The sequence below is a fragment of the Marmota marmota genome, unplaced genomic scaffold (genome assembly GCF_001458135.2).
Source record: "Marmota marmota marmota unplaced genomic scaffold, marMar, whole genome shotgun sequence".
In the NCBI taxonomy this organism is placed as follows: Eukaryota; Metazoa; Chordata; class Mammalia; order Rodentia; family Sciuridae; genus Marmota; species Marmota marmota.
In genome coordinates, this window is record NW_025999853.1 from 18,622,447 (window position 1) to 18,694,535 (window position 72,089).

Consider the following 72,089-nt stretch of genomic DNA (forward strand, 5'->3'; position numbering starts at 1 on the left):
CTGAGAAAATAGTCTTTGATGTTTGAATAGGTCTGACTGTTATGCTGAGAGCCAAATGTGTGGGGTAAGACCCCTTGTGAATTGAAACATCAAAAAAGATTTGCATTAATTTTCTGCAAACCAAATATATAGAGTTTCATGCCGCTTTAATTGAAATGTAATAACTGTTTACAGATTTGACTACGCCATCACCACTGAGTAATTGCTTTTCCACACCAAGAAAATGGGGATGAAGTAAATGTTCCTAGAAGGGTTTGGAATTTGGAATTTCAATGAAATGTTTCTCAAATGACTGTTAGGAATGGTGTCTTCCATGTTTTGATCTCAGTCAGGGCTAGACCCCTATAGAGTCAAGTCACTGCTGACCTAGGGTGCCGGAAAAGACCCTTCGTTATTGCAGCAGGACCTTTCAAAACAGGAGATTGCATTATTTCAAAATGTAGCATTTAGGGCAGTTTTTCATTGTTGGTTTTTCATATATTCTGCATAGTACTGGGTTCAACAAATAAGAGGCATCTTTGCTTTTATTCATACTATGTGTGTTGGCGTCTCTGCTGACTGTAGAAGGACAGAATGCACTGAACAGTGACAAGCTTGAAAATCTCTGATGAATCCCCGTGCAATTTGTTCATTGAGAAAATGCTCAAGAATCATTTATAATGGAATAATGACCAAGTCTACTCAAAGCAACTGAAAATGTTGTGTTTTTAATGAAAAGAAAAACAAAGCAGTACTTGGGAAACAACACAATAAGAGCTTTACTTCATCCTCAGGCCCAATGGCTTTAGGATATCTTTATAAATGGAAAATGATCAGGCCAAAAGGAAAAAAAAATATAGCTTTAGAGATGTTATAAAAAAGAATACTTTGTAAGAGAAAGAATCAGTCTTTTATGAGAATTTCTGAGAATCCTATGAAGCTTGTTTTATTTTTCTCCATGTTAAAGAAAAGGAGTCTAAAGCTCTAGAAAGTTAATTATTTTCCACAAAGAGAAAAAGTTGCAAAGTATGGTCAATCCAGTTTTCACTTTCTCAAAAACCAGTGGTCTTCCTGAAAAAGTGGTTGATTTCAAAAATCATTTTTTAAATCAAAATATCTACCATAATTTTAAAGACAAAAAAGTATTTTATTGTTAGAGGACAACTTGAAGTTTAGGTCATTGTTTTCACATATTAAATGCTGCTGTTCAGAAGGTTTAAAAAATTGGGAGGATCATTGAAATACAGTAGGTAGTCTACAGGTTCCTATCCTAATAGATAAAAAATACAATGAGGATTTTCCCAAAGGCACTGTAAAAACAAGTGAAAACCAGTTAAAAGGCAGTTAAAAAATACCAGTTGTTTTCATATCAGGCTCAGTGGTGCCCACCAGCGGTTGGGGAGGCTGAGAGAGGAAGATCGTGAATTCAAAGGCAGCCTCAGCAAAAACAAGGTGCTAAGCAACTCAGTGAGACCCTGTCTCTACACAAAATTCAAAATTGGGCTGGAGATGTGGCTCAGTGGTCGAGTGTCTCTGAGTTCGATCCCCAGTAGCCCACCCTCCCACTAAAAGAAATAAATATCAGAGTTTTTCATGATGACAGTTTGTGGTAACAGAGCCATATTGTTCTAGCATGTGACTGTAAGCAGGTCTGAGTTGTAATGCCAGTTCCACTGGAGTAATAATAATAACCTCAGTTTCTGCATGTGTAAAGTATCTATCTCACAATGAAAGGCAGTGCAGATGAGGGGTATAGTGTGGTTAGCGCGTAGCAAGAATCCATTACTGGTTTTTATTAATGCACTAGCTCTAGCAATACTGATAATTAGCCAAGCAAGAGAACAACTGCATATTTTCCAAATAAAAATAACGTCCTCTAAATTATTTTAGGTCTTTATCAACACACCTCACATGAACCATAAGAACATTTTCCAACTGCAAACATTGGGAAGGTATTTTTATAATGACTTTTAAGATTTTTTGGTTTTAATACAGCTTGTATGGAACATTCTAGAACAATGACATTTTTACATATGAAACACACACACCTTACCAGAGAATTTTTACATTGATTTTATTCATTGCTATATTTCAGGTTTTCCTACCACCTCCTTTGACATGAAGTACATGTGGTTCAACAGGCATCTTGAAAACCCATCAGCCAACATACTTAAAATAAATAGAAAATAGTAGGGCAGAGGTGCCATGGAAGGCGAAATTATGCCTCTGTCCCAATCGAACATATCCAAACCCCCAAAACTATGAAATGTTACCATGCCTGGCACTTTGTAGATGTGATCAAGTCCAGATTTTTATTGACATAGGAAGGAAGACTATCTCGTATTATCCCAGTAGGCCCAGTGAAACTGCAAGAGTTTTTAATAAAAACAAGTCAGAGGATCTGCGTCAGAAAAAAAGATGTGACCAGGGAAGCAGAAGAATTTCATGGCTGGAATAGGTCATGAGATGGAATGTGGAGACAGTTTCTAGAAGAGGGAAAAGGTGAAGAAGTGGGATGGAGATCTTCTAGAGTCCCCAGAATGAACACAGCCCTCTTTACACCTTGCCTTTCGTCCTGTTGGAACCATTTTTGACATCCAGAAAAGTAAGGCAATACATTTGTGTTGTTATAATCCACCAAATGTCTGCCTATTAACTCTAGCAGCAATAGAAAATTAATATGGTGCCTTTTCATTTTAAGTACTATTATAGAGATATTAAAAGTTATTATAAAGATGAAAGCAACTTGTTTTTTGTTTATACACACACGCACACACACACACTTGTCAAAGATATGTCATAATAATATTACCTTACATGTTATTTTACTTTAAACAGCCGTGTATGAAATTGAGGATAAAATCATCTTAGAAACAAATGAAAGTGAAATAGATATGGTTGCATTACTCAGACTTTAAATGAAAAACAAAATTCTCTTTCTTTTTTCAAAACCATTATTATAGGGTATTCAGTAACCTTAACCACAATCTAAAAATACTTGAGAAATTGAGTTCAATTGCATTTTAAAGGAAAGGCTTCCCCCACCCCCTGTGGCATTTTCTACAGATTTTGGATCTTACTGCCCTAGGACATACATTTTCTTTTTATTTTATTCAAACATGTTTTCAACATCTGAAAGAAAAACTGAAAAAAAATTAGAAGATTTTTTCTGTGTTCTTCAGATGTGTCTCTTAAAATGGGAGAATGAAGAAGTGATTAAAACAAGTAACTAGTTTCTTGTCTTTTCTTGTGACTAAGATAATAACAAAATGGATTTATGTGGCAAATATATTGCTTCCTAGGTTGATAAAATGAAACCCAAAAAATTAAAACCTTTTTTCCCCCTGTTGTTATTGGTAAAATGACTGTTGAAATAGGCCAGCTCTGTACATTGGATTCCATTGTTTTATTTTGCTCATCGACCTCAAGCTAGTCATTGAAGTTGTTGTTCCTCATTCAAAACGTAAGGGAGATATCAACTTGCTTATAAAAATAATTTTAAAGGGCTTTATTAAAATATTTCAAGCATATAAACTGCTCCACAGACTATGTACCATGCCTAAGCTGTTAAAATCAACACTGAACTGTTAAAATTAACACACAAAGTGTCCTGAAACCATAACATTTTTGTTGGTCCCTAGAAGAAGACTGATGAATGACCATGACAGAACTTTCGAATCTTTAACTCTGAGAATGAATTTTGCAGTCTCTGTGAATTCCAAAACCAAGTCCAACACTGACTTAGTTTTATTTTCAGATAAATGTTGTGTGATAATCCAGGTAAGTAGTGCCTTGTAGTCATATAACTCGGAGATTCATCGTAGGTTAGAACTGGAGTGGATCTTAGCTGTAAGTTGGACACCTTGAATTTACATCCTGAGGCAAATGACTAGAAGTTCCCAGTTGTGCAGTTAGATTGGGGCAGGGCAGAAATTGAATCTTAGTCTACAGATTGATGAAGTGTGCATTTCACAAACCACACTATTTCTCTTTGGAAGGATTTCCAGCAGGTGTAATACCAAAAATATTATCCTTCATTTCTGAGATTGGTTCTTGTGGAGTTGTAAATGCCAGTTTTACTAAGTTCCTTATTGCCTGGCCCATACTGCTAGCTAGAATAACAGTCTTAACTTCTAGTTCCCAGGTGGTACCTATTGAAGCCAAGTAGTTAGACTAGGGCAGAACAGTGGCCAAGAGGGTACTAAGGTTTGGGAACAGGTTGGAAAGTGAAGAAAAGAAACCAGATCAGCAATGATTTAACACATTTTATATCCTTCTTTTTCTCCTAACGGGTAGCTCTTCCTAACTTTTGTTATTAAACTAGGATCAATTGGAGGACAAATTTCAAACTGTATTCACTTTTTTACTTACTTTTTTTTCTTTATTCTCAACATTCTAAACTCATAGTAAATTCAGTAAATTTGTTAAACGAATAAATAATTATATTTCCTCTTTATAAAGTGCCCCAGATTGTCTAGCTATAAATCCCAGCTCTGCTAACTGCATATTAGCTGTGGAGCCATGGCGGCTAATTAACTTACCTGCCACCATTTCCACAATTTGTAAAACGGGGTTAAAACAATATTTACATTGTAAGGTCATTTTGAGGATTAAGTAAATTTATATTTGTAAAGTGCTTAAACTTTGTTTTTGTAGGGGCGGTAAAGTTTTACTTATACCCTCTTAGGGTTGTTGGCTGGACCTACACATTCAACTCACATAAGATGGATTCATAGGAGAAAATTTGTTTCATAAAATCTTTGTATGACTCAGGAGCCCTCTAAAGAAATGAAGACCCAGAGAAGCTGTTAGAGTAGAACACGTACATGCTGAATTGGACAAGTAATGAATCGTAAAAGTGACAGGGAAGGGGATTGGGCTCTGGTGATCAATCACAGGGAACTGGCTGGAACAGGAAAGCTTGTTTGTAAGGTGGGGTGTTCAGGTTTCTCTGGGCCTTGACTCCCGTCCCATTCCTAGTGATGAGAATGATCTCTTCCTCCCCTTACCTGATTTCATCTCCTCTAGGAAGCAAGAAGAGGCCAGGGTACTCCTCTTGCACTGTTGTTTTTCCAGTGTTTTTACCTCAAAATAATCCTTAAGTCAAAATGACACATCCTTCACTTAGGATGTCATAACTTCTGAACAAAACTCTAGTTATTACCAATGGTTCCTACCTAGGAGTAAATTTTGTTCCACAAGGGACATCTGTCAATGTGTGGAGACATTTATGGTTGTCACAACTGAGGGAATGCTACTGGAATCTACTGGGTGGAGGCCAGAGATATGCTAAACACTCCACAATGCACAACACAGACCCCATGACAAATATTAAGACAGCTGGAATTATCTGGGGCAGAAGTATCTACCCCAAAGTATCACTTGGGCTAAGTCTAAGGAAAAACACCTCAGGATTATGAGCTGTTGCTATTGCTGTTACTACTATTGCTGCCACAACACCTGAGTCATGCAATATGACTACAGTCTTTTTTAAAAAAAATATTTATTTCTTAGTTTTTGGTGGACACAACATCTTTGTTTGTATGTGGTGCTGAGGATAGAACCCGGGCCACACTCATGCCAGGTGAGCGTGGTACCGCTTGAGCCACATCCCCAGCCCTGAGTACGGTCTTTCTTTTAAAAATGTGTTGTTGTTTATTTGCAAATAGAGATACATCATTTATTTGCATTAGGTAAGAACAGCTTTTTGGAGAAAAAGGAATTTAGTAAATGTCTGCTAACTTAATGCAAAATTTCTTCTTACAGATGATATGTTTAGTAGTTTCAGTTCAGAGCGGGACAAAATTAATGTTTTAAGAATACCATGAAAGCTGGTCAGAATCTTAGGTGTTAAAATTCAAAGTGAGTTTCAAAGGCCAGTTTAACATGCACATTCTCAAAGATCAGGAGACTGCATTTGTGACTTAATCAAAAGCATTCAAGTCTGCTAGTTGGATAATTAAGAATGTTATTTGATCACGTAAAACTCATGTTCATTAGGTTACTGATATCACTGAGGTCCTCAATGTGTGGCTATATTATATTTTTCTAATTTTTTAATTCAGCTTGCACAGGGGATGGAAATAGAAAGATGAAAGCAAGGAGTGAGAGAAGGAAATTGTATTCTACTCCATTGTAATCTCCCACTCTCTTTGGGATTAATTAGAGCTGGGAATTTTATTTGAAAGCATGTTTTAAATTTTACATGTTACAGTTAATTAATTCTGAAGAAGATTCCTCAGACTTTCTTTTCTTTGGTGTTATTTTCTACTATGAGTCTGAGAGATAGATAGATATATAGAGAAAAATGTTCACGATTAAAAATATGCACCAGTATATGCCACATCTGCATTTTTTTAAATTGTAGAACAATGTTGATGTTATTAAAAAGACCATGTGTGAAGATCTTTCCAATTTTTAAAGCTGAAACATTTTTTTCTGACCATAATTTAATCTTACACCAACTGACATTCTCTATATAGTTTCAACATTTATATCTTAAAAAGTGTTAATTAACTTTGTGTAGTTTATCACTGGGAAGAAAAAATTAGATTGATGTGCTTTGAACGTGACTTTGGATAATCTTTAAAATATTTTAATCATGGAAAAGTTTAAAGTTCCACTTACTCTAACCTACTAATTTGTTGAAAACCTCAGGTCATACTGGGCACAGTAGCACACGCCTGTAATCCCAATGGTTTGGGAGGCTGTGACAGGAGAATCACGAGTTCAAAGCCAGCCTCAGTGACTGCAAGGCACTAAGCAACTCAGTGATATCTGGTCTCTAAATAAAATACAAAATAGGGGTTAGGGGTGTAGCTCAGTGGTCAAGTAACCCTGGGTTCAATCCCCGGTACCAGAAAAAAAAAAAAAAGAAAGAAAGAAAACATGAGGTCATTTCCTTCTTTCTTTTTCTTTTTCTTTCTTTTTTTTTTTTTTTTTTTTTGACTTTCTAACTAGGTCACCAAAATTTCCACCGCCATCTTCCTTTTCCCACTTTGCCCTCTTATCTTCCTTGTTGTGATGAAGTTCTGTGTCATTGGGATTTGGAAAGAGTTTAGAGACAAATGTCTCTACTAAAGGTATGGAAGCAAAGTCTATCATATGTGACTGATGACAGCATTTTGTGGAATTCCTCTCCAGGCCTGGTGACTATCTCTCCAGCATAATTCTTTATGATCTTTCATTAGAGATGGCAAAATCTCTCTCAAGAGCAGGATCCTTCACAGATGGTCCCACCCACCTCCCACCTTCCTCTTCAGTTCCACCTTCACGGGGACCTCATCTCGGACTATAACTAGACAGACATCTCCCTCCATGTAATCCTCTCTCCCCTGACCACTTTGGTGAAAGTAAACCCCTGCCTCATCAGGTTAAAACCTAACTCTCTCTCTCTCTCCTTTACTTTCTTCATACCACTTGCTGCCCTTCAAAACCCATGTCTACATTTCTGCTATTTCACATGTGTATTGTCAGTGTCACCCTTGGTCAGTCCTGGGCCCATTAGGCTACTTTTTTTGGTTACATTATTGTTGTACCCTTTTGTCTAGATTGGCATTGGCACATTATAGGTATTTTTTATATTAGCATTTTTTTTGTTTTATTTCTATATTTCAAAGTACAAAACAGAATACAGTTTTTTAATGACTCATTTATTCTCTCATGATTTCAGGTCAAACGTCTAGCCAGGACTATCATATGTTTTCTGCTTATGGTCTTATCAGAAAGAAATACAAGTATCACCCAGGCTGTGTTATTTTCTGGAGCTTGGGAATCCTATTTCAAGTTCACAGGGCTTTTGGTAGAATTCAATTCCATGTCATTTTGCCACAGGGTCCTGTTCTCAGAGGGCTATTTACCAAGGGCTGCTTGGAGCTCCTGGGGACCTCCTGCAAACCCTTGGCATGTAAGCCCTTCCTGAGGCCTTCTGTTTTGAACCTTTCCAACATATTCTGTTTGAACCACTATCACCTGATTAGTTCATGCCCTCCCACCCTCAAGGAGAAAGAATTATGTAGGAAATGAACACTAGGGGTAGGTATCTTTGGTGCCAGTTTAGATTTCTGCCAACCCCATGCTCAATAAATTCTGAACTTATAAAGGACTGCCATTATACTGATGTGACCAGTTTCTAAAATGAAAGTGCAAAATGTGAAGATAATAAATGACAATTTATTTAGCGTATACTAAGTGTATACTTTAGCGTATACTAAGAAATACCTTCTTGTTTCTTTGTTTTAATCTAATGCTATTATGTATCTTTTTTAAAAAACTATTTTCTTAGTTGTTAATGAACTCTGTTTATTTATTTGTTTATTTATTTATTTATTTATACACAGTGCTGAGAATCAAACCCAGTGCCTCACACATGCTAGGCAAGTGTGTTACCACTGAGCCACAACCCCAACCCTTAAGTATCTTTTATAACTAAATTTTGAAGATTTGGTCTTTTTTAATTCTCAAATATAATTAATCTGAATTTAGTTTCCTGTTTAGGGGTATACATGTTCATAGACAATTAACCTTTCATTAGAAATGTAATATACTTTCTCATTTTAAACTACGCTTTCAAAAATGTTTATCTTGTTCTTCCAATTTTTAAAAAATTTTCTGTTAAGAATTTAGAAGATGTCATTGACAATACTGTCATTCTCTTGCATGTTTCCTTATTCATCAGTGTTTTTCTCTCCAAAGTGAAAATACAAGAACAAATAAAGCTTTATTCCCAGTTATTGCTCATAGGTGTTTTTATCCTGATAGACAGTGAACAAGAATGAGCAGGACTTTTGGACTTATCAGTCTTTGTTTGCATTTTGACTCTACTCTTTAAGTTATGAGAAGCATATCTTCCTTCCACATTAGTCTTTCAATATAATGGGAATAAGAATGCTGAGCTAAAAAGATTGGTGTAAAGAAAAATAAATCAACTATTTGCAAAAGTGGAACAGAGTAGGCCTCTGGTGAAAGTGAAATTTCTTTTCCCAGGTGGAAAACACAGCATAGATATGGGTACTGTTTCCATGAACATGATCCAAGGGTATTTGCTATTTTATCTGCTTTTAAGAGATTTCTAGACCCTTTTTTAGAGCAACCAGGTCAGATAGTTTAGAACAGGCCTGGGAATCTACATCTGAAACAAATACCCTAAATTGGTATTTGTGCGCTAATGTTTGAAACCAAAGACAAGTATAGAAATAATTCATTAGGGAGAAATATAATATATTTTAATATATTTTAAGAGTTAGCAAATACATTTAATATCTATAAAGAAGTAATCATTATGTGAAAGCCCAAGTTTTACTCCTTGTTTTGTTAAAATTCACTTTCTACAGAATTCAGATCTACAGATGCCAGACTGAATTAAAATACACATTGCATTGTTCCAAATGCTATTTTCACTTCTTTTTTTCTAGTGTGTTGCAAATTGAAACTGCTTCATCCCTCCCACCACCCAGTGCCTTACAGTCCTGTCTCTATTTTCAACGAACAATATTGAAGAAGGCAAGTAAGAGCCACATTCTGACTCCTTGGTTTGACATGATAAAGATGTGTTTATTTCTATTCATTGATGTTTGGTCTTTTGATTAAAAGTAGAATAGTGATGATCACAAACTAACAGCAGCCTAATCTTCTACAAATGTGTGTATAGGATGTGAGCATATTTGGGGAATAAAAAAAGATCAAGATGTGATTAAAATGGAAGGCGATTAGAAAATATTTTACTGTATTTGAATATTCAAGCATATCCTGGAAAATCCACCAAATCCTGAGGTTCACTAAATGTTCATATGCATAATTACACTACTGAATGAAGAATAAGGAAAAGCTCCTAGATGTTTCTCTGTTAGTGTTTCATGTTTCAACTGGTATCGATTAAATTCAGAAAGATGTCTCTCTTCCATAAGCCCTCCCCCCACCCTGACCTTGAACTGTCTCTAGCTCTTATTTTTGATTGGAACCATGTGCAGCAATATACTTTACTAGGATGGAAGCTGATGGCTGCAGAGCAGCATAACTGAGGCTCGTAAAAAGCTTTATTGCCATCGTCCTTTGAAACTGGTAGAGAATGTGGCCCATCTTCCACTGTGTCACATCAGCCCAGCAAATTATATTTTTTCCCTTCATGATAGACTGCAAAACGCCCAGATGTTTTTTGGTTTTATTTATTTATTTTTTTTCCCCAAAGCACAATCTGAAAATAATGAGACAGATTCTGGACACAACATGCTCTTGACAGAGGCCACTGAGTGGAAAGTGGAAGTTTGTGGAGGAGAATTAATGTGGCCAGATGCAGCCATGAGATCATGGCCTACCTCACTTCTGTGATTGTCGGGCCATTTGGATTTAGGTGATATCCATGCACCCATCAAAAATTATATTCTGAAATGAATGAGGCCATTTTCGAATTCTCAGTGGTATGTGGCTTTGTTCTGGGATAGAAGAAAAAAGGTGAGGGGGGTAGCTACTTATTTATGTGGGTTAAATTGCTCACAGGAGGATTTGGATTTTAAACTACCATCATCCTCCCAAACGATATTGGTTCGTTTTAATTTTAAATAAGTAAAGGGATTCCAAAATTTCTTTTGTTGATTCTATCGTGATAGTTAGAAGATCCTCTGTGACAATAAATGATAAAATTTATATAAAGATCTCATACAGTTAATAAAATTAATAAATAAAGTACATAACAGTATTTAAAACTAATTTACAATTAATTGTATGCCAGGTTGCCTACTAAGGGAAGAGACTTTAGAGGCAGAATTATTAGCAAGTTTTGAACCACAGAACTTTAGAGAATTTGCTTAAATATCTGGGGCCTTGGGCTGGGGATGTGGCTCAAGCGGTAGCGTGCTCGCCTGGCATGCATGTGGCCCGGGTTCGATCCTCAGCACCACATACAAACAAAGATGTTGTGTCCGCCGAGAACTGAAAAATAAGTATTAAAAAATTCTCTGTCTCTCTCTCTCTTTCTTAAAAAAAATTATTTGGCGCCTTACTTTCTTCTCCTATACTATGAGTATAGAAATAACCACTTAGAATTGTTGTGAAGAATTAATATATATACAATACTTGCAATACTGTCTAGCATATCCTAAGTACTTAATAATTATTATTATCACCAATGTTAACCTTAACAATTAGTGATAGTGACAGGGAACAGAGAGACATGAGTGGTGGGAACATGAGGTTAAGGAAATATAAGGAAATAATTCTATAAAACGGTCCCACTGTGCTGACCTCCAAAGACTTTCTTGTTTTTGAAAAAAGCAATTTACCTGCAGCCCTGCCTGGCTTAAGTGAACAGGGTATGTTACATTCCTCAGCAAACAACCTGTTATCTGCAGGAGGAATGCAGGCCTGAAATGCCGATAAGAATAACACAAGTTATGCTGGGGGCGGGGTGGCACTTTTGTGACACTTACATAGACCAGATCCAAGAACTCAGGGAGATAAGGATAATTCCCCCAATCATAAAACCTGTAAGAACAGGTTCTAATTAGAACCAGTAAGCCTGGTCACAGTGACCTAGCTTGTCATGGCAGTGGGGACTTGAAAATCTGATGTCATTCTGTTGTCACTCACAAGTCAAGAGGTGGGCTTGGGCAGGACTTTCTGGAAATTTGCTTGGGGCCTCCAATAAAACTGAAGGGCAGGAGAGGTACACCATCCTTCCCTCTGAGAGGACCCACTCTCTCCCTTGAGAGTGTCCCCTTTCCCTCTTCTTGTCCCTTCTAATAAATTCATGCCTGTTACTCTGAGTAACATGTCTTTAATCTTTCTGGCATGATTGTAAGAATGAGACTGAAGGGGGCGGGGTCTTCTCCTTGTCTCAGGTTTGCAGAAGGTCCATGTCCTGTAACAATATCATTATCAATGTTAATGTTACTAGTTAACTGAATGCTAACGTTACCATTAATGATAGGTATCATTAGTGAACATATTATCATTATTGATAAAAATGATCACCACTGTAAGTAGTGATGATATGGGATACCTGTCATTATTTTTTAAACCTTCTCTCTTGTGATTGTAGAAAACCCTTTTTAACCCCAGTGCTAGCTTCCTTTTATGAAGATGCTTAATTATACCAACTCTAGAAAGATAATATAAATTTCTTGAGATCATATGACCAATAATTGGCAGCACCAGGCAGAAGTTATTTGTCCATCTCCAAACTATGAGGCATTACATATTACTGTTAAACAAATATCTTTTAAAAATGTTACAAAGATAACTTCCATTTGCTAGTGTATGCTAAAATTTAAATTTTTTTAAATTTAAGAGGCAGCTCCTCATACAAACACCTGCACAAAATAGTTCTAGCACATTCCTTCATAATTGCCAACACTTGGAAGCAACCAAGATATACACTCCAATAGATGAAGGATGAATAAACTATAGTTTACCTACACAATGAACTGTTACTCAGCACTGAAAAGAACGGGGCTGTCAAGTAATAAAAAGACAGGTAGAAAACTTCAGCACATACTATTAAGTGAAAGAAGCCAATAGGAAGAGTCCACATTTTGTATGATTCCAACTATATAAGATTCTGGAGATAGTAAAAAAATAATCCGTGTTTGTCAAGAGTTGAGGGGAGGAGGTATAAGCAGGCAGAGAACAGAGGATTTTAAGGGTAGTGAAACTAGTCTGAATGGTTCTGTAAGGTGGATCATGTTGCCAAGTGAACCCTAATTTAAACTATGACCTTTGTTGAGAATGTTGTATCAATTCAGTGTCATCAGTTGTAATAAATGTACAACTCTGGTGAAGAATATTGATGATGGATGAAGTTGGCAAGGTGGAAGGGGGGTAATGGGAACTCTACCTTTTGCTTAATTTTTCTGTGAAACTACAATGGCATAAAAAAATAAAGTCTTAGGGGAAAAAGACAACTACCGATTGCTTGACTCCTTCCATGCCCAGTAGTGATCTTTCTTCTGTATCGAGACTCTTGTTTTCCCATTGAGAAACCTAACAGCAGATCTGCAGCTGGTTTCTTTCACTATAACAAAGTACATATGCATAGGAGAAGGGAATATATGAATAGGGAGGTTCCTGTCAAATCTCTACCACCCTCCTGCAACATTCTTAGTATGTAGTTATGAGCATCCTGGGACACTGAAAATAAGCTAGGTAGGATCCAGACAACATCCATGACAAAGATTCTATCCATTCATTTATTCATTATCAAACTGATCTCCCAGATAGTGTTCCAGGAATGGCAGAAGATGGTGGGGGGAGGGTTGGCACTGAAAAAAGGAAACAAATATTTCTGTTCACAAGGAGCTTACAACTGTGCAAGGAAGACAGAAGAATAACCAAGCAAACAAATACCATATAAATATTTGTAAATGTGAAGAGCTAGACTTTGCATGATAGACAGAAAGTAACTGGGTGGTTCTATTAAATCTTATGATTAAGGAGGATTGCTCTGAACATGTGAGATCGGAATGAAAAGAAAGAAGAAGCTATGGAAAGGTTAGAAGGAAGTACATTCTGTGAAGAATGAAGAGTTAAGAAAAAAATGTCCCAGCGTAGGATAGTTTGGAATTGCTGAGGTCTAAAAACCAGGATGGAAGGGGATGCTGCCTACTATCTTCTAAGAAGAGCAGTAGAAAGTGTGTTTGGATTAGTAGATGGGGGCCAGATGAATGAGCTCCAAAAGCCAAGTTTCCATTGCCAGATACCACTGTGAGTGGCAAGATAAGCCATCAAAGACAGCGGAATGATCTGATTTGCCTTTTGACATTTTCAATGATCCTGGTTGCTATGTTAAGTATGGATTTTGATAACACAAGAAAAAGAATAGATTAGTGAAAAACTAGCTAGAAGTTTATTACTGGATTCCAGGTAAGTTGGGGATGGAATGGATTGAAGGACTTATTAAAAAATAGAAGGAAGTGAACAGATCTGGGGCTGAGCCTATGAGGTAGCGTTGATGCTCTTACCAAAGTGTTTTATATAGATGCACTGGAAAAGAATGAAGGATGGCCATAACTTCTAGTGGTCAAAGGTCAAAGTTTGCAGTTGGATTTCAATGTCAATAGGAAGGACAGCCAAGGTGGTCCCTGAGCCCAGAAACAGGATCCCATTGGGGATTTGGGGTGTTCCTGCCTGTGGAGCTGCTGAGGTGTGCAAGACAGAAGGTGTGCTCCCCATCTCTGGATGTTCACTCCCCTTCAGTTCATGTGGCTCTACCAGATTCTGTTTCCTCATTTGGGGGTTCAATGACCTTTACCTCCTCAGTCTGATTCTCTACTGTAGGTGACCAAAGACATACTCCTAGTTTTAGGAGAGGTGGTCTGCTCTCTCACTCATTGCACATTCCCCCACACCTCCTGCCTAAGCACCCAGTTCTTCCGTTTCTCAGGTCTAGACTTCTAAACTAGAAATGCTACTCATGCTACAAATTCACTCCTTTTTGTTTTTTATCTAGTCAACCATCACTGCATCACAGATCCTGGACAGAAATTTAGGTTCATTGGCTGCCTACTATCTTCCATGAGTTTAAGAAAATATGCAGTGGGAACTTGTTAGTCTAACTTGTGTTGCTCACTCAGGTTTAAGAATATTTGATAGAGGGACAAACAAGATGGCTGGGGTTCTATTTGAACTGGTGCACAGGAAGCTTTCTAGAAAAGAAGTCATCCAAGAAGTCCAGATGTAAACTTTACTTGTTGTGAACTGGAGGGCCAATCTGAGAATAGAAGGGGCCTGATGGGAGATAACAGCTCCTAGTGGTAGCAGCTTAACTATGAGTACTTAAGGAAACAGCTGAATTGTGGGGGTGAGGAGAGTGGACAAGAAGAAAGGAAGGAGAAAAGGATAGGAGACGAGGGGAGGGAAGACAAAGAAAACAGGAGAGAAAGAAAACAGAAGATACATGCAGTGTATTTATTCATATTACGTGTATATGATGAGAAACCACAGAGATAAATGTCAGGGGGGTGGGCAAAGGGTAAGAAGAGGATAATTTGATTAGAGCAATACAATAGTTTTTGGTTATACAGTTCATATCCTAATCTGTCAACCCAGAAACTAAAATCTAAAAATCTTAATAACATTGCCAGATTTATATAACTAGAAAAAATTAAAAAGGAATTAATTTTTCAAAAATTATTCATGGGCCACTTACTATATGTATCTAGCATCATTTTAGGCATTGAGGATACATGTGACAGATGGTGCTGCTGACATAATGTAACATATATGTGATAGCAAACAAAATGTATATGGTGTATCAGATGATGATAGATACTGCAGAAAAAAATGGAACAAGTTTAGAGGAAGAGAATGGAGGGGGCAGGAGGGACAAACTGTGTCATTTTTTTTTTATCCAGGAAATTCTCACCATTGAAGCACTTGATAATGTTATTGCACCAAAGATTGAATAAATGTGTCTGGTCTACACACTTGATCCCAGAAAGCCTGGGTTGAACATATGTTCATTAAATATGTATGATTCCAATGACCATGTAATTTTCTGGTTACAGCAATATCTTATTCATCATATACTCAGTTCTGCATGTAAAATAATGTACAGTGTAGATGAGATCTGGAAGAAAATTTTCTTTAGGATATTAAAAATCGTAAACCACACAAGTTTTTTACCTGCTTGAATTGAGTTGTACTACCAACTATAATATCGCAAATCAGGACCATACAATAAGAAAAAAATTATGAGGACATACAAAATCAGAGGTAATCTAGAAAAACTGAGGTAGGTGATTGAAAGATAAGGAGTCGCTTACATTTGCTCTGCATTCGGAGACATTCTGGTGCCAAAACACCATTACTGATATTTTATTTTCCTTAACACCAAAGGAGACCTTTCAGATGTTTTTATTAAAATAGTTAATTCAGGCTCTAAGGTCTTATTGAATCAATTAAAGAGAATCTTGCTTGAATTTTCTTTAACCTTACAAATCAAAACACCAATTGTGTTTTCATCCCAAATAAGGAAATGAGTGGAAGCATATTGCTAGATTTGGGGAATTGCTCATTTAATTGTGTCCTTGACAATTCCTTAAGTTTGAAAACTAAGAAATTGATATTTCTATAGACAAACAAGGATGTGATGCTAAAATATTACCAGGGAAATTGGCAGTAAACAGCCTCAAAAGTTTGGGTGGAATATTTTCTGAATCCTGTCACCTCTACCCTGGTTACCCAGGGACTAAGACCTACCATATGCCATGGTGGAAATGAGGCTCTAATTTCCTGTTGCAAAGCTTCTGGTTTCTATTCGGACCTTTTCATACTATGAAATCTTGAATCTGTAGATCATTGCTTCCTCCTCTTTAAAAGAAATGTTAGATATTTCTAAAATCTCTTTAAGTTCTAGTCATCCCAAGTCTTTATAAAAATCGTAAGAACATTTGAAGGCTCTGAAATAATTGAATGCTTTTTGAGTCAGATAAACATGCATTTGAATCCTGATTCCTCAACTTTTTGTTGGCTAATAACTTTTTTTTTCCTATTTAAATTGATGATTAAAAACAGGTCATTTCTTAAAAGAATAAATGAGTTAATGATGAATGGAAGTACTTAGTTCAATGTCCAGAATTTAACTATTCAATAAATAAATAGAGTCATGTGTTGTACAGTACATTTTCTTAGATTCCTGGTAGAAGTTGATCATTGTTCTATTCATCATATTGCCAAACAATATTATTTAAAAAAATAACAGAAATCAGAATGCCTACACAGTCAGCATTTTTAAGTTTAAAGAAAACATCCTCTTTGAATGAAGAAGATGATGAGATGACAGGTCCTCGACTTCTGCCTAGCCAGGAGCTTCCTTGGGCTTCTTGTCACTAATAGTCCTTCCAAACCAGCAAGAGAAATCATCTTCAATGCAATGAAAAAATGTTCAGTTCTAAGCTTTTATCACATTTTCTGTTATCCTATAATCACATGGCGAGGTCCAGACTCAAGGAGGGAAGATTCTAGCCACTCAGGGCCCTAGGTAAAGGAATTGAAATTTATGGCCACTATTTTCCAAAGAAACCTATCATAAATGTACGTGCTCTGTTTATTAAAGTTAGTTGCTATCTTAACATCCCTTTATAATGCTAAATATTTACTAACAGGAGTAAATAATGCCAGTCATCTTAATGTTTGCTTTTAAGAAAATCCTTTAGGCCATGAGTGGTGGTATGCACCTGTAATCCCAGCAGCTTTTTTCTTTTTTCTTTTCTAACTTGATATATTTCAACATCACATCCTAGTTACCAAAGTTTTCAAAAATGGTATGTCCAAGCTGGGCATGGTGGTGCATGCCTGTAATCCCAGCGGCTGGGGAGGCTGAGGCAGGAGGATCGCAAATTCAAAGCCAGTCTTGGCAACAGAGAGGCACTAGGCAACTCAGTGAGACCCTGTCTCTAAGCAAAATATAAAATAGGACTGGGGATGTGGCTCAGTGGTTGAGTGCCTCTGAGTTCAATCCTTAATACACCCCCTGAAAAACAATCTTTCAGAATTGACACTTTGTCAGTTACTCCTCCTTATTTTTTGTGTTGAGTTACTCTGCAATATAAACATTAAACTAAGCAGGACATTGTGCATAAGAAAAATAGCATCTAAATATATTATTTTGGGAAATCTAGAAAACACTGGGATTTTTCTTCTCTTGATTTATACTTTCAACAGTGTAAGGAATATAAAAATTTCAAATTATCAGCATCTTCTTTTTTATATTGTAAAGCAACAATGAAGAAACCTATGGAAAATATTAGCAATTTGATTATAAGTATTTGTGTTTTTCTAATCTCTTTCAACAGTTCCAATGAGAACACAGATAAGGAAAACAAAATTTTTAAAAGGCTCCACTGTTTCTCTTACATGAGTAAAAAGGGGTATATTAATAGTTAGAAGACAAGTCTGAAACTAGCAGTAAGATGACTTCTCCAACCCTTCAGCTCTTCTCCATCTCCTCACCTTCCAAGCCCCTGGCATTGTAAACCCAGCAGCAAGGAATTTACATGCATTTCATGTACACTGGTTTTCAGTCATTCTGTTAATTATGTAATAATATTGTCTCATTTATTTTCACTTTTTAGTTTATTATTTGGGATTCCAAATCTGCTGAACAGACTAGAACAAGAAGTGATTTACACTTGGCATCATATGCCTTTTAGATTCTCAAACTATAAAAAGTAAATTGCATGGATTTGTGGCTTTTCATTTATAACAGGGGACAATTATATACAGAACCAGAATCACGTTATTCTCATGCCTGATGAGAATTTTTCCAAAAGTCTATAAGACATAAAATAATAAGCTTAAGGTTACTTCTTAATTTAATAGTTCATTTATCAAAAATTTATATAGCATATATAATGTGATAGACAAAGTCTAGACACTGGGAATAAAAGAAATGAATGGTGGGCAAAGGGCAGGATGCTAGGAATGGTTTTGCCCAGATACAGGCAATTAGAGGATGCCGTAGTCCACAAAGAATTTGAAGACAATAATAAAGGCAACCAAAAGTCAGTCTTTTGTTGTCATCATATACTGGCAATTGTAAACAAAGCCAGTGATAATGTATTCCACCCCATCCCCAAATATGTTGTCAGTGAAAACAATTGCTGTAACTACTATTCAGATTTTATAACACACACACACACACACACACATTCAAATTAACACTTTTTTTATTGTTTATCCTTTAATGATTTGATTGACACTCTAATCTACAGAGAAGTTAATTTGAAAAATTTCAATTTATACTGTTAGGCATACATCTGTGCATCCAACCCTCATGGCACTAAAATATAACTTAATATAAACAATTGTTACTAAACACACAAGCTAGCGCCTTATAAAGAAAGAGAACCTGATCACCACAAGCTTAGTTTTCTATGTATATCTACTTGGAATTTTTATTTGTGATTAAATTTAAGATAGTGAAATAGAGTGCAAGCTCTCAGGTGCACTATATTTAGTTGGTAAGTGCAAATTTGAGTTCATCAGTAAGCATATTTGTTGCACTTTGTGATTATTATTGAAAATAATTTTGTCAAATGGGAGGATTTTTAAAAAATTATCTACCGAGGTGTCAAACATGCTAGAAGTGGCACAGAATGAAGTGCAATTAAAATGTATTTCTCAGCTTCAGGAGAGTGCAGTATACTAAAGAAAATGGACGTTAAGAATCAGTAATTGCAATGCTGCGTCAAACTCAGAATGGAGATTCGCACATAAGTCTCATCCATAGCCGAGTTGTTCCAGGCCAGTGATTAGTTTGCAGACAGGCTAAAGAAAGTGTCCAATGACAGTATGGGAGAAATGGGATTTATTTGGGAAAGCTTATGAGAGATCAGTGACTGCTCCAAGGAGAGTTGAGATGAGACAGGCTGACATATAGCATCTCTGACCCTCATGGTACATGTCAAACAGTGCCTCGTAACCTTCATGGTATTTTGTCTATTGCAGCCTGGATGCACAGGCGATGCCTATTCTTTCCATAGTGCTCTCAGTTCCACAACTAATCCCACTCAGAGAGAGGTTTTATACCTTAGACTGCAGAAGTGATCATATCACTGGCATTGGCTTGCTTAGTTTGCTTGTATGACCAGCATCCCAAAGAGCAACTGCCACAGTGAACATGTAAGAAAGTAGCTTGGTTTTGCCCAGATACAGCCAATTAGAGGATGCTGTAGTCCACAAAGAATTTGAAGACAATAATAAAGGCAACCAAAAGTCAGTCTTCTGTTGTCTTTATTAGCTAAACATATACTGGCAATTGTAAACAAAGCCAGTGATAATGTATTTCACCCTATCCCCAACTTTTCCAGGTTCCCAGTGTGCATGAGAGAAAGCCAGTGTCCTTCAAGATAAAATGTCTTTGGGCTTTTTGACCCAAGCTTGCACTCATTGTTGCCTTAACTTAGTGTTTTTACTGTCTTCATTTAGTTTAGGATGCAACACAGCACCCTGTTGTAAAGGAGAAAACATCAGTATAATGGTTCTTCTTTAAAATTGCTCCAGATCAATTGACAGCAACCCTGAAATTCTCAGCAACTACCTTGGAAGGAGTTCCACTCTTCTTGCTATTATTTTCCCTCATACTAGGACCAAGAAGAAAGTTTCTCAAATTAGAACAATACATGTCAACTGCGTGATTGCATTTCCATTCCCGTGTTGTCTTTAATATTCTCTTTATTTCAGTGTGATAAAATGTATAGATGCAAATAAAAAACACTGGGTAATTATTAGCTAGCCATATTTACTTCTTGGAAATCTTGTGTTTTATTATAATTTTCACACATCTCTTTGTTTATGTCTCTGTATGTACATATGTTTAATTTCAACTAAAATTTAAGACTGCATGCCAATCATTAACATGTCTCAATGCCAGAAAAGATATTCTTTTAGGGAAAATTTAAACAGGTTTGTTTAAATGAATGGATTGTAGTTAACTCTAAATTAAAGTATGCTATTTTTCTAAAAATTTCTTTATTTCTAACCTTTTTTGGAATGATATAAGTAAAATAAATCTTACACTTTTATTGTTTTTTTTTCTAAAATATGTTTTAACCAATATCATAGAATTTAAAAATATGTAATACACAGTAAGTAGCATGAGAAAGAAGTCTTGATGATATTACAAAATCTAACAAACTTGATAAAATGAGATCCTCAAATATGAGGCATTTTCAAAGATTAGAACATGAGCTGGGCACAGTGGAACATCCCTGCAATCCTAGCTACTTTGGTCAGGAGGGTTGCAAGTTCAAGGCCAGCCCCAGAAATTTATCAAGAAAGACTTTGTCTCAAATTAAAAAAAAATAGTGAATAAAAGGACTGGGGATGTATGTAGCTCGGTGATAGAGCTGCTACTTAGCATGCATGAGGCCCTGGACTGAGAAAAACGTTAGAACATAGCAGATGCAGAAATAATTAAAATTATAACTAATTTCTAGCTTTTTCTAAAAGTAGGTGTGTGTGTGTATGTGTGTGTGTGTGTGTGTGCGTGTGTGTGTGTGTAGGACACTGATTAATTGAAGACCAAAAATATAATAAAGAATCTACCTCTGTACTATAGTAAAGGTAAAAGTAATGGCAATTAGGCAATGCCATAATATTTTAATATACCCCCTTTTCAAGTAATTCATATTTCTTTGGAAATCAGAGACCTCAAAAAGCAATATTTAGAATGCACAGGACATAGAAAAATATTGGATTATTCAAACTCATAGAGGAGATTCTGTGTGTTTTAATAAGTTAATAAAAAACAAAATTTTCTGCTTATGAGGTCTGTCTGTTTTTTGTACTAAATAATAGCAAAATATATAATGACATCAGAATGATGAACAAAAGTTAAATTGGATTTCTGTGCAAAAATACAAAGATAAATAAATTGTGTTACTTTGCACAATAATTTTAATATCTAAACTTATAATTTTTTATGTGTCAAAATTTTTTCTTTGCATTTGATCATTTTTTTGAAAAAACACAAGTGCCATCTCTCATGGTACTTGCCTTTAATCTTAGCTACTTGGGAAGACGGGGGGCGGGGGTGGGGGAAGATAACAAGTTTGAGGCCAACCTGGGCAACCTAGCAAGACCCTGTTCAAAATTAAAGAAAACAAAAAGAACCAATAATTTTGGATGTGGCTCACTGGTAGAGTGCCCCTCTGTTCATTTCCATCAACACACACACACACACACACACACGCAACCCTCCCCCTCCTTCCACAGGAACTAAGACTATCTGGGATCTGCTTTATAAATATACAAGGTAAGGACATAATCTCCTTAAATTTCCAGTAGCAAAATTAATTCTGTTTTCTAGGTGTTCAAGGTATTAGGCTTAAGATAGCTATTATAAGGGCCCCCAGAGAAGTAAGAAAACATGTTTTAGAGTAGATGGAAATGAATTGATATTGATTTCTTATTTCTTCTCTTAGGAATCTGTCTAAATTCTTTCAGAGCAAACCTACCTCAAATATTATAAGACATAAATCTTCCCCTCATTAATATTTAGTAGAAATGAGCAGTCAAAATATTTTTTCATGAAGAAGGATGGAAATATAAACCTTCATAAAAGCAGAATTTGCCAATAGCATTCTCTTCCTTGTTACTTACTCTTCAAGGATATCTCAGTCTGGTTGTTGAGAGTTTATGTAAAGTAATACATGTTAAACTTAGTATAGAGGCTGCATTCTAACATTACGGCATTGATTTTATTCTATTACCAGTGTGCGTTCTTATCCGTTTGTCACTACTTTGCTTTTGTTATATAAAATGTTAACCCTCTTCAGGCTTCCTGAGTGTGTTGCAGTTAGCACTGGGTACACTATTTGTTTTTAGTCTTCAGAGACGGTGAAATCAATAGAAATCCAAGAATTCAGCTAAATGTGATCTCTTTTTATTCTATACACACACAATGAAGTCTTCAATCAAAATATAGCTTATTCTTCATTATAAGATATTCTCCAATGGCTAAGACCAACTGTGGACATGGTGCTGAAGCTCCATGGGCTGGAGATGTTCTCATGATCTTTTTCAGTGAGGTCTTAGGGGTTCCGAACTCTCAGACAGATTCTCGTGACTTTCCCTCAGAGCTGATGAGATCAGGAGTCCAATCAGAATTTCACACAATGTGAGGATTTAATAAAAATGATTCAGAGTTGTAGGTTATTGGCTTTTGGAATTTTGAGTTCCAAATGTGAAATGTGGGTATTATAGTCTGGATATGAAATAACTACCAAAGGCACATTTATTAAAGTCTTGGTCCTCACCTAAAACATTACTGAGAGATGGTAGAACACTTAAGAGATGGATCCTAGTGAGACAAGTTTAGGTCATTAGGTGCTTGCCATCAAAGTGGATATTGGGACCTCAGTCCCTTCCTTTTCTTCTCTTTCACACACAACCATGAGGCAAAAAGACTTTCTCTGTGATGTACTTACACTATAAGGTACTGCTTGGCTACAGGTCCAAAGCAACAGAGATGGTAGTTCATGGATCGAAACCTCCAAAACTGAGTCAAAATAAACTTTTTCTCTGTATAAACTGATTCTGTCTGGTATTTACAACAATGGATAATTGACTAACACAGTGGGTTAAGTCCGTTTAAATTCAATAATGGATAGGATGTAGAGAAATCCCATCCTCAAACTCCCAACTATCCTGTGCAGATTCTAAATGTAGCTAAGAGATAAAGACCAGTAAGTCTTCATTTGACAGTAGAAATTAGATCTCCTCTCACAGCAATTTTGGTTTATACTTGTTGCCCTATTGTGTTCCAAGGTGGGCACCCCATGAATAATAATAGCTCTCATGGTTTGTGGTTTGTGCTTTTATTGTGTGCTAAGTTCTGTGTTAATGCCCTATATATTTTGTTTTCCTGAATTCTCACAGCAACGTATTCATATTTTCAGACAAGGAGGTTAGAGTTTAAGCATCCCTATTAGTTAAAAGGTGGTGTTTAAAAATGGATGTGTGCAGGGCTCAGTGGACCGCACCTGTAATCCCAGGAGCCTGAGGCAGGAGGATCACAAGTTCAAAGCCATCCTCAGCAACACAGTGAGGCCCTAAGCAACTTAGTGAGACTGTGTCTCAAAATAAAAATAAAAAGGGCTGGGATGTGGCTCAGTAGTTCAGTGCCCCTAGGTTCACTCTGTCCCAGTGTAGTCTTCTGGGGGTTCGCATTCATCCTCACTGCCATACTTACGCTGTGTTTTCAGTCCTCAAACAGTGATATCTACTGTGATGTGGTCTCAGAGGAAACTGAGGAACTAAGTGTTTGCTAATAGAGGAAAGGCCACCCTTAGTATAAAATCACAAAGAACTTGGCTGAGTTGTGTCTGGGTCCTAGAACTTTGTGAAAGGAAGAACTTGGGAAGTGACAAGCTATAATATTTGGTGGAAAAAGTCTCCTAAGCTGTAAAGTGTTGAGGGTCCTATATGGTTTTCCTTCAATGGTAGTAGTGAAATGTAAGAAGATGAAGGATTTTAAGTTGGAAATTACAATTAAGAAGGAAATAGAACATAAACACTTGAAACACTCTCAGCCTTGTATAAAGAAAGAATTTGAATGTGGCCAATTGACTTTGCATAAGGATACAGATGAGGATAGAAGGAAGACAGAGACTATTCATCAGGACAATGGAAAAATGACTCAAAGGTAAATCAGACAGCTTCCAAGCTGCCATGCCCATTAGTAGCCTTTGGAGAAGCAGAGTTTCCAGGGAAGGACCCAGGGTGCCTGCAGGAGCTCATAGCTCCCTACCCAGAACTGCCTCAAGTCTCTGATCCCTGCATTTGCAATGTAGCTTAGGAGACTGCATTTGGGTATAGTGTTTCTGGACCACCCTAGCTGTGGTTGAAGCTGGCCTAGGTGCCACTTTGTCCGCTGCTGGAGAAAGCACAAGCAGTAAGCTTTTGTGACATCTGTGGTGCTTACTCTGCAGCACACTGGTTACCTCCACTTAGATTTCAAAGCATGTTTCCAAGAGGCTATCAGCCTATGCTAGCAGCATATTTGTGGGAGTGAGGTCACTGTGGGTAGTGTGAGGTCCCTACTAGGGTAGTGCTCAACAGAGTCATAGAATCAGGGCCACCTCAGAGACCTCCCACAAGAGCAATGCCCCATGGAGTATGGGCACATGACAATGCCTGTCCATGCAATGCTCACCTGGGAGAGGCATAGGTCCCTGACTGTACCTCCTCAGAACTGCAGCATGGAGTGTGCCCAGTGAAGTTGGGTGACTGGGACTCCCTAGGGAACTTTGGACGCAAAGATTTACCAGCATGTCTAAGAGGTGGAACAGGAGTCAATGATTATTCCCAAGCCTCAATACATGTTGTTTGACTTGTTAGGTTTCGGATTTATTGTGGCTTTATTACATCTTTCTTTTATCCAGTTGCTATCTGGCATGTCTCACTATTGTGACGTGGAAACACATGACTTATTAATTTCACAGCTCATAGCTAGAGGGGAAATTGTCTCAGGATGAACGGCACCTTGAGTCTCACACATATGATGATATTTACATGAAACTTTCAACCTTAAGGTTCATGTTGGAACAAGTTCTGAATTTGGGGTGCTATTGAGAGAGAATAAATGCATTTTGTTCCTGAGAAGAACATACATTTTAAGGGGTTGGGTTGCTATAGTTTGAATAATGGTGTTCTCTCCAAAATCCATGTTGAAGCTTAATTCCCAATGCAATAGTAGTGAGAGGTGTGGCTTCTGGGGGGTGATTTAGAGGTGAGGGCAGAACCCTCATGAAAGAAGTGGGATGCTCTTCTAAATCGGCTTGATGGCAGCCGTGCTTCCTTTGCACACTTTCCATCCCTTGCACCTAGTGAAGGTCTCTACAGCATGTTGACCCTCTGGAGGTTGCTGTAGCAAGTTGCCATCTTGGGACTGGAGACCCAGGCACTCACCAGACACAAAAAATGCCAGTTCCTTGATCTTGGTTTCTCAGTCTCCAGAACCATGAGGAAATGAATTTCTGTTTATTATAAATTACCCAGTGTCATGTATTTTGTTATAACAGCACAAATGGTCTGAATCATTTGGTTAATCATTAAAATATAATTGTTTTCTATATCATCAAAGAATATGTTATCACTTATGTAGATATAATTTTCTTAACGAATTCTAGTTACTGTATCTAGAATGGTTTCATGGAATGATTTCGTGATTTTATTTAAATTATATTCACATTTCTGTGAGAAGCAATATATACATATATATGTATATATATTTGGTACTGGGGATTGAACTCAGGGGCACTTAACCACTGAACCACATCCCTAGCCACATCCCCAGGATCTCATTACATTTCGTAAGACCTCATTAAATTTCTGAGGCCGGCTTTGAACTTGCTCTCTTCCTGCCCTAGCCTCCCAAGCCACTGAGATTGCAGGCATGTGTCATGGCACCTGGCTAGAAGTAATATTCTTCAGTTATTATCAGTAGTGATCCCCATGAATCTGACTCTCTCAGATGGGTTTATCATCTGCATTCTAAAGACTATGTGACCTAGGCAAACTACTTAAACATCCTATTAAAATATACTAAAGTATTCAGGTACATATGGACAGGTTAATGTCTTTTCAGTATGATTATCTTCCTAAATAACACCAGATCTGCAGTCTACTTTTATTGACTTCTCTTTTATACTCTGTGCTATGCTCCACCCAGAACCATAGGAATATATGCTCTTGTAACAGATTACTTCTGGACCTCAGACTTTATCTGATATAAGGCAGGACCATCTATCAACCCCATCCTTAAGACCTTTCGTCACTTTCTTTGTAAGATTGAGCCAGAACAATTCAGCCTGACACACAGCCTTGATCCATGAGGGTGCCAGATCCTTGATTCCTGGATAGTCATTTTGTCTCCACTTGTCTCTCTGTTTCCAGGCTCTCAGAAGCATATACCCCCACCGTCAGCCCTTTGATTATCTTCCACCAACATTTATATGTTCACACCATAAGGCTATATCATCTATAGAATGTTACAAGAGGCAACAGAGTTTCAAAAAATGAAAAATATCATTACAGAATAGTAACAGTCCATATGTTCCTAAGATTATCATATATACAAGTGCTTGACTTTTTTTTCCCTAAAGAATTTAAAACCTTATGTTCTTTTCTGGAACTCCAAGGACTTATTGCATATTGCTTTTCACTGAAAAAATATGCATATTGCAGAGAAATAAGTAGAACATTTGCATTTCAATTTCCGAAACAAGGGGATGAATCGACTATTATGATTTTAGGAACAAAACATGTGGCCACGTGTGACAGTGATCTGAAAGACCAGTGATCCCCATTTTGATGGATAGTAGGACTCAGATAGCATTGATGTGAAAGCTCAGAGTCCTCTGAAAATGCAGTGCCTAGACTTAGCTCTTTGTTCGCTCACGCATCTGACAGGCATTGGTTAATGTCAGTGTCTTGATAACACGTTTAGTGCAATCTCCTCCTCAGTGTGATTAGCTGTAATAGGGCTTCTGCTAGAAAGGTGTGCTTAATGTATTGTAAAGGGTCACAGATGGGAAGAATTAAGTCCATGATGCCCAGCTAGCTAGACTATGAAAGACATAATCCATATTTAATATCCGTTCTCATTAACGATAACAGTCACATATAAGCGATTCCAGTTAAGAACTAATCTAAAGCCGTAACAAAGTTAGATGACATCCTTAATTACAGAAGGTAGGGCCCCATTAGTCCCTCCCACTATTGGTTGTTCACCAACTTTGGCAGAAATTAATGTGAGTCTTATGACAACAGGGTGCCTAAGGCAGATAGATGCTTAAGAAAAAAATATAGGAGGAATAAGTTTATTCCACCTCTTCAGCCCATTTTTTTAAAAGACATAATTTAAAAATCATCCAACATAAGGTCCATTTATGATTTTCCTTTAATTTCTAAAATTAGAGGCTGTTTGTTGGGAAATTTTATTCAGTATAAATGAAACCTCTTTTAAAAGATGACTATTTCTGAATCACCTGATTTTGCTCGCTGGGACAAATTAAATTTACTTTATTTCCTCCTGGTAGGCTCTCTTCTTGTGCATAATACATTACAAAATTACCTAATTCATTTGCTGATTTACAATGAGATCAATTATTATAAACCCAGAGTTTCTAGCCCTGAAAGATATTATTCTCAAAGAAAACATAGCATGAACAAGTTATAATGAAATTATCAAGATCCACACACTTGATTGTTTGTCTTATCACTTCTGATTTAGTAGTAATTTTCCATATGAGAGTGAGACTTTGTGCTCACAGTTTTGCCAATTCTCTATCCCTCCGCCTTGTAGAATCAGCAGCCAAGTATGCACTCCTAACTGGCTTTATTCCTGTCATAAGTATTTCTTAGTCACCACACTGGTCAATATGTTAGGAGTTAGTGAAGCAGTTGTAAACATAGACTCTGGCCTTAAATTCCAACCTTAGTAGTCTAGTAGGGAAGATGGCTTGTTGAATAAATACAAACACAACAATGTACAAAAATTGTCATGAATTTATACAAGATAATTTATCTAAATATCTAAATGTCTTTATGTTATAGTCAGCAGTGCTCTGAGTTAAACTGGGTGAAATGGTGAAGACATTTTTACAGGTATACATTAAATGTTGGACAAAAAAAGATGAATAAGATCTAATTGGAGAGAGGGAAGGAAATCTTACACAGGGAAGAGCACATGTATGTTCGTGGATGGTCATGAGCTTGGTGTCATCAGAAATCTGAAAGAAGATCTGAGTGGGTTAAAAAAAAGTGTTGTTCACATGACTAGTCCTGATGCAGAACTTATAATCAGGTGGCAAAGAATAAGTGCATATTTCTGTCCCACTATTGAACTTGTTCCAGCGTAATATAGAAGTCTTATTTCACAGTTTTACCTGGCTTTGTGCCTGGCACCCATATACTCTGGGCCTTAGGACAAAGTGATATCCAATGCAACCACTGCAGTATGGATCCACATGAATTAATTCCACCAGCAAGCACCTTTGGGGATAAAGAAATGAAAATTCCCCAATTTATTAGTATTTTATCTCTCATCAATCAAACATCTTACATACTTAAAACCAATTTCCAAAGATCACAGTTAAGACAAGTAAATTTATTTTTAAATAGCATCTCTCTTCAAATTATCAGACAAGGTACTTTTAGGTGTAATGAAAATGAAGAAAATGAAAACACAAACAGAAAATATTTGCAAAAGGCACATCCGATAAATGATTGTTATCCAAAGGATACAAAGAACAGTTAAAAGTAACAACAAAGAAACAAAGAAACAACAACAACAACAACAAAAAAGTTGATTTAAAAGAGGCAGAGAGCTTAGCAAAGAGTATGTACATAGGAACATAGAAAAAGATGTTCGAAATCATATATTATTAGGAAAATGCAATTTTTTAAAAAAGAGATACTACTACCTACCTCTTAATGGGCAAAATCCAATATGCTAAGATCAAATTCTGGTGAGAATATGAAAACAACAGAACTCTCATTCATTGATGATGGGAATACAAAATGACACAGACACTTTGGAAGACAATCTGGCTTATCTTACAAAATCTGACATACTCTTACTATGTGAACTATCCATCACGCTCCTTGATATTTACCCAAATGAATTGAAAAGTTATGCCCACACAAACACTTGCACAAGAACGTTTATAGCATTTATTCACAAGTGATAAATCTTGGAAATAATCAATGCATCCTTCAGTAAAGAAATGGATAAATCAACTGTGGTATATCTAAAACATGGACAAATAAAGCACAAATAATTCAGTACTGAAAAGGAATAAGCTATCAAGCCATGGGAATACAGAGAAAATTTCAATACATATCATCTGGTTCTAATTATATGACATTCTGGAAAAGGCAAAACTGTGCAGACAGTAAAAAGTTCAATTGTTGCCCAGAAGTAACTGGGTCCAGGGGTAGGGAGTGGGAGGACAGGTGGAACACAGAGGAATTTTAGGTCAGTGAAATTCTCCCATGTAGTACTGCCATGGTGGACATGTGGTCATTATACATTTGTCCAAACCTGTAGATTGGAAAACACCAAGAATAAATCCTAATGTAAACTGTGGACTTTGGGTGGTAATGAAGAGTCAATGTCGGTTCAAGGATTTTTACAAATGTAACTCTCTGGCATGGAATTGGGAGAGGCTGGGCTTGTGTGGAGACAGATGGTAGGATGGAAATCTTTGGACTTTCTGCTCAAGGTTGCTTGAACCTAAAAATTCTATAAAAAAATAAAGTTTACATTCAAGTATATTCAATGTTTTCATATATGTGTATTTTTTGCAAATATAAATATTACAAATTATAATAAATCTAATGAAGGAAAAGTAGAGGCAAGAGCATAACAATTTAAATTGAATATAATTTAAATCTTCAAGATGATAGCTGTTAGCTTGACAAAAAAATAGGAAAGACAATTATGTCCAGAAGAAAAACACGTGAAGCACTGAAGTAGGAAAGCATTATTTAGCCCATGAGGTTAGGAATGTGTGTTCAGGAACGTGTGTTCAGGAACACACTATGGTGATGAATGTGATAAAGGTATTGGAGTGGGGACACTAATAGATATGAATTATTTTTCAGGCTTCCAGGCTATTTGTCTTTGGTTTCATCCTCCTGTATTAGTGGAATATGTTTAATAAATATCATAACACAAATGAAAACATGTGGTAGCCTAGAATGAACACTGGAAAAGGCTATGTGCTCTGGATTTCTTCGTAGAGCATCCTGTGGCTGTTATATTTATTAATTTGTAATATCAAGGGATGTTTTCATTCTTTGGTGTGTCACTTTTCATACATTGTTTCTGTATTTATACTCTCTACATAGTTTGGGATTTTGTTGTTGCTTTTACTTTTAGATATCAGCTGTAATCAGGAAACCTGCAGTGCAAAGATGCATTTTGCCTTTGGACTCCTCACTCTGACTGCACCTTCAACTTTCCGGGTGTTCCGCAAACCACCCTCAGGATGCATAATTCACTAGAAGGACTCACTAAGAGATTCGAGTCATGGTTTGCTAGAGGGAACCAGCCAAAGTTATGAGCCAGAGTTCACGTGGGTTCCACATGGAGCGCTCCCTTTGGCTCAGGCTGTCTTAACCTCCTAGCAAAGACAATGATAATGTGCAGAGAGTATTGCCAGCCTGGAACCTCACCAAAGCTTTGGTGTTTAAACCTTTTATTGAAGCTTCATTTCATAGGTATAGTTGATTGATAATTGTCTACAGGATTAAATGCAGTCTCCAGTTATTTCCTACCATTCCCTAGAGATCAGGCTGATACCACATGGTCAGAGGGGCACACCTCTGGGTCACCTTGCTAGCAAAATGTATGAAACGTGGCCTTGGGAGCTCACCATGAATAACAAGATGCTTCTATCACACTCAGTAAATTTCTTCTCCTTACTGACCTCCCAAGAACCTAGGTCAAAAGACAGACCTTTCTTTGGGGGAGGCTAATTTTTTTTCCAGCCCTGGGGATCCAGACCAGAGCCTGTATATTGCTGGGCAAGTGTTCTACCTCTGGGTCATATTCCCAGTCCCCAGTTCTTTATGACATACTTTATTAATGGCATTTTCAATGCAAAAGTGTAGTTTTATACTAATTTCAAGAAAACAATGTAGTGCAGCCTCTAAATGTTAAGCGTAGCACCAAGTCTAACAAATGGAGAATGGGGAGAGAAGAGTAAATGAGGACACACCCAGCTATTGCTATGAAACAGTCAGAGTATCACTCCTATGGGCCACCTGGATCTACCATAATTATAATTGGATAGGGATTAGTCATAGCACTGAACATAACAAAAAGTTTCCAGGCATGAAAAACAAATGGCAGTGGTGTCCAGTGAATCGTAACTTATATGAAATGAAATTGGAAGCCAAGATCAACCTTTTGTTTTGGTATTGAGGATTTCAGGGATTGAACCCAGGGGCATTTAACCACTGAGCCTCATCTCCAGCTCCCCACCCCCACCTTTTTATGTACAATTTTTTTAGAGACAGGGTCTCATTGAATTGCTTAAGGCCTCACTAAGTTGCTGAGGCTGGCGTTGAACTCTCCATCCTCCTGCTTCAGCCTGACAAGCTGCTGGGATTACAGGTGTGTGCTCCAAGCTCTAGATCAACCTTAAAACCTTTGAAATTTCTGTTAGCATGATTTCATGGTTGGATTCCATAGAAATCAGATGGGCAAAGTTCTAGAAAAGGTAGTCTAGGTGATAGTTATGGCAGATTCTCAGAGCTATAGCCAATGTGTATTATCTAATTAGACAAACTCCTTATGTATTATATGCTTCACATTTCAATGAAAGAGAGAGAGAAGAAATCAGGGCAAGATAAAAGGAGGAAAGTGAGTGGGGTAGGAAGCAAGAGAAAAAGAAAGAGGCAGAAAGAGAATAGGAGATGTTTCATTTATATTTTTGCAAATCTAAATTTTGATAAATTGGAACATCTAAAAAGATGCTATTTTAATTTCAACACATATGAAATGTGTTGCTTTATAGTTAGTGATATTTTGATTTATGAACTACATTTGTGTAACAGCTAAACTTTAAAGTTTTAAAATGCAGCCTTCCTTAAGCCAACAGCAAGAGGATTTCTGGATGGCTCTGTTTGAAGAATGAATAAACAGGAGGACAATATAGACAGGAAAATGAAGACAGCATTCAAAGTTCAGCATCTATGAGTAAGCCCTAAATGAAATGAGATTGTTTATTATTTTTCATGGGAAAGGAATGATTTAAAAATTTTTGATAAGACATTATAAATGTTGATTATTTCTCCTTATCTTTCCTAGTTTCCAAAATACAAAATTATTAGACTGTTGAGAATAAATCGGTATATGATAAACATTAAAATTTTTTAAAGTTTAAAAAAATAGCATGAACTTTGACTTTTATGTCCTTTTAAATGGGAACTGAGAAGGCAGCACAGGTGCCTACTAGATGTCTTATTCAGATGTCAGAAGGGGCTCTTTGGGGAAGAGAGGTGAAGTTCATCTAAGCATCCAATAAAAATAAAATATGAAAAAACACATCTTGTGAGGCATAGAATATAGAGATATATTGATTGATGGTCCATTCAATCTGTATCTATTCTAAACTAGTATGTGTAAGAGAAGGTGCTGCTAGACACTGGGATGGGGCAATAAATAAAGAAAAGGAACTCCAGCCCTCAGGGAGCTTATATTCTAGATGTTGAGATATGCTACATACAAATCATTGTGAAGATCATTATAGTTAGGATGCATCATTGAAAGAGAATTACAAGCTGCTGAAGAAAAACCCAGGTGGGAAATGTCACCAGGAGTGTATGTGTGTGTGAGTATGCACATGTTTGTTTTGGGAGAAAGGGAACAACTAGAAGTGTTTTTTTCCAAAGAGTTGATTTTTTTTTAAGTCAAGACCAGAAGGATTAAAAGAAGCTAACCAAGGTGGGAAAAAAAAGGGTAGTGAGGATAGCCTGGAACAGAAACTAAATATGTATATATGAGTTCATGGTTGAGACTTAGAAAGCAAGAGGCATTGGAGCATAAAGTGAAGTTACTAAGGTTGGCATGTGCCAGATGATACAGACCTGATGTGACCTGCTAATGATTCAGGCACTTTATTGTCAGTAATGTATGAAAAGACGTTAAGGATTATCCAAGTTGATCAGTGTTTTTAAAATATCACTCTGTCTATAAGATAGAGACTAGATAAAGCAGGATCAAAATGAAGTGTAAAAAGACCAATTAGAAGCGTGTGTTGGTAAACTGTAAAGCATATAATAGTATCTTGTACTGGACTGGCAGGGTCAACATGGAGAGGAGACAGATTTGGGAAACATTTTAGGAATTAACATTGACAGCACTTTAGTAATTGACAATATCAAGGCTCAGAAAAGATTAGTGCAAAAAATGGCTTATAGATTTTTTTTGATGTCTCATTCTGGAACTTAAAATTTCAAAGGAAAACAAGAGTTGGTTATAATTTTTTTTTTTTTAAAAAAGATGCTTGAATTTCTGACATAGAAATCTGACTCTGTGTTTTGATGTTTGTGAAGATGCTCTTCCATAGAATTAGACACACTTTTGGTAGACGGGATTCTGATTTTTCTAAGTGCTACATCAGATTCATTTCTTTAAAATTGGGGTAGAGGATAAGGGCAGCTGAGGGGGATGGGAAAAACAGTGGTCAGGTGGCAGTGTTGAAGTATATCCACGGAGCCCATCTGCTTGTCTCTTGGCAGTGACCTATATTGTGAAACTCTACTACCATTTCTGACAGTTTCATTGGACAAGTCAAGTTCAGGGTTGTCTGGAAGGCTAAGCTCCTTTTCCCAAGTCTTACAAATTGGCCCAGAAGTCTACCAAAGAATACATGCACAAAAGAGGCTAGGACTGCTATCCTTAGCTCTTAGCACCTTTTCAAAAAGGGTTCATGTGTGGCTCACATTGTATTCTTCTGCCTTCGCCCACTGATGACAGTATGAAGATCCTCTCTCCATGTCAGTGCTTTGATCTTGGAATTACCAACCTTAGAACTATTGGTCTTCAAATTTCAGTTGAGTATAAATTACCCAGTCTTAAAGATTTTGTTATAGCAGCAGAAAGCAAACTAAGACACAAGTTTCATGAATAGGTAATATTTCTCATGTATTGTTACAAATCATTGGCTGAGGGAGTTAAGAACATTCTGTGTGACTCTGCTGAGACAACTCTTGATATCTTGGGCCTGGTTGCCTGTGAACTTTGCCCTGGGTGCCTTCTCTCTGTGGATTTTGATTTGCATCCCTTCACTTAACCTTTGTCATGAGTGTGACTGTAGACTGTCTTCATAGTGAATCATCACACTTGGGATGATCCTGGGGATTCTGGACAAGCATATTCCTAGGGAACTTTATTTTGTTATCACCTAAGTTATTGCTCTTTGAAAGCTCTGGGAACAATTAACAGTATAATAATTCATGAGAGCAATGATCTTGTCATGTAATTTTGGAGATTGTTTAGGACAGTTGCAAATATAAAATCATCCCTTTACTGCATCTCCCATTTGCCAGATTCATGGAAGGTAGACAGAAAGATAACTGCAAACTACAATCCTGTTTTTTTTTTTTTTTGCATGTCATTAATGTAAGACCTTTGGATTTTATATGTATTAAAGATTTTTTTCATTGTTCTCATTCATATTTGGGGGGTTATAGTTACACCATAAAGTTTTTTTTTTAAAGACTCTGGTATATGAAATGTTTTATAAACAAGGCTAAAAATACCTCATCAAAAATCATGGTGAAACAAACCAGATTCAGGAAACAGCTGAAAACGGATCAAAGCTCCTGTGGCCACAGAAGATGGTACAGTATCAATAACACTGTCAACAACATGTGACCCTGGACATGAGCTGTAATTATGGAAATGGCCATGTCCCTTCATTGAGGTAATTACTAAGCCTCGTGGAGCACCTTGTGTGTGAGGAGCCCAAGATTCTCATTACCTTCTGAAGGCTTTATTACTCTGCACAGATTTAGCACTCACTTGCTAATGCTCTGCTTTATCAAATTCTCATAAAATATCAATAACATGCCCTGAAGAATTCCCATTCCCTCCTTATAGAGCCATCATGAGGTCCTTTAATCTTGGGTTATTATTTTTCAGTTGAAACACACTATGTTAGTCCGTAAGTGTATTCTTTGTCTCACCTGGCCCTTGGCCCATGATTTGATTGCCTGTGTGTGTTTGTATGTGTACCTACTAAAATGTCCTTGGGTAAGGATAAAATTAATGGTGAATATTAGTTCAAACTCCACCTAAGACGACTTTTCGAAATTATTTTTAAGCTTTCTGACGCTTTGAAAATAAAAGTTCAATATTTACCAAGAGGTTATTACTTGCCTGATGCCATTCTAAATCTATTAAACATATTAACTCATCCAGACCTCACGGTAGTTCCTGAGATAAAGTCCAGTCTCATCTTTTTTATATTGATGAGGAAGCAAGACAGACATGTGAAGCCACTTCCCTGAGGTCACACAGCTCCTGAGGGACAGAACCAGGGTGCCAGGGGGCAGTCTGCTTCCTAAGCCCACGGGGATTACTGCCTCTGAGCACCCTTCTCTTGTGTTTTATCTTTGCTGTTGCTGAAACGCCTGGCCCCTTCCAACCACACTGCTCATCCCTGCTGTAGCTTGTCTGCTCACGCTGCCTTCATTGTTGATTTGCCTGATCTTGTGCCTCCTCGTCCTGAGACGCTCTCCTCTTGTGCTCTTTCTTCCATGAAGCTTTTCACAGTCTGATAGGCAGCCTGAGAATCGCCATGCAAGCTGCACGGGCACAATCATTGCCCGTGGGGCTCAGGCTGTGAACAAAGTGTGAAAGATTACTTCTGATTCCATTACTTCCAATAATTTGGACTGGCTTTCCCCAGTCTGAGGAAGGGGAACTACCCCCCCCCCCCCCGCAATCCAGATTTCTAACATCAAACAATGCAATTCCAAAAGACAAAAAATTCTAACAAAGCAGGGCCCAGCCTTGCGTGGGCCAGTGTTGAATCTGTGTTCAGACTTCAGGTCGTGTCAGTTTTAAACACAAGCCGTCAGTTTCTAGTGGAAGGCTTTAGACCATTTTCCCTTCCAGTGAAATTATGTAATCCTCATTAAAATGTTATCTTATGGTTCAGATGATGAGCAAGTACTGTATTCTCCGAATCCAAGAAGCCTGACATTTTGGAGGTGAATAAAATTCTTCTAACTACTCCATGTTTTGCTAACAAGAATCTCTCCAGCTTCTCAGCATAGAATTCCATTATTCTTTCTGTAGTTATATAACTTTCTGGAAGCTTCTAAGTCACACTTTCTCAGTCTCCAGTTGCTTTGTCTCAGGAGTAAAATATATATTTTGAGATGAATGGCAAAGTGTTTATGGTATAGCAATACCAATTTCTCATTCTCTAGATATCAGGAAGGTGGACCTGAAGGCAAATCTGTAGGTTTTCAAGTATGGTCTTCTCGTAAAGGACAGAAATTTTGAATTTTTTGGTCCTTTTTCCTAAGGAACTTTCCTAGTTCATGTCCCCAAATGTAACTTATATGAATAAATTAAAGAAATCCCAACAGAAAGAAAAAAATTAGCTAATGATAAGACCTACCCGCCTAACATATTTTTCAGAAAAATCAATTTTTTAAATGAATTTCACTTTACGACTACCTCTCAATTGTTTAGGTATGAATTATCTTGGAAAAAGTAAGAAAACTTAGACATTGGCTAGAGACATTGGATCGGGGAAAAAAGACATTATGTAATACTTGATGATGTTCTTTATCATATTATAAATCCATAAAAGTAAAATCGTTAAGATTATGTCTTGCAAAGTCAATTTTAGATTTCACAAAGAAGGCTTACATAGAAGGTAGATTTATGGAATTCACAGTTTGTAAAATTTATGATTCAGATCCCACTCACATTTCTATGCATCTGTAATAATAAAATCATTCAGGTAGTAAGAAGGTAAATAATCAGAAAATATTGGGTGGACTCAATGCTCACTTTACAAATAACGTGATTTCTGATTATTCTTTCCCCAGCTCTTATTTCTTCCCCTGAGCTCTAGATTCAAATATGTGTATCCACTTGGATGCTCAGTAGGTATTGCAAATGTAACGTATGGGAACGTCTTCATTTCTTCCCTCTCGTCTATTTTTCTCTGCTCTTACCACTCTGCAGACTTTCCAACATCCACATACCAGTTATTTACATGTTTATATTTGATTTGTTCACCAGTTTTAAAACTGACACAGCATCTAGGATTTCTTTCTTCAGCACCTCCCTCCACCCACTGTACCAGGCAGCCCTGGCACAAAGCTACTATCACCTCCTATTCCATTACTCAGTTTTATTTTCTTCAAATCACTTGTTATTACTGAAGTTATAATATGATATATATTTAATTGTTGAACAGCTTTCTTCCCCCAATAGAAGATATACACCATGAGACAGGGTCCCTGTTTATTTATTTCTGTTTCCTGTAACAAGTATAGGTGTTGCCACACAGTTGAGTGCAAATAATATTTGTTGCACGAATGAACAAATGAGTAAATGGAAGGTGTCAGATAATTTGCACAACCACTTTGTAAGATGAGTAGCACCAGCGCGGGAATTTCAGAGCTACAAAATTAGCTTTCTCAAATCATACTGGGTTGAACCCAGGACTCTTGACACAGTTTCTACTTTTATTTCCATCAATGACGGTTCCTCTAGAAAGTTTCTCCTTGGGAGGAGACAGTTGGATTGATGTTAAATAATGGCATCACTCAGTACATCCCCAACCCACCTTAAAAGGAAGTCAACTTCCCACATGCCTTCAACAGCAAACTGTGTCAGGAAAAAGACTTGAAGATTTATTACTGCCATGCAGAATGAGAACAACCCAGGAACTGCAAATTAACTGGACACAGTTTCGGTTCTGCTGTTCTCAAGAGCCCTTTGCTGAATGAGAAAATAAATGAGGAGAAAATGTAAGTGAAAAGGAGCAGCTTTCATCTGGGACACATAGCCAGTAGAATTGAAAACGTAGACATATGCCCATCACTTTTAGAGAATTTCAGAGACTGAAGAGCAAGGCTATTCAGGAAATGAGCTATTACTGCCAAAATAGAGAACAGTGTCAAGACAAGAGAGTATGTGGCTGCTGCTTTTTCGGCTGATTCATTTTAAATACCTTTGCCAAACTATCAAGTATGAATTGATGTCCCAGCAGTTGAATTGAATTCACTTTTCTAATGAATATCCGTGATAAAAATCTTGGGCTTTAAATGAAGTTCTAGGTTTATTTTTGTGATGGTAAGAAAGCAAGGACTGTTGATGCTTTTCACAGAAGGAACTTTTATATGGAAATATTACTCTGTAATATCATGTGATGTAGGGACTTCACATAAGAGAGGATGACCCAGACATAGGCAGTAAGGATCCTGAAATAGTTGATGCTTCTGAAATCTTGATAATTATTAATACCAATAACGGATTTAGCACCAATTTGTGGAATGACTAACAGTGAAGATAAATTTATTATACAATCAGACAGGGACACCGTAGTCTCTTAAGTGAAATAGATCCTAACTTATCCTCTACTCTTGCTTCTTCATAACACCCAAATTCCTTCTGGAAAATTTCCCTTTAAGAGGTGACATGTCTAGTGCTTTCTAATCCAACAAGTTGCCTGTGTTTTGTTATTTCCAAGGGTTGGTTGTTTCCTTTGTTAATTCCCTAATGTTCTTTCTCTAAGTTACCTAGAGTCCTAGAGTTGGTTTCTGCATTGGCAAATAAAGGATCCTAATTTTTACACTGAGTCCTGAAAGATGTAGATTTTATCGTTGGAGGGCAATTTGACTACAGGAAATACACAGAGGTAGAGAATAACATAAAGACCTCTTTATTATTTTCACTCTAGGAAGAATCGTAGCATTACTAAGGGCATCTATTAAATACTTATTGTATACTAGATGAGTCTTAGAGATGAAAAATAAAATTCTAATCTTTGCTTTAGTTTTTTAAAGATAGCAGATTGATTCGAGAGCTGAAAAACCCAAAGAGTCCTATCAAAGAAATCAATCTTCACAAATCCACAAAAAAGAGGTGATAGAGAAAACAGTTGTGAAAGTTTGAAGCATTGAATTTCTTTCTCTCCTCACTGGACACTTTTAGTCTGGCAGGAGGCAGATGACTCTCCTACAGGGATCAGCACCAACCCCTGAACTCAGGGAAATTGGTGGAAGAGGTGATGAGAGCCACCTTCCCCTGAGGCCAAAAGAAGGGCATCGGAACAAGGCAGAAACTTGGAATAACTTAGATCTACATTGGCTTAGTGAGAATGGGAAATCAATGTGCTTGGTGTGATGGTGCAGGTGGAAAGCAGGCGATGACTTCTGCCCCACACCTGGCTATTGGTGAGAGTCATGAAGTGCTGCATGTATCTAATAAGGTGGAATCATCAGCCCTCAGAAGCCTTGAGCAACTGCCAAAACCAACCATTGATTATAATAGTATGAAGAATTTTGGTCTTGGCTGAAGGCAACTTGAATTCCTTGTTCTTATGACACTGGGAAGACCATTCTATCTTCACTTCTCGGGACCTTCCTTGATGCAGGTGAGGACACCTGGCCTATTTACACCTGATGAAATGACCTGGATTTTTTTCTACCTGGCATAAATGACATTTCTGGCTCACACCTGATATATGTCTGATGAGCCTTTTCCTACATGCTTTCCTAAGGATTCAAATAATTAATCTTTTAATCAACAGCTCAAGTTCATGTCATAGAACTTTAACTGTAAAATAATGTATTTTAGTAACAAATAAGATTTGAGAGTAAACATAACTCTGATATAGTTTCTTTTCTCTTGACCTCTTTAAATGAAACAAATAAAAATTATTTTATTGGTTTGCTGTAATATGGAGATATAGCTCCATTTTAGACATAAAACATTTGGGAAAATTAAAATGAATCTAACATATTATTCTCACATATATATGTATACACCATATGAAGAATATCAAGATATCGTTGAGGTAATTTTGCTATTTGTTTAGTTTGGCTCATTCATTGGGGCTCAGAATATTGAAGGACAGAGCAAAATTCAGTTGAAATTAAATTTAAAAATGATTATAAAATATCCAGATATCAAAGTACATAGTATTGAGAATCACAGAGTCTTTCATTAGCATATGCACATGCTCATAATCATCATAATCACACTTCTCAATTGTATACTGACTTAACATTTTACACTCAATTTTATATTCTGTTCATAAGAGGGGTGGATATAGTTCTGGTTTTGTGATTTTTTTCCCTCCCACAATATGAAGAGATTAAAAATAGAAACAGTGTAAAATATATCAACATATGGAAAATGGGTAGGTTTGTTTGTTTTGTTTTTAAATTACAGTTTACAGGAGTTTCAGATCCACCACACATATACTCACATTTGTGAGCTGTTACTACACTAGTTATTATGCTAATGGATAAACAGATGGGAACATGACACAGGGCAGGTTCTAACCTGCTTTCCTTGGTTGTTCCTTTTGTGGTTCTAACAGTGCTGATTTCAAACAATAAGATTGCTACTCAATTATTTATTTCACTGATTTTGAGAAAAGGTAAATAAAATTTGTTGAATGCTTACTTTATAGCCAACCATTCCTTGGAGAATGTCTTTTTGCTATTTGGCTAAACATTTCTGGTACTGTCAAGAGGCAGGCATTACCTCTATGTTAGGAAACTGAGCCAGAGACATTATCTAGCTTAGCAAAAGGGCTATCTAGCTTTAGTGGCACCAGGCTCCAAATCCAAATCTGTTTGACTACATGCTCTTCCACTGCTTGCTAAATATTAATTTTTTTATCAAGTACCCCTAAAGGCAAAGGAGAGTGAATATATAGCCCTAGGGAATCTGGGGGTGTAGTTCAAAGGGAATCACAGTCAGTGTGAAATTTCTTTGAAGTTTCATCTTTTATCTTTAACATGCATACAGTCTACTCCATAATATATCTATATTTGTTTTAATATAAAGTATGTTTGTTTTCCCAACTCTTCAAGGGAAACTGAAGCCCCAGAAATATGCATTGTGTTTATCCTATGGCTTCAAGATTCTCCCGTGGGTATCTGCTATAAGAAGCACAGCCATTCACCGTACAATTTTTTTTTAAATGAGCCATACAATTTTAACCCTATTGATTTCAATGTGAAATCTCAATTTCCCACAGTGGTTCTTTAGAAGTCGCTTAAAAAAATCTTTCTATGCTTTAATAGCACACTGAAGTCTCCTTTCATGGCATCTATCATACTTATAATTACTTTTACATTATCTTTGCCTCTTAAAGCTGTAAATTCCACAAAGTTGGGATTCTATGTGTTGATTCCTTCCATATTCATAGTACCCATTGCAGTACCTAGAAGACAGTATTACCAAATATAAATTTGCTAAGTAAATAATTATTTTTTTGTACTGGGGATTGAACTCAGGGGCAGTTGACCACTGAGCCACATCCCAGCCCTATTTTGTATTTTATTTAGAGACAGGATCTCACTGAGTTGATTGGTGCCTTGTTTTTGCTGAGATTTGAACTCACAATCCTCTTGCCTCAGCCTCTGGAGCTGCTGGGGTTATATGCATGTGCCACCACGCCTGCCAATTGATGCATTTTATATGTAAAATCTTCTTATTTGTAAAATTAGACTCAGAGTTGGAAATGGCATAGGTGGGATATGCTTTGTTTCATCATAGGACTGATGCAGATTTAATATTAAGGTTCATGTTGGAGGTTTAAGAACGATGACTTCCAACTCTGCACACAACACTGCTTTCTTTGGTAGTTACAGAGGAAGTAATATAAGACAGTGATAAACTTCCCCTGGTTTCACAGCCTTATCTAGAATATGTAGGTGATCAGATGTCAGGGTTTGAAAAGCACAGGTGCTCACCCTTGGGTAAGTGTGCAATCCCCCATCTAGATAGGTAGGTGCTGGCTGAATATTAGCCACACTTTCAAAAGTCCCAAATTGACTTATACCAAGCTAGCATGGCAAACAACTTGGAAGCTCAGAAAGCTATCTTCACATCAGTTTGTTTGTTTGGTTGTTTTGCAAAAATAACACAGTCCTCATATAACAATTGTGGGGTAGTAGATCTGATTAACAAAAAGTTTTCTTAGGCCTTGAGACAGCATGACCTTGGCAATGTGCCACATCCTTAGGTAACTTGTTTCTGGGAATCTTCATACTCCTTCCTTGTAACATAGGAGTTCTTTTCTCTAGACCTCATTAGGACTTGGTATAAACTTTCTGAATGCATTTATCTGTAATTATTAAAGATTTGGCTTATCTCTTAAGACTTCTGTTTATTTTATTTGAAAACTTTTATTTGAAGATCCCCTTAAAGACAGTGCTTCCTCTTAGTCAATTTGTTTCTCCAGCCTGGAGACGGGTACATAAAAATGCCCCATGAATGTTCCTGCACTTACTGAATGAATAAGCTGTACCTCCATTTTCTAGGACTTTCTGGTTTTCATACAGGTTCTTTGGGATGAAGATGAATGTTCATTTGTATTAAATAATTACATGAGTAAGTGAAGTGATTTAATATTACCTGCGGTTACAGCTACCAAAAAGGGTGCAAGGTTGTGGTACCAGAAATACTAGAGTTCATGAACTTCATGAGATTCACATCCATTTTTGGCTTTATTGAACCTAGAAAAACTTTCTTTTCTTCCCCAAAGTGTCTTTCCCTTGTTAAAGGTCAGAGGTGAGTAAGGACAGCCCTGAGATTGCATAGGGGAACAGAATGCTGTGAAGATGGTAAGCTGGCTTGAGATGGAGCTGTTTGGTTGGAGAATGTGTTTGCATTGCATAGTTCCTTCCAGCCCTTGGTGTGTAACGGCCAAATCCTTTAACAATCATGAATGGGCTGCTGCTATTGGTGTCTACAGAGCAGTATCAGAGCAATGCATCTCCTTTCTGTGCAAGGAGATGGTCAAAGTAGTGCAGAATCAGCAAATTTCTGAGCATTTCTTCCTACACTCCCTCCCTTTCCAAACTCTCAAGCTGATGGATTATATCCTGGGGAGATTTCCATAGTGCTTCTCCTAAAGTGTGTAGTCAGGTCAGAAGACATCCCTGAGCTCCGGAGTAGGGTTATGGCTAGTTGCGTTGAGCCTCATCTTTCCCATTTCTAAACTTGGTGCTGCTGTTGTCATAGACTACTGACAATTAAAAGTTATCACTGCAAATACATTACAGAATAAAGGAGATGATATTAGCACCCTTAAGCAAGTCTGAAAGACTATAAAAGGAAGCAAGCACAAATATTAGGTACAAACACTATAAGAGTTGGAATAGAGAAAACAGATAAGATTTTTTCAAAGATCTGCATTCAACTGGTGAGTGAAACTAAGTTGGAAGGTCAGAGGGAAGAAGGAAAGAATAGAAGAAAGCTCAGCTAAGAGATGGTGTGTAGAAGTAGAAACTCTAAAAATGTATGGATGGAAAACAGACCTTAGGAGGAATATGTACTTTGTTAAACCTCTGCAAAATATCCAAAGTGATGGGAATTCTCCACTCATCATCTCCTCCTCCTTCTCTCTCTTCTTATCTAATGTCAGACCTCAGGATTCTTCTGGACTCATCATCAGTAGCATTTAACACCCTTGATTTCCCCTCCTCCTTGAAACTCATCTCCACTCCAAACATGTGCTGGGTCTCCTCCTATCCACCCTTCTGGTCACTCCTCATCTCCTATGCTGGATTCTCTTCCTCTTCTCATCAAACTCTGCTTGTTGATGTGCCTCCCTGGGCCTTGGCCACTGGACCTTTTCTCTATGAGTACTCACTGCCTTGAGGGTCTCATTCAATGTAGCATACTGGTGACTCCTGAAGATGTATCTTTAGGCCCCAACAGTAGCCACACTCTGATTCACATGTCCCCTGCCACCAGCACTCACCATCCAAGTTCCTGTCATCACGTATGCTCACACTGGCCACACTCCATGTAGAGAGCTGTAGGCATTTCTCTAACATACAGGACTGCTCCCAGGCTGATCCTCCATGGCACCCACCTCGGCCCTTTGCCTTCCATGCCTTGTAGTGGACTGAATTGCAACTCTCATGATTCTTCTGTTGAAATCCTAACACCTGGGAATGAATATATCTATATCTATATCTATATATCTATATGATATTATATATTTATATATATATATAAATCTCCATATATATATATGGAGATTTAACCCTTTATATATATAGTCTTTAAGGAAAGAACAGTAGTTATACAGATGGAGCCCAAATCTGATGAGACTGGTATCCTAAGAAAAGAGAGAGATTAGGGCTTGCTCACACTTGCTGTGCTCCTCTCTGTGGTGTGAGGACACAACAAGAAGGTAGCTGTCTGTCAGCTGGGAAGAGAGCCCTTATCAGAAACTGAACCCTTCCCCCTTCTGTAAGCTTGATTTTGGACATTCCAGTTTCCAGAACTGTGAAAAAACAAACGTCTGTTGTTTAATCCACTTGGTCTGTTTCCTAAGCTAAGACATGCTTCTCCAGGACTCTTGATGGCATTCTTTCACAACAAAGCATACTGCATACTAATTATTTGTTTACTTCTTTCTCTCCAACACAATTAAGAACTATTTGACTGCAAAGTCTCATTGTATTCTTTTTTTTTTCCACAACAATTCTCAAGTACCCAATGCATAGTAGAAGTAAAGAAATAACTTTGCTATTGAATTAGCCTCCAGACTTGAGAAAGGGCACATTTTGTGAAACTCTGGGTCTGACACATTTCTCAGACCAAAGATGAGTTACTTCCTACATAGGATGGGAGCTTAGGAAAACGAGCAATCGGGGCATTTTACTCAAAAGAATAACAACAGCTTTTGTATTTGTTGATCATTTCAATTAGTTGTTAACAAAATCCTAGTGTTTTGGGCTGAAAAGAAGGACAAGATAATTTTATTAGGAAAAAGATGAAGGGCCACTCTTACCACTTATTTGGTCCTTGTGAATGATCTGAATTTTTAAATACACAAGTATCCCGTTGGGCCCTTTCAGAAGTGGGGGCTTTAAATTCTAACCCACATACCTGAATTCAAGCATCCACATGTACCAGATAATGAGACAACATTTGAAAATACACTATTGAACATTAAAGAACAGAGTATCTACACTCATAGAACTGGTGACATCTGATCTAAGCATCAACTTGTCTTTTATTTTGTTTTTGTAAATGTTGGGAATATGCAACAGATACAATGATTTTCTTTTAGCATAATTGCTATAAAAATGCCATTCTGACAATAGTTAGCCAGCAGGTTTAGCTATTCCCAAGAACTAGTTTTAGATAATAAACCATTATAAGTGCCAAGATGAAGATGCACCTGCTGTATTCCTTAGCTGAGACATGTCATTTGATCTTTGTATTGCCACTGCATATCACTGTGGCTGGCATCCCAGCAGCGTTGAATAAATGTTTGTTGAAATTAACTGTCATCCTATTTCTTATAGCTGGAGAATACATGTTCAATTTATGTAGCAGTGGTGACAATTTATTTATATATAAATTGGAAAGAAACAGGTTTTATTCACAACTGTAAGTTATATCTAGGGGAAAAGTACCAATCAAAACACATATTTTATATTTAAATTAAAACTTTACCAAAGAGGTCAGCAACTTAATGTAACACTTTTCCTCATCTGTTTTTCTGGACTTAATGAGGGATACTATTTCCTTGTTCATATTTACCAGTCAAGAACTGTAATAACTATATGTGGAGTGACTGGTTGCTGAGTTTAGCTAGGTGGTTGTTCAGTGGCACGTTTATTTGATTTAAGGTCTTGACACATAACACACTTCATGCTAACTTCTGGTGTGTTAAGAAGAAAAATGGAATACTTCTCAAATGCATTTGTTTCTCTCTCCCCCCTGTTTCAATCACCATCTCTCTACCCTAGACTAGAAGTACCCTACACACTTCCCCTGTCTTCTTTTCTATCCATCCTCAACAGTGCAGCCAAAGTGAACTTCTAAACATACAAATAAAATCTGGATGCTCCTCCACCTAAAACCTTCATGAACTCCAATCACATGAAAGATCAAATCCCAAATTCTTAACCTTGTCCATAGGATTTGGTTTTATTCTGCAACATCATCTCTAACCCTAGGCTCCTCACCCATTATTCTCCAGAAGGTTTTCCCCTTCCTCTTTACATTTTAAATCTTGTTATTTCTACAGAAATTTGCACATTTGGTGTGCTTTCCATGGAATGAAACCTTTTAGATCCTGCCCCATTCACTTTAACTTTAGTGCAAATGTCATTTCTTTTGAGGGGCTTTTCCTTCCTATGCCCAACTTCCAAATCTACACTGAGTTCTGTTATGATAGCCTTTCACAGTACCCTCTATATCGCCTTTACAGAACTTAAGTTATAATTACACACTTTTAAATGTGTTTAATATCTATCTAGCTTTTGGAATAAATTGGGAGCTTAACTGTAGTGTTTGGTATAAAGCTGTCTTTTGAGATATTCACATACTTGATGCATCAAAGAAGCAGTAAAAATTTTTGGCACAGAAAATAAAAGCTATATCCATGGAGGGGATGAGCACCTGGGGAACACAACAATTGCAAAGGGAAACGAGAATACTGATGAGCATTTGGTAAATAAAGCAAACATGGCTTGAGTATAGGAAGAAAGCCACACATTAGCCAGGAGAATCTTAACAAGTCTAATTTAAATTTTTTACTTTATTTATTTATTGATTAATTGTTATCAGGATTGAACCCAGATGTGCTGAAACACTGAGCCACATCCCCAGCCCTTTTTTTCATTTGGAGACACGGTCTCACTAAGTTGCTTAGGGCCTTGCTAAGTTGCTGAGGCTGACTTTGAATTTTTGATAGTCCCGCCTCAGCCTCCCAAGTTGCTGGGATTACAGGCATGTGCCACCGTGCCTGGCATACTTTCAATTTTATGTGATGAAGTCTTTAAGACAATAAAGCTTCCTGAATAAAAACGAAATGTATAATTATGGCTAGTTTTCTGAGAGCTTACCAAACAGAACACTTTATATTCATTATTTCAGGCAGTCCTTTCCCTGACCCTGGGAGGAAGGTGCCATCTGACAGAATAATAAAGAGCTGTGAATGGCAAAACTAGGGTTTGAAAAGTCAAGCAGCCTGTTCCCACGTGAGTGGAGCCACCGTGCTCTTATGCTGATTTGATTTTTAGAAACACTCATTGTAGAAAAATCCTCCATAATGATTTTGTTGAGTATCCTTCATGTACCAGGCACTCCTTTAGGCCCTGAGAATTCAGCAGTGATCCCAGATCGTCATCCCTGATAGCCTTTAGGTATTGGGACAAGGACTCTCTACACACAGCAAAATCCACAGATACTCAAATTCCTTCTGCATGAAACCGGCAAATGTTCTCTCATGTACTTTACATCACTTCTATCCCTATAATACCTAACACGATGCAAATGCTATAGAAATATTTGTTATACTGTGCTCTTTAGACAATAAAAAAAAAAGTCTGCTGATGATCAGAAGTGATTTTTCTTGAATATTTTCAATTTAGCATTGGCTGAATCTGCAGCTGTGGAATCCGGGGCTGGCTGTATTTCCATTGCTCTCATGAAGCTTACTTTAGTAGCAACACATGATGAGCAGGTAAACAAAGAATTAATTTCAGAGAGTAATCTTTATAAACAAAATGTAGCAAAGTTTTTCCAGCATAGATGATTGTCGTAGAAGGAATCAAGCTTATATTGGATGATCAAGATGGGGATGTCTAAAAGAGCCATTGAGGCTTGAATGACCTGAGGGCCATTCAGGTCAAAGTCTGGGAGAGAAGAGGTTTGCAGGAGGAATCCTGGCAAAGACAAAAAAAAAAAAAAAAAAGAAGAAAATTCAGAGTCATGAAAGAAAGCCACTGTGCTAGAAGAGGGTACTCAAGGAGAGGGTTCATGAGAGACTTAGGCAAGGAGAAATCTAGAGAGGGCCTTAAAGATTTTGGTAAGTAGTGTAAATTAAATCAGAAATTTCTTAGAAATTTAAGTTATAGGACTTTTCTGATTTCAATTTAACTTCATTATTATGGTGATAACCGCCATTGGTAAAATTGTGTTATGATATGACTTCAAAAGTACTGACATAATTTTATCAATCTTCTTTTTGAAAAGAAGTAAAATTGTCTGTGAAAGGATCATTCCTAAGGTCATCAGTCATTTATTCTAAGGGGGACTTTTTCTGAAACAAATCCTTGTAAACCTGAAAAGATACCAAGGATTGAGTTTCCTAATGTTATGCCTAAACAATATGCAACATAAGTTAGTAATGATATCTCAGTAAATAATAACTCTGTTTTGAATAAATTGTATTTTTCTTTTGATATCTGAAAATTCAGCATTGATAAAAACCCTGAAACTTTTCCATGTGCTCAGCTATGTACTTTGTTGAGTTTTTTATTTAAAGTATATTTTCTCTCCAGCTACAGAAACTGCCATAGTTAGAGACATTTTGTATGAAAGGAAAAGTACCCTTTAATTTAGAAATGGTTAAAAAAAAAAGAATATTCTCTGCATCTCTTCTTTCACATTTTATTTCAGTTAATGAAAAAAATGCAATTTCCCCATGAAATTATGGGACAGCTAAAAGTGTAAAGCAACATTAGCTAATGCAATAAAATATAATCTATGATTAATTATTGAGCACATATTCCTGAATTAGGCCCTACTGGAGGTTAGGGACATGAGCAACTTCACTGAGGGAGAAAATTGAATTTACCAGGCATAAGCTCTTTCCAGTGTCATGACTCAAACTTGACTATAATAATAATATAATAGCCATCATTTATTAAATGCATACTGTGCGTCCAGCATTGTGAAGTGATTTACATATATTATCACACTTGTTCTTGTAGAGCCCTTCAAAGGAAATATCATTACCTCCAATTTGTAGATGAGACCGGGGCTTCCTTCAGGTCAGAGCATCTGTCCACATTCTCACTCCTGGTCAGTAGCAAAGTTGAACTCAGACACAGGCTATTGTGTGTACTGCTTCCTTTTATGGTTTGAGTTTCTGTCTTTTCTCAGCTTCTCCCTAGTACTATTAATTCTGCATATTCCTTAAGTTCGATAATTTTTCAAGATTTTTATCTTTTTTTCAAGTAAGCATGGCCCTTTACAGAATTATCATATAGTTAGCTGTACATCATTTCTTTCAAAACTGGCCTTCTTTGCTTTGAATAACAACTGTACTGAACATGAGTTCTATGCCCTTGGAAAAAGGGCAGAGCTAAGCTCTCCAAGTCTCAGTTTCCTCATCTTCAAAGGTGGAAAGGATATAATGTGCATATCATGGGGCTGATATGAAATAATGCATTTTATTAAAAAAAATATTTTTTCATACATATTCAAAATATTCTTCATTAAACCAGTTATTGGTATAAGTTAATGCTGTAAATTCATTAATTGCCTAAAATTTAGAAATAAAAAACTTTTCAAATATTGAATTTAAAAATCTTGGAGCTTTCGTAAACATGTCATTAATGAAAAAGAATATCCCAGATAATACTAGAGTATTTTTTAAAAAAATTTTAATATTTATTTTTCCATTATTAACTTCAGTCTGTTTTCTCCATTTTATTCCTCTGAATTTTGCCTTCTCCTTTTTCAATCGCTGACTCTAAAAGAAATGAAATGGAGTAGTTATTAAAATCTTATCTTTAAGGCAAAGAGCTTTCTCTCTCTCTCTCAATCTAAGTTGCGAATATGAAAAATAATTAAGGGCTCAATATGCCTGCCTGCTCAAGACAAGTTAGCAGGCCGATCCTCCTGTCAGAAAGATAATCTATTTCATCTCTGTGTTAATAGGATAATACTCAGCTACTGGAGCCAATAATTCCTGTCTAGTTTCTGCTGGTCAGTCTTCCCTTGTGAAACATTTGATGAAAAACATCGACGAACTGGAGTGGCCCCAGAGGAGAATTACCTGTTTATGCACATGGCAGACTTTAAATCCGCTATGTGAGACAGCCGAGAGTTTTGGAAGGCTTAACCTTGAAAGGAAAATACTGTTTGAAGAGCTGCCCATAGGAAGAGGAATCAATTCAACCTTTTAAAGTGTCCCCACAAGGGGAACATATTTCAAACCAATGCAGCACAAAATTTGCAACATGAAATCCTCCCTTGTATGTGGAGTTGGCTTATTTGTGAGTTCACATTATGCAAGTTTGCCATCAGTAAAGTTTTCAAGAAGAAGCATTATGTCTCCTTACAGAGGAGGTTGAGGACTGGACTCCATCAGTATTTCTTATACTTTAATTTGGGAACAAATGACACTGTATTCACAAAATGGGAAATAGAATAGAAATGCATTTAATTTAATTTTGTGTAAAGACAGTTATGCTTTTAAAGAACAGTCTTTGTTCTAAAATTATATTCTTCTTTTTCAATTGTATAACTTCTTATCATGTGGGTATTAAAATTGTGACATAAAATCTCTCTGGCTCAAACTGTGGCCAAATGTCCTGGCATCTGTGCAGTCCTGGGCTGTTTAATGTCTTTCTGAGACTCATTGTTCTTAACTGTATAATAGGAAGAATGCTGCTAACCATATAGGATGTTCTGAGGATGGAAAAATCATGATACCAGAAGGTTCTCTGCACACTCTTTGGTGCATAGTAAGCAATCGTTAAATGCCTACTTCCTTGGCGGGGGGGAATCTTGGTGAAAAGGAATTACGGTGTTGGTAGAAAGAGCTTTACATATTCAAGTTATTCATTTTTCTATTGAATTTGCTATATATTCATATAGTCCAATATGCAAAATGTTTTAAAAGGTTTCATTCCCTGCCACCAGGTACTTCCGATTTCTCTTCCTTCCTAACATTGGTTATTACCATGTTTCCTCTAATATACTTTCAGATGTATTTTATGCAATATAAGCAAGTGCATATATGCACATATATTCTGCTTCTCTTTTTTGCACAGCCAACTACACCCAATATTCACTGTTCTATGACTTATTTAAAAAATAACACAACTTGCTTATCATTTCATGACAGCATATAAAGAAGTTCACCATTATGTTCTGTATTCTATTGTATTGAGTTCTATTGATATTAAGCTATGCTAACTTGTTGACTAATCTCCTGGGTCTTCTTTCAATATTTTACTATAAAAATTTTTCTTTCAATATTTTACTATAAAAATCAATGTGCAATAAGGAACTTTGTACATAGCTTATTTCTTATATGGAGTTATCTGGAGGAAAGATTCTGTAAAAGTTTGTGTAGGTATTTGTTTTTAATTGTGATAGATTTTGCTATGTTACTCTTTGTTGGTGTTATCACATTGAAACTCCTACTAGCAATATATCCAAGTTTCTGGTACCTTTCTCCTTCATTACAATATTATCATACTCTTTGATCTATGTCTAAATAGAAGGTGAAAATGCTATCTCAGTTATACTTAATTTATATATCTTTTGTGAGTAAAATTAAATGATTTTTTATGAATACATGTGGCAAGCAGAATTCTAAGATTTTCATTCTTGCCATAAAGAAAACCTAATTAAACACTAATTTATTACTGTGATGAAAGGACTTTGCAGATGTAATTAAAGTTTCTATCTGCTGACCTTAAAATGGAGAGATTATCCAGGATTATCTCAGTGCGCCCAATCTAATCACAAAGTCCTTAAAAATAGAAGAAGAAGACAGGGGAGATGAGGCAGAAGGACTAGGCAGGTTGATTCAAGGCATGGAAAGGGCTCAACCAGCTATTTCGGGCTTTTAGGATGGAACAGGAGGTCATGTGTCAATGAATATAAGATCCTGTAAACACAGAGACGCATAGGCTCAACACCAACAAGGAAATGGGGATCTCCCTGTCATAAAGACTTGGAAGACAATTCTGATAATGGGCATATGTTTGGAAGCTTAAGAACTTCATAATAAAAATGATGAATTTTGTGAATTTGAATGTATGTAAATTTTACCTCAATAAGATGAAAAAAACACAGGAAAACAGTGAAATATGTATTTTAAGTTAAAAGTGGTAGAACATTTCCTACAAACTTAGGAAAGAAATATGAGACATAAATTTTTATTACATCCTTTAAATGTAAGACCACTGACAATAAAATAAATTTTGAATAGGGTGGACATCTGGGAATATTATTCACGTGAGCATGTCCTTAGGACTCTGTTAGGAAATAAGCCCTTGCCACCACAAAATGATTACAGATACTTCATCATAAAGTCTATGGGAAGGGAATCAAATATCAAATGGAACTTTAGAAGATGAGAAAATAAAGGTAAAATTTAACAGAATAGTATGAAAATATAATATTCCTTAAAAATATATTCTGCAATTATTAATAGGATGTTAGGGAAGGGAAAGAAATAATAGAAAGCAAAATTCGCTCCTTGATATTTTCCTAGTTATTATTAGGGGCTATAATGGAATAAGTTGAAATTCACAAATCAGGCAGAAGTTAAATATACTTAGAAAAATCATTTAAGCTAAAACTATGCCCACGATTAAAAATGGAAAAGCAAAAGAGTAAAGAAGGAAGAGAAATGAAGAAGGAAACAGGTGTTGCTGCATTTCAACATTGCTTGTAGTAAAACCTTTGTTTCCAAAGAAAGTGGTGTCTGAAGTGTATCATATGAGGGTATTACTATAAAGGTAACAAGTAGAACAAAAACAGGCACCTCTAAATACCCAAGGAAATGCAAAAACCGTAAACTAATCAAACCATAATGTGAAAGACATAAAAATAATATGAGACCGTATTATAGAACGAAGAATCAACCTATTAGTCACATCAATCATGTAAACTTATTGGGCATATTAAAATAATACTTTTCAGTTTGGCTAACAAAGCAAAATGCAACTCAGAGATATAGGTACAGTTAATGTGAAGACATTTAGATGATTAAAGTGGAAAGGATTGGCAAAGAAATAATGGGCAAATGAAAGCACAAAGAAAATATGAGTCATGATGTTAATAACAGATAAAATAGAATTCAAGCCAATAAGAGCAGATTTCTTCAGATCCTTTTGCCAATTCAATATAAATAATGGAGTTTTCTCTTATTTTAAATCTATATAAGAAAGATGACTGATTAAATGGAATTCCCACATGACCAACTCTTGGCTTCAACTGTTATCAAAATTCTGCCATTTTTGTTTTAGCTCTACTTCTCCCCACTCCCCAGTTCCCACTGGAGTATTCACTAGTCTTGGCTGTCTTTTTATGTGTTAAATGTATATACCTTTAAATCCACAAATAGTCATGCATATTTCTGACAAAAGGATACACTTCTTAATCTCATATCCCATTCAGATATATTCCTGTCACCCAGAAAGCTCTCTCATGCTCTTTGCCAATCAGCCTCTTCTCTCCCCTGAGACAACCATCCTTTCACTTATTATTTTACTATAAATAGGTAGGTTCTAGAATGCCATTTTAATGGAAGCACACACAATATGATATTTTACATCCTTTTTTTTCACTTAGAATATTGTCTGATATATTCATTACTGCTATTAGCTATGTTAGTAATTTGTTATTTTTGGTGCTTATTATCATTTTATAGTTTAAATGTTATTTGTATATTCTCCTGTGAATCATGAATAAAGATAATATAAATATTCTTTTAGAACAACATTATTTCAATGGACAATTATCATTTCTACTCTATAAATACCTAGAAATAAAGTTTTTGTGACCAGAGCGCTTTTATAAGAAAACGACCAACATTTTCCCCAAATTTGGATCACTGACATCTTCACCATAATGTGTAGGTCTGGGTTCTCCACATCTTCCTAATATCCGGACTCATTGACACTTACATTTTACCATTCTAATAGAGGTATTGTGGTTCCTAGCTGAGGTTTTAGCTTGTAGATTCCTAATCAAAAATAATTCTTTTTTCCTGGACCAGGTGGAAAAAAACTACATATTTTTTGAGCATCTATTTTTGAAGTTAGTGTGTGGATCAGGTACCATTTATTGTAGAAGTTCATTAGAAGGAGAAGCCAGAATTGGGGTATTTACATTTTTTTTAAATTTTAGATTTGGAATTTATGGTGAAAACTTATTTACTCTATACCTTTTTCAAGTCAATGGATATGGTAGCCACTACATATTTTATGAATTAATAAAAATAGGGAAAATGTATGTTTTATGTTGCTGTCAGGAGACAAACCACTTCTTTCAACAACAGGGTATCATTCAGCCTCCCTCTGCTTCTTACAACAAAACCAGAATTAAGCTCCTGTGTGTGGTGGATGTTGTCACTCACTTTAAATGCTGCAAGCAGGTGCTTAATTCTTATTTCAGAACGTGACTTCAGAAAAGCCCCATGGTGTTGTGACATCTACAGTTTCCATGTTCTCTGCCACACTTCCGCTCCTTTGCTGATGCTTCTGGAAACCACTTACATTTTTTCCAAAATTTGGGGCTATCTCCCCATTTTGTTGAGTGTATGTTTTGTACTTTTGTTTCATGACCTCCTTTCTGCTTTGCATGATTTTAGAAAAAAAGAGGGAGATGCTAAATCTCAGCTGCCATATCCAAACTAGTAGTGGTATTGTTCCAGAGGCTTTTCAATACACAAAAAAATTCTATGTTAATATCTTTCCTCTTTCTCTCTAGTTCATTTACTTTAAAAAGTTAATTCTATTTTCAAATACTCCTAATCCTTGCTATTCAAAAGCCTGCAAAGTACAGGATAGGACAATGGGATTCTTTCCAGTTTTCATTTTTAATGTTTTCAGTGGTGGGGACTGAACTGTTTCCCTCCCCACTAGTAGTGGAGAGAGATGAATGCAAGCTGCCATTTGTCATAACAAAGATGTTTTCTGGGGGCTGAGCCATGGCTTGGTGAAGCACTCCTTCTGTTCAGCTCCTGAAGGCTCAAAGGCCTGTGTCTACCCTGGCAGACTCTTTAGTCAAGAGACAGTGCTGCTATTGTTTTTCTGACACAATGCTTGGCAGGAGTTTAGTTGTGTTTATTTGAAGTTGTAGAACAAAGCTTCTTCACCAGTGGCCACACAAACAGCCAGAGTTTTCAATTCATTTAAAAGATATATAGATATATTTGGAGAATGAGTTTGTTCATGTCCATGTGTGAAAGTATATGTTGATGGTCACTAGGGACCCTTCTCCCATGGACATTCAATTTCATAGTTTCACACAAAGTTTAAGTAATATACTTTAGTAATGCAGTGTATGAGACATACATATTTACAAGCCTCATTTGACAAAGATTGGTAGGTGGCTTTAAATAACAGACTTTCACAGAGCATTTCAAAAGAGTTGATGAATCCCACCCGCCTGCCAAAATTTTTATTTGGAAAAAATTTAAGTACATATCAGTGGTATACTATGCGGTACCTACACAAGTATGTTTGGGTACTTCTAGAAGTTAGAAAATCCTCTGATATTGGTCACAACTAATCATTTGATAGTAGAAGCCAAGTTACTTCTGACTGTAGCTACAGAATAATCAGACTCTGTACTAGAATACTACTTTCCTTAGGTTTCAAATGAGATCATCAATGACTGCAGTAAATGAATGATCCAGGAGGATCATTGCACACTATTTAAAGATGGTTGAACAAGAGCAATGCTGTGGTGCTTGTTTTATGAACAAAGTATGGCTGCAATGACAAAGGATGAGGAAAGCCCTCAGTTTTGCTGAGCATTCAGATACTAGATGCTCCCAGTTCCCTCAGATACTCAGATATTCTGCAAGCGTAACCCATGTAAGCAAATGCTGGAAATATTTCTGTATAAATTCATTCTCAAATTTGCTATATGCAACAAATGCTGTACTTTTCTCAGAACCAAAATACGAATATTTTGCTCTTCTGAACATCTGTTTCACAGTATCAAGGGGAGAGTCAAGGAAAAGAAAATTATATTTGCTGAGAACCTAATGTGTCTTGGAATTTTCATTGAATTCTCAAGCAATTAATTCAGTTCAGAGTTTAATTGTTAGTACATGTTAAAAGGCCCATGTTGTTTCCATTCTATTATTATATCCAGAGAAATAAAATTAGTTATCTGAAGATTTGGGGTAAATATGAGAATAAAGCAAGGGAATCCAGATGATCTTGAATCATGAATCATCCAGGATCTGTAAAATCCCAGTGATTTGCTCTATTTCCTTAGCTGTTTTAATTGGCATAATCACAACTGAGTCAGGAACATTTAATTATTTAAATCCTAGGTTAATTCAAAGCCTCTGGCATATCCTGCCCTTTCTTTTCCTATTTATGCTCCACTTAAGGACTAAGGTTGCTAGCTTTTCTAGTGAAACACTTTTCTATCATTTGTAGACTTTCTCCCCTCAAGAATGCCAAAGGGGTGCTTTAAGTTCTACTCAGGATCTTCCCATTTGCGTCACTGATGACCAATACATGGGTGTTTTAATTTTCACGTGCATCACGGAACAGATGTGTTGTTCCTTTCTTATCTATTGGCTGTGCATCCTGCCGTCTACAACTTCAGTAAGGTTTATCAGGTACAGTATAAATTGATTCTATTCAAATGTGTACTTTTTTTGTTTAACAATTCTTCTGTCTTGGAATCTAAGCTATTTTCACCTTTTGTACAATTTCCCAGCTATGCAAACCTTCTTGTTCCATACAAGTGGCCCCATGGTGACTTTGTCCCTCTTCCATAACTTCATGGCCAATCAAGATTTTCTCCCAAGAATTTAGAATCTTGAATAGAAAGGCCACAGTAGTTTTCCTAAACCAACTCTCAAGAGAAAAGTTTTGCCAATTTCCATTGCTGAGACCCCCTGAACTACATTAGTTTATATTCTTCCAGAGACTTAGTTTGGTGGTTGCTTGAATTCCATGAGTTATCTAAGTACAATTCTAACATATCTATCCTCTTGTGGTTTAAGGATAGCCATTACCTATTTTGATTACTTGCAACTAAATACATTTAAAATCACCATCCACTAATTCTTTTTATTTAATTTTTTTAAGTTGTTAATGGACCTTTATTTTATGTATTTGTATGTGGTGCTGAGAATCAAACCCAGTGCCTCACACATGCTAGGCAAGCACGTTACCACTGAGCCATAACCCCAGCCCACCATCCAATAATTCTTAATATTGTTTCCTATCCTGCTAAACAGAGCCGAACAAGAGAAGGAGGACATCTTATTCTTTTTACTTTCCTCCCATAAATCCCAGACTCTAGAATTTACTCTAAGCTTCCAGCTCATTTGCTACCTCTACTGAGACTCAAGAAACAAATGCTCTTCCCAGGAAGTCACTGAAAACCCTCAGTGGCAGCTCTGATGGTGCTGCCTCCACTATTGCCCACAAATGGAAGGAACCAAGGGCAAGAGCAGGCTCCTGTAAGTCCTCTTTGTGTCTTCACAGGAGGTTTAGCTCCCTCAGGCCTTGTTACAGCTAAGAGAAGGAAACAGATGGTGAAACTTTATTATCCCTTCTCAGACTTTTCATTTCTCTAACAGCTTCATTATATGACATTAAATGGAACCCTGTCTTTGGAAGAAAGTTTCAGGATAAAAGGGTATGAACAGTAGTATTCAACTATGCCCCAATTCCTTAGAAAAATCAGTCACCCCATCATTATCTCATGCCCAACATGCAATGGCACTGAGCCGTTAAAATACACACTGATCCCAGCTTAGTCAATAATATGGTCCTAAACTGCCTATGGCATTTAAATGACCCACATTATTCACATTGTGTTTGTTTGAAAAGCATCCATTGCAAATTGTGACTTCTCCCTGAACTTGTATGTTGGGCCCACCCTAAAGACAAGGCACTGACTCTGTTATTCTCTTTACCTCTTGGCTCGACTTTCTTCCATGTTGATACCATTTCCAGGCCCTTCTTCTCTAACAGAAATAAAACAGCTGCCTAAAGCTTCAGATTTCTATTCTCATAGTTGAAGAGTGGCAAACAGAAGCATTCACTGATAGCAACAGTTTGACCCAAATCTTGCGTTCAAAGCTCATTGCCCCCAATAGGGCCATGTGCCCATCTTCAAATCAGTCATGGCTGCAAGAGACACAGAAGAGGCTGGTTGGTTTTGCTCTGTGTCACATTATTTTCCTAGGAGTTGAAATTGGGGTCAGCTCAATTTAAATAAAAATGAATAGGAAGAAGCCAAATAAAGACCAAGCAGTTAAAAAAAAATCAATCAAAAGTAAGTTGAAGGGTTAAGAAGGCAGAATTCTTTGTTTTAGAGGGAAAAATATGTTGGTGCACCAAACACCAGATTGAAATTGTGAAGTTGTTTGTGCTAAGAAGCCTTGTTTGTCATGGCACTTAAAATAGTTTTTTGTTAATAATGTGTGTTTGTATGTATATAATTAAGTGCACGCACATACATGTATGTGTATACGTATTAACATACACACAAACATTGTGTGCACAATATATTACATACATAAATGACTCACACGAAATATCCATGTCTTAATTATTTCTCCTTCTACCTCATTCCTCTAGTGTAGGACCTATATATTTCCCAGGCAAGAGGCTAAATTTTAATGTCATTAAAATTCAGATGTCAAGTATTAAATATTTTTCACCCAGTCCAATAAATCATCACCAGACACAGCATTAGTCTTATTGTTTCTGTAATATACTTTCAAATAACTACAAATAATGCACTCACTCAAATATGTGATATATATATATATATATATATATATATATATATATAAACACAAATGTCTATGTATATGCACACTATGTGTGTATGTCTTTTTAAGGTGTGTGTGTCTGTGTGTGTGTGTGTTAGCCAAAGAAACCACATTATAGTGCAATTGCCAGGGAAAAATGTTTGCTGCTCCCTTCCCATATGGGAAGCATTTGTAAACCACTGCTTGGTTAAATCACTCTCCCAATTCCACTCTGAACATTTTGTTTACCTGGAGCTAAACAGATTGTTAAGAATCTACCAGACATACCTACATGCTCTAGTTAATTTGCTTGACAGTCATTCATTTATGAACATGTCAAGCAATCCTGAGATATTTGGGGGATCACTGCTTCCAAGAACCTCAACTCTAATTCAGATTTTGTACCACCTTTTCCCAGAAATCAAAACAGAGAGGAGGAAAGCCAATTTTAATTTATTCCCTTCATTTCTGGGAAGAGTGATATTTACCTCTTCTCCCTCCTTATCAAGTCTTACATAGCTTATTGCCATACACAGAGCATCTTGATTCACTCTAACATTCTCAAATTTCTGTTTTCGGCTAAGGAATAGAAAGTAGTGTAATTCTTCATTTTGAGCTCTGTGCAGTATTTTGAAGTTAAAAGGTACAAAGTTCATAGACTTTTTTACCCTCATACCAGAGCATGAAGCTATCTCCCTCTTTCTGCTTGTTCCAGTTCTATGAGCTGAAGAGAAAGTTAAGTAGACTTTTGTGGAGTCCTATGAGGGTTCAATACTAATCTTTACAGAAGATGGTGTACAGGAGATGACTTTACTTAGTCTGAATGTTTCTTTCAATTGCAAACCTTCCCTGTTGGCTTGTGTGTGCATGGGCTCCGTCACTGACCAGACAAGCTGCAGTAAGCCAAGCCACATGTTGAAGCAGAATGCACCCTCCTGTGAGCACCTACCTGTGAGCTCACATCTTCCCTTGCACACACGCACTTGACCTAAGGGTTGATTTTCCCTCTTTCTAAAGTTCTACTAAGACCCTGCAATGGAAAAAGAATAGCTGGGAATTAGCTGTGGGGACTATTTCAACCATCAACCTAAAATCTAATTTCAAGATTCAGAAAGGAAAGGAAATAATGCAATCCTCATTATTTCAGATTAATAGATAGAATGAGGAAATGAACATAAAAGCCCTGGAACTGAATGTTTGGCCACCTCCAACTAAAACTACTTTGGATTCATTTCTCTCCACATCTATTTAGTGTAGAAATTTGGGGTAAAGGACAGAGTGGAAAGGATAGGTAGAATTATCTGGATAAGTTATTTTTTACATTTTATAATTATTGAGAGAAAAAACCTAGCATTTTAAAAAACCCACTAATTTAATTATAGACATTTGCTTCTCAAATTCCACTTAAAATACTTGCAGTCTTAATTTTAGAAGAAAAATGGACACATGTGCACAAAATACATATTATGTGTACACATGCATACACACATATTTAATATTTTCTTCATTAGAACAACTCTAATGTTTTAATTCAATAAATTTGCATAAGAATTTGACTTATGCATAACACTGAGCTACAATAAACAACCTGACATGAAGTTGTTATTGAGGATGATAAGTCACAAATTACATACTGAGAAAAACAGCAACATATATGACTTCTGTCATCATGATGGTTGATATTCAGCTTTATAGCATTCGCTGACATATTCACTTAGTGAATATGAAAACTCAGTGAATGAAATAGGCTGGGTGCTATTTTTAACCCTATTTTTCAGAAGTGAAAAATGCGTAATTCGCCCAAGGCTGTGTGGTTAGGAAGTGGTGGAGCTAAAATGTCAGTAAGTCTTTGAAGGAAAATTCTATGCTTTTTCCATGATACCACACAACTGATCAAATAACAACTCAAGGTCACCAAGTGCTTATAGAGGCACCTATTGTGTTATGGCTGTTCAGAGGTGAGAAAACTATCACTGCAGGCAGAATGAGTGCAGGTGTACAACACTGTCCAGGGCTACCCTGAACTTGAATGGCCCTGACAGCACGTGCAGAGTCCCTAAGAGGGGTATACTTGGAAAGAGTAAGAAAAGAAAATATCTCAGGGGAGAAGCATGCATAAAGCATGGGAAAAGGTAGAAAGCAAGAGGCTTGGAATTGGAAGGCTGATATTCAAACAGTGGAGAACAAGGTTGAAATTGTGAGTCCAGGTCTCATCATACCAGTGCCTGACTATGGGCTAAGGAGATTGATCTAGTGCCATCCACTAGAAGTTTCTGCAATAGTGGAGACACTCTATCCCTGAGATATTCAGTGTCGTAACCACTAAGCACATGTGACTATTGAACACTGGAAATGTGGCTAGTGCAATGACACAGCTGAATTCTTAATTTTTCTTTATTGTAATTAACTTAAATCTAAGTGAATACACGTGGCTGATGGCTTCTGTGTCAGGTAACCTATCACTGAGATCATCTTCAGAAAAGTCATTAAATACTATCCAATTGAGGATGGTGAATTGACTATGTTTGAGTAAATTACAATGACTGTGCTAGATTTGTCTCTTAGGAGACATGAGGAACAGTTTGGTTAAGATTATTTCTATTGACTCAGATTTGAATGCACAAAGGCCTTAAATATGAGGGGTGGCAATAAAAATGGAAATAGGAGAAATCATGAAGAAGCAATTTATGGGTTTTGAGTTCTTGTTCCATGTAAGATCAGTTTTCCTTCTTTTATGCCTGAAGGATAATGAAATAATTGAAAACAGAAATAGGTTAATAAGTAGAGGTGTTAAGGTGCAGATAATTTAATATTTTTAAAGGCATTTGTATAGTATCTAGAAACTGATCCATTAAATATCAAATGCAAGCAGAGTGTCAGTTTTAGGGTACTTTATGAGGCAGCCAGTATTGGATTTAAAGTATCTGTTTGGAAGTATCTGGAGACAGATTATGGTAAAGTCATGTGAGAAGCAAAGCTTGTGTTCTCATCCAGATTCTTCTTACTCCAGGTGGAGGGACTGTTTAATTGCATCATTGTCATATTCTCAAAAATTTTGAGAGGGATAAAAAAGAAAACAGGAAAGAAGAGAGACCTTAGAAGTGAATCACACTCAGCTCCTATGAGGCTTGCATCAATCGATGGACTGATAGATGCCTGCATCTTGAAGGTGTGGCTTTTCTATCATGATCTTCATCTGTTAGCTTTGAAGCCTGTAGATGAGTGAGATTTGGACTTTTTTTTCCCCCTGCGGTATTTAATTCTTTTAGTGTTGGTTGAACAATGTTTTTGTCCAAGAAGCCATAGACATAGGGATAGCTATAGGGCCAAGCTCTCCCCTAAAGGAATCTATCATCTTTGGGGAACTCCAGGATGAAGCACAAATATCTGTGTTGCAGTGAAGAATGTATTGAAGTAATTTATTGTATTTGAGTCTCAAAGAGGATGGAAGAGATAAAAACTTAAGAAAAATATCAGGAATGGGTTCGTGAAGAAACTGTTTATTTTTCACCTTGTCATGGAAGGAGATTTGAAGTTCTTTCATACAGAGATAAAGAATTCAGGACACAGTAAAGAACAAGAGAGATTCTCTAAAGTCAGATTTTAGTGGGAAAAGGACAGCAAGCAGAAATAATTTAAAAATTAAATAGTTTTAATTGTGGAAATTTCTCTTAGGAAATTATAGATGGTACCTGAGTGAAAAAAAAATAGTTGACTAATGGCATCCTCTAAAAAGTCAATAAAGACTTTTCTGAGGAGGGGACTGTTCAACTTAGACCTGAAAGGGATGTGGGCATTAATTGAATAAAAGGGATTTGGAAAGTTGGCAAGAGGTTGAAGAGGTTGAAGTTTCCATGCATGTTCAAAGGTCCTAAGGCAGAAATAAACTTGCTTATCAAAGACCTTAAAAAAAGTCAATATGGCTGGTATGCAGTAGTGAGAGGGTAGGTAGTGAGAGATCAAGTTCAGGAAGCAGGTTGGGACAATACTGGGGAAAAAAAAAAACATGCAGGGCCTTGTGGTCCACTTGAAGCAATTTGACCTTCATCTGAAGGACAATGGAAAGCCATGAATTATTTCTGAAAGCAGGTAGTGCGAGGTTGAGGATACCATATCAAGCAGGGTTTTGATTTGCCAATATTGTAAACAACTTTAACTAGTTTAAGCAGAAAAAAATATTAAAAATTTGAACTAGTTTCAGTAGAAAACTTAAATTAAAAAGATTAAGCAGTTTAAAGAGAAAATGAAATGATTGAAGAACATTGGGGTAAAGAGAATCAGGGTATAAATCCTGTAGAATTGTTCCTTTCATACTCTACTGCAACTCCTTCTGCTCTGGGAAGGGAGCACAGATTCCATTGCTGAAGTTGGCTACAAGATGTCACCAACACTACTCATCCCAAGATGACACCATATTCCTTCTCCTTTGATTTTTATGTCACCACTTATAAATGAACCCCCACCCCCCAGGTTATTTCTGACACGTTATGCACCTTCTACCTTGGGGAAGTGTGGATTTCAAGATTGGAAAAGCCTCCATAAAGAAAAGCTACAAGCTGGGTTGGGTGTTGTATGCCTGTAATCCCAGAAGCCCTGGAATTTACCCAGGAGGGTGACTTCAAAGCCACCCTCAGCAACTTAGGGAAGCCCCTGTCTAAATAAAATATTTAAAAGTGCTAGAGGGCCAGGAGCTATGATGCATGCCTGTAATCCTAGTGGCTCAGGAGGCTGAGGCAGGAGGATTGGGAGTTCAAAGCCAGCCTCAGCAAAAATGAGACACTACACAACTCACTAAGACCTTGTCTCTAAGGTCTTAAATACAAAGAAGGGCTGGGGATGTGGCTCAGTGGTTGAGTGCCCCTTGGCTCAATTCCCGGTACCAAAAGAAAAAAGAAAGAGAAAAAGAAACAAAAAGTCATTTAAAGTTCCTGGGTAACCAGAATGATGCAAATGGCAAATGTTTATAAGAGGCTACACTTAAGTTTATAGAAGTCATAAAAAAGTTTGAACCAAAAACTTATGACTGGAGCTGTATTTTGGAAGAATAAACACAACCATCACAGACATCTAGTATCTGGATGCAAAACAGAAGCAAGAACTTTTAAAGGACCCACAAGAAATTGGCAAACAGAGTTGTTTTGGAGGAGTGAGAATTTTGTAATGGTAAAACTTTTCTAAACACTAACTTTTTGTTTGTATTATGTTTGCTTATTTTGTCTCAAGTTAAAAAAAATAGCTAGTTAAAGCAAACAACTAGATATGGTTCTATCTAAACTCTAAAAAGAGAAAAGAAGTGAAAAGAGAAAATGAAGAAATAATTATTCACTAAAAATAAATGAATAAAAAACCTATGCAACAAGAACTTATAAATATTTGAAGTGATGTATGCTGTAATCAACTTATTATCCAAGGTACATATTTACCTAACCATCATATTTTACCCCCCCCCCCCCAAATATGTACAATTATTTGGGCAATTAAGAATAAGTAAAACTAAAAAAAAAATGTAAAACAAAACACACACACACAACCATTATATGAAGTCTGATGGGTATGAAGTCTGTTAGGTGAATTTTGCAATATTTTAAGGAGGCAATAAGTTTCTCTACTGGAGAATTGGCAACAGAAAGAACTTTACACATGTGAGAAGCATTTTGGACAAAATGAGAAAGATCATGGATGGTTGCTTTCAAACCAGTGTGAATATGAGAACAGTGAAATCAGTAAGAAAAAAACTTAATAAGTTTTGAAGATGCTTTTCGCAAATGCAAATGAATATATCCAGTGGGTAGTTGGAAATACTACTCTAAAAAGCAATTTGGTAGTTACTCATAAAGTTAATAATCTTATGCATTATACTCATTAAAAAACTGAAGTATACATTGCTGGTGAGACTGCAAATTGGTGCAACCACTATGGTGAACAGCATGGAGATTCCTCAGAAAACTTGGAATGGAACCATCATTTGAGCCAGTTATCCCACTCTTCAGTTTATAGCCAAAGGACTTAAAATCAGCATACTACAGTGACATAGCCACATCAATGGTTATAGCAGTTCAATTCACAATTCACTATAGAACCAAGCTAGATGCTCTTCAACAGGTGAATAGATAAAGAAAATGTGGTACATATTCACAATAGAATATTACTCTGCCTTAAAGAAGAATGAAATTATAGCATTTGCAGGTAAATGAATGGAGCTGGAGAATATCTTGCTAAACAAAATAAGGCAAACACCCCAAAACAAAGGCCAGAATGTTTTCTCTGATAAGTGGATGCTAATCCATCATGGGAGGTGGTGGTGAAAGAATGAAGAAACTTTGGAATGTGCAGAGGGGAGAGTGGGAGGGAAGGGGATGTGGGGATGGGAAAGAGGGTAGAATAAGATGAACATTGTTACCCTTTATACATATGTAACTATGCTACCATTGTAATTCTACAGCATGTTCAGCCAGAGAAGGAGAAGCCCTGCTCTATTTGTATACAACGTGTCAAAATGCATTCTACTATCATGTATAACTAATTAGAAGATATTTTAAAATAAAATAAAACAAAAATTGAAACTATATCCATAATTATCCTTGCCCAATGATGTGTGTGTGTGTGTGTGTGTGTGTTCATAACTTCCAAAGAACCAGAAACAGCTCAGGCATCCATCAACAACAGGACAGAAAAATATCCTTCACTTCCAAATTGGTGTATTCACACAGTAGAAAATCACTCAGAAATAAAAGGGAAGGACAACTGAGACATAATAACAGAGATAAGTTTCAAAACCATTCTACTGAGTGGAAGGATCAAGTCACTAAAGGGTGTATACTTTATGACTCTCTATATATGCACTTCTAGATCAGATATGGAAATACGGTAAGATAAATCAGAGCAATGGCTGCTTCCTGGGGGACAGGGAATAGGCACAGGGATCACTCCGGAGTGAAAAAAAAAAACAAAACAAAACAGGTCTACTTCTTATTACAGGTGTGGATGTAGACATTTGTCAAAACTGAACAGTTTTGAATGGTTGAACAATTAGGATCTGTGCATTTCATTATTTGTAAATCAGGTTTTAATGAAAACATAGATAATAAATGAAGAACCCTTATTTCAAATTAGAAATTTTATCAAAGATAAAATTCTAGCAAGCAGTTGTCTAAGTTTGAACAGCTAATTGAGCTTCAATTTAACCTGGGCATCAAGAACTTCTCTGACCAAAGTCTCTGAAATGTGGAGAATAAATACTGGATACTTCTTTCCATCAATTTCTAATTCATGTGAAATTTTATTTTGATTTTAACTCCATTGATTTTTTGATTAAACAAGAAATTTTATTTAATCTTTAATTTTTCTCTAATAATTTAATAATGTCAAGGAATTTAAATTCACATTAGGAACATACATAGATTGTGAAAGATTTCTAAATTTTTCTTTCCCCCTGGAGAGTCTTTATTCTTTTTTATTACATGGGTACCTAACATTGTCCTTTGATTTTAATTTTATTGGAGAACTTCTAACATGCTATGTTGAACAAGAAAGCTGAAAAAAATTGGATAAAAGAACAGAAATCACATTTTCAACCTTATTACAGAGCTTTCTGTTCAAACTTGACACTGCCTGAGGATGCCCAAGGTGGGGAGATTTGCCATAGTCCACAGTAATGGTTAATGGGCCAGGAATTATGAGGACTAGTTAGCCAGCTCATTAGGTTCCTTTGTAAAACTGTATCCTCCCGCTTAACCTTTAGTGATACAAAGGTGATTTTGTTCTCCATCTGCAGATTCATGGTTTCTATATTAATGTAGAATTTGGGTAAGGTGGAGACATAAAGGTTTCTTTAAAGGTGATATTTCAAATCAGTAATGCTTAGGTTATCCATGAAAAGAATAAACAGAGAGTACTGAGGAAGAATTCTTAAAATGCATTATTTATAAAGACAGGAAAGAAGAAAAGGTGTCCATATGTGAAATGCAGCATTGGTCAGTGAGAGTCTGGAGACACTCTTGGAAGGGTAAAGACAGCTGAAAAAAAGTATTGGGAATGTCAAGTCAGCCAGCGTCAACGATGCAGAGGTTTGAGAGGAGGACAAATCAGAATAGCAATTCCATGTTCTGATAGCTGTTCAATTACAAAATATTCAGAAATCTCCAAAGAGCTTTGAAACACATTGCCATTGTTCACTGATAGACTAGAGTCATTATTGGAAGGAATCTAAGCTCCTCAAGAGATATGGCTCTGTGCCCTTCACTTGTGAGTGCCGGGACCCGGACCCTGGGTGGCACTGAGCAAAGCATTTATGGAATAAAGGATCTGATCTTTCCTCACCATAATCTTGAGTAGATATTTTGCCTCTTTTGTTTCCTTACAAATAAAAAGACAAAGTACTTGGGTATAACCACCAAGACAAGTTCATGCTAGAGTCAGACCAATTATAATGGGGAACTATGCTCTGTTCTATGGCAGGAAGACACCCAAATCTCCTCTCCTCCTTCCCCTCCTTGGAGTCTTTGTTCAAATGTCAATTCTATAATCAGGACCACCTGGAAATTCTATTTAAAACTACACTTCCTCTTAAGATCCTCACTCTGTTGTTTGTGCTTCACAGTGCCTATTACCTTCTACAGTGTTATAACATCAACACATTGGCTGCATTTCTGGCTAGGAGAGAGCTATTCTTCTCAGCTTTATTCACAAATATGTTCCAGATGCTGGCAGAAGTGACTGGTATTAAGCAGATATTTAAAAAATATATTTGTGCCTTGGGGCTGGGGTTGTGGTTCAGTGGTAGAGGGCTAGCCTCGCATGTGTGGGATCCTGGGTTCAATCTTCAGGACCACATAAAAATAAATAAGTGAAATAAAGGTATTGTGTCCAACTACAATTAAAAAATAAATGTTAAAAAAAGAAAGACTAAACCTTATTAACAACAGAATTACTACAGAAAACAATCCCTACAAATTGAAACAATGCAGCAAAGCTTTTAATAAGAAATCAATTCTTTTCACCACTAGGCTATTTATTCTGGAAAGAAGACCTATAAATGTAGAGAATGTAGAAACTTTTTAAATTATATATCATACATTACTAGACATCAGAGAAAACACACTGGAGAGAAGCTCTACAAATGAGACCATTGTACCATCACTCTAAGAAAGGGACAATATTCAATCCTCACCACAATAACCATAGCATAGAGAAAGTTTTGAAATGTGAAAACTGACAATGTGACAATGCCTGGAAAATTTATTCACCAATACTCAGCACCTGTGGATACATACTGGTTAGAGAAAATACAAATGGAAAAAAAATGTAGCCACATGTTTCTTAAACACTACTTATTTTTGGAGAAATTTTTTTGCCAAGAAACCCTAAAAAGTTAAATAATATTTCCAAAGGGTATTTAAATTTTAAATTCATTGAACATCTGAAAACTCATACTAGTAGTGAACATTGAACAGATTTTGTCCAAAATATATGCCTTATATAACAATGAAACATTTATAATAAGTATGAGAGTATAGTAAAGTTATTATCTATACATTACACCTTGATGTATATGAGGATCAGTAAAATACAGAACTTATTTAAGTTTAGAAAATAAGTAGTTGTCTTTAACTTTTGCTTAAATTTATTAGGCATTATCAAGTTATTTTGTAGAAATGTCAGTCATAAATATCATATATGCATAGTGAAGAAACCTCATCTTTGAAAGAATATAATTGTTTTTCTAATTCAAAACTTACTATTTTCACTTTTGAATACTGAGAAAAGAATTATATGAAACCTATTTTTGATGTTTTACACTGAAGTGTAATATTTTAAACTTTATTTTTTATTTCAGTTTAAATTTACGTATTTTTAAACACTGAGCCACATCCCTAAGCTCTCTCTCCACTTTTTCAAATTTTGAGACTGTCTTGCTAAGTTGCTAGAAATCACACTAAGTTGCTGAGGCTGAATTTAAACTTCTGAAACTACTCAGCTTCCCAGTTTGCTTGGATTACAAGCATGGACCATCATGCCAGGTTTACAGTGTATTTTTTAACCTATATTTACCTTATGTATGCAATATGACTTTATAACTGAATATTTGTTTATATGTTAACACTCATGTAGTGCATCCTGTTGTTAAATGACAGACATCACAGTGTCCCACTTGACTAAATATTCTATGTAACAGTAAAACATACTATTGAGTAAATAATACTCTAGCATCTCTTAATGCTTTTACATATTTTAATCAAACTTAATGTGGAATAAAATTTGCATAAGTCAGGAAAAAATATATTTGTGTTGGAAACGTTAAAAAAATGAATTTTTTTTTGGTCACAAAGTTTAATTTGGGTTTTAGAGAATATAGCACTCAAGCGTTCTTACTGTTCACTGTTATAAAACCCCAAATCTAATCAATGAGTAAAAAACTAGTGGTACTCCTATTTCATTGCATGCTAACTACTTGGCAAAAAATGGCTCTGAAATATAATATATGTTAACATATGTAAAGTGGAAAGTGATTGATTTTCAAAACATTATTCATACATGTGTGACTTTAATTAGGAGGCTATAATATATACATTATGAATTTTCATGAAGAAACAAAGCCAGAATCTGGACTTGAGACTCAGCATGAAGAAGAATCTGAATTTCTTTTTCCTTTTCCAGGATCTATAAAATCTATATTTCCTTAAGATAGAATTTCCTCAGAAATAGCTAAATGAAACTGTAGTCAATAAAATTTCACCTTCAACGTCAACATAAAAAAGTACTGCAATTCCACATTCTTTATTTTCTCCCAGAATTATGATGTGAGCATATTTCCTCTGGTATTTTATACATGTATTTTTGGAGATATGCACTGTATACAAGTATAATTATCAAAAGACATTCATGTTTTTTTTTGTTTTTCTTAAAGTATCAATAGCTGGAAACTGTCCTAGGTTTGATTTTTTAATGCCAAAAAATATTTCAAGAAAATATTTTCTACAAAAATTAACAGAAAACATTTGAAATCTTAACTATATTAAATCCTTGTAAAGAATTTTCTTCCATGTATGAACAAATATTGCCATTTTGGAAATGTACATAGTAATAACTTTTTAAATTTGCTAACATTTCCACTTCTCTCCTACAGCACTTATATCTTACATAAGATAATAATTACTAAATGTCTCATCATGGCTTCTTTAATTTATCACCTCTCAAAGAATTTGAATCTCCTAGAAGGCAATAACCTACCAAAACATTATCATTTCTCCCTATTATTATTAAAAATAAAATATTCAAAAACATTTATTTGTTTGGGGACTGGGGTTGTGGCTCAGTGGCAGAGTGCTCGCCCAGCATGTGCAAGGTGCTGGGTTCAATTCTCAGCACCACTTATAATTAATTAATTAATTAATTAACTAAACAAAAAAGAAGTAAAATAAATGTATTGTGATCTAAAAAAATTTAAAAACAAAACACTTGTTTGTTCTAATAGTTATAATTTAATTTAGTAGTACCCATTCATTAAAACAGCTCTACATATTTATGCAAAAAGGGTAGTCATTATCATTATTTAAGCCAAAAAAATGATTATCCTAAAAAATCAGGAATATTTTTCTACATTTTGTGAAATATTAAATAATTTAATGTTGCTTCTTTTTAAAATTTCTTGATAAATACACATGGCTTGGATTATTCAGTCATTAATATATGTGTGTATATATATATATATATATATATATATATATATATATACATACACACACATATTATGTCCAACTCTTAGTTATATGCTCTTAGAAACATTAGCATATGCTTTATTTTCACAATATTTTAAAAAATATGATTGTCTTCATATTATAGATGAAAAACAGAGACTTAGAGAAATATAATTAATGGTCTATGGTCCTACTGGCAGTGCAATTAAAGTGAGGATTTAAATGCAAATCTCTAGAATACTACAAATCCAATTATCTTTCCAAAGTAACAAAGCTGACTCTCTCTCTCTCTCTCTCTCTCTCTCTCTCTCTCCATATATATATCAAGTAGAGTTGAATTTCAACCTTTTGACTCCGCCTACTCTGCACAGATAAATGTGATTTTTTTAAAGTTGGGGGATCAAATAATCTTCATCATCTACATCTTTTCATTCACTCTTAATTAAGTTCCTTCTTGAACTACAAATTAGTAATATTCATATTTATTGTTTAACAATTAAAAAATCCCATAGTCTAAGTTCAACTTCATAGTATTTAGGTTATTTAATACTTGCCATGTGTTAGGCATATGCATAATATTCAAATATTTACTAAGTCAAGACTGTATGTTGATTTTCTCTGAAACTAAGATTATAGGTCAGTTAAAGTACTCCCTCCAAACACTGAATTATACAGCTGATTTCCAATGAGCTTCCATCAGGCTGTTTGAGCGCATTTTCCTCCGACTCTTCTGATTTTATTGCACCTTTAGCAATTACAAAAATCAAGTTGAAAGCTCATTTGTACATATTCTCTCCATAAGTAGTTTCTGTAATAAATGTCAAAGCTTAAAGATTCATCAACATCTCCATACAAAGCGAGAGTGGTAAGATAAAACTAGATTTTTTAATTATTACAAACCCCGATTGAAAATACCCACTTCTGGTTGTGCTCTTTTCACAACTGTAAAGGCCACTAGCGTGGGCTGCATCCTTTTGTAATCTGTGATTTGCCTTCTTCCATTCTGAGAAAATAAGCACTGAGGGGGGTCTAGTTTCCATCACTGAAACAGGACAATGGCTCTAATCTGCAATCTTCTAGTTTGTTGCAACTGTTCAAAGACCAATTTCAATTTAACTTGCCTGTTTTCCCTTGTCTCTCTATACAAAGCTGTTTTGATTGCAGGAGGGGTGGAGGTGGCAGTGAGATGCTGGTGGGGAAGGTAGGTGTGTAAGTGTGTGTGTGTATGTATGTGTGTGTGTGTGTGTATGCAGCATACATGGGCTGTATTTGTTAATCTGCTTATAAACCTAACAGATTTTTCAGCTGAAATTTGGCCAATGTTAATTGTACATGCAGAATTCATGCTGGGAAAATCTCCTTGGGGGGAAAAAAAGGCAGAAAGCACAGCCGGCCTGTTATGTAAGATGTTTATTTTCATCCAAACCAACCCACCATACACAGTACAGAAAGTAGGCCAGCGCTTCTGACCAGTGACATTACCTTGTCATCAGGAGAAAGTGGAAAAGGCTGGTCACCATATTGTTGATAAAGAGGGTAATTTCTCTTCATGATTGTTTTTCTTGTGGAAGCTTTATTTCTGGAGACAGTGGAGTGATCTCATCTCCCTTTGATGCTGATTTCTTCAAATTCTGTGATAAGAGTGAAGCTACCTGGATTTCAGTTCTTGTAC